The 72089-nt window shown below is 37.5% G+C and overlaps 2 protein-coding genes and 1 long non-coding RNA gene across 4 annotated transcripts in view; 1 reads left to right on the top strand and 2 right to left on the bottom strand.

Moving 5' to 3' along the window:
- The window catches only part of LOC140156470 (cationic amino acid transporter 2-like), a 10707-nt gene extending 6342 nt beyond the window's left edge, over positions 1 to 4365 (top strand). Inside the window, exons 7-11 of the mRNA XM_072179414.1 lie at positions 976 to 1115; positions 1702 to 1804; positions 3035 to 3219; positions 3696 to 3956; positions 4139 to 4365. Of these exons, the coding sequence (XP_072035515.1) occupies positions 976 to 1115; positions 1702 to 1804; positions 3035 to 3219; positions 3696 to 3956; positions 4139 to 4365 (916 nt within the window). The remainder of the gene's footprint in view (positions 1 to 975; positions 1116 to 1701; positions 1805 to 3034; positions 3220 to 3695; positions 3957 to 4138) is intronic.
- Positions 4366 to 9308: 4943 nt separating this feature from the next.
- Positions 9309 to 14331, bottom strand: LOC140156249 (uncharacterized). Its single transcript, XR_011859496.1, has 3 exons — positions 14230 to 14331; positions 13251 to 13327; positions 9309 to 9472 (listed from the first exon to the last, which is right to left on the bottom strand). It is a non-coding gene; the product is annotated as an uncharacterized lncRNA (long non-coding RNA).
- Positions 14332 to 41821: 27490 nt separating this feature from the next.
- On the bottom strand, positions 41822 to 70108 carry LOC140156248 (uncharacterized). 2 transcript variants are annotated; one of them, XM_072179244.1, is made up of 6 exons: positions 69732 to 70108; positions 68635 to 68919; positions 67467 to 67543; positions 45960 to 46143; positions 42641 to 42743; positions 41822 to 42117 (listed from the first exon to the last, which is right to left on the bottom strand). In XM_072179244.1, exons 1-6 carry the CDS (start codon positions 70048 to 70050, stop codon positions 41844 to 41846), a joined length of 1242 nt encoding a protein of 413 aa, XP_072035345.1. In that variant the 5' UTR covers positions 70051 to 70108; the 3' UTR covers positions 41822 to 41843. The 2 variants fall into 2 exon arrangements, with proteins under 2 accessions (XP_072035345.1, XP_072035346.1); XM_072179245.1 differs by lacking the exons at positions 41822 to 42117; positions 42641 to 42743; positions 45960 to 46143 and adding exons at positions 63607 to 64380; positions 65277 to 65379; positions 65940 to 66123.
- Between the last annotated feature and the right edge of the window lie 1981 nt (positions 70109 to 72089).

The raw sequence follows: 72089 nt of genomic DNA, 5'->3' as shown, positions 1-72089 counted from the left end.
GATAATCTTGAGTGAGCGTATTGAACTTCAACCGTGCGTTTTGAAATCAAAAATTGACAAAAATTCAGATTTTGTATGTGCAGAACAAAAATATGACAGCTGCCCTCATTCGTAAACACTCGGTTTACGGAACATAACACAATACTGGCGTAGCGTAGATCACTGGTGGAGGATGTCTAAAGCAGATGACGTACCAGGCTCACTGACCTCCACAGAGGTCAATTGTCAATAGCCTTAGTCGGAGGTTCCGCGCCTCATAGTCTCAAAACTATTATACAGGTCGGAAGAAAATGGCCATGCGTGGCTGTTGAAGAACTAGTGGATTCGAGCTACCATCATGGCGATTTCTGCCATGAAGATATCGGGGCGATCACACTGTGTGAGGTAGAGCGCATTTTGTTGCATTGGGAAAGCCGCACCTTATTGCACAAATACAAATCGCTCATCGATGGACTATAACTTCAGCTTATAGTCTACTGCACAAAACTCTATTATAGCCCATTGAAAGTTATAATCCGGGTGTAGCTGTTACGTTGATTGCGTGTCGAACAAGCTGAATGTGTTATATATCTGTAGCAGGTACATTGTTCAAAGGCATTATCAAAAGCTGATGTGGAAGGCTCGAAAATAAGGAAGCGCGGACGTCGTACCAAAATGATCACTTTCAGCAAATTTTGGCGGTTTTGGTGCCACTTTTTATAGTCTATATCTACCTCCAGTCTAAGTTCAGCATGCTCTGCGTTAGCTTAGCGTTACTTGGTGCGTGCACATACTTTTTTCGCGCTCGAGCAACATGTCGCATATGTACACGCAATAAACAATGCTAAGCCAACGCAGCATACGCTGAACTTCAAAGCTAGTGCCGGTGATTAGAGGTAGATATATAGACTATAATAGTGACCACTTGATAATACTTCATACACAATCTGATTATTTTAGTTTCAAGCAGTAATGATTTGTTTCATTTGTTTAAAGTTTGTTCGGCTGTATATTTGCGATGCCTCGTTATATCTATGCTATGGCTTCAGATGGTCTGTTGTACAGTTGTTTAGGATGGGTCAGCGAGAGATCCAAAACACCAATCTTTGCCTGCTTGGTGTGCGGGACTCTATCTGGTAAGTTTGTTCGGGGACATCTTAGCTCAAATTTATCGATTACAGATCCATATGAGTTGACACGTATTTACATTTGGTACGTCCCTCTGTTGGTTTGAGATAAAAACAAAAGACAATTATAGGGCCCATAGTGTACTTATAGGAAGTCGATTTGATTGCATTTACTTTGTTTTAGGTCAATAATTCCAAAACATGTTACCCACTTTTGCTTACAGCTGCTGCAAGCTACATTGTATCACAAAATTAAAACAAAAAAGGTTTTGCAAGTTTTTATGTGGTGTCCTGTAGACAATCAGTGTTATTTTGTGTGAAAAATGAGGTTAATAACTTTGCATCGGTAATATGTCGAGCATTGTGAAAAATCTAAACATTTGGCTTTGGACCTCAGAATATTCCTCGGTTCCAAAGGTAAAGTTATAGATCTTACACAATGCCCTCCAAATAACCGATGCGCAGTTATTAACCTGTAAATAGAAAACTTAAAGTAAAGAGATCACGAACATTACAAAGTATACGTAAGTCATCGGAAACTATTTCTAAAAGACTTTTTTCTCAAGTTGATACATAATTTGTGCATACCATTTAGGTGTACTTGGTTTAATGTTGGATATTGAAGCTTTAGTTAACATCGTGGCTGCAGGTACTCTGGTTCCGTATGCTTTAGTTGCTGCATGTGTTCTCATATTAAGGTTAGTTTTTAGGCACCACTTTTAGATTGGTTACATAGCGCTATCGGTGCATCGATACAAGGTACCGATGGATCCGGGCGATGGCTCTTTCTATCGTACACTGAACATTTACATAATGTCATCGTTTATTATGAAAGTGATAGCACTATTAATATAGTAATAGTATAGCTCATTAAGATACTTGATTTATTGCAGCTCCTGGGCACGATAAAAAAAGACATCGGTACCTAACGGGGTACCGATAACAATATAGGACCAAACTGTATGCGGTGCCTTAATAGTCCAATCGTGGTGCAGTAATTAGCCTTTGTTAGTTGTTCACATTTTCTATATCATAATGATTGAAGTAAAAAAAAAAGCACAACACAATACATCCTAGCTATGGTCTACAGGGTGTCCCTGAAAGAACTGTATCGTCAGAAACTTAATTGTATTGACACTTTAACGCCATAATTAAACATAACTAAATAACTGGTGTGGTTGAGGAATAAATCAGCTAACGATCGCATATTTTTTTAATTTTGACAATTGACCGCACCGTTCTTGAAATATAGGAATGTTACGAAACTCTCTCATTTCAAGCCTTTCCACGATTCAAATATCAATCGATGATCTGTATTTGCAGTGCTTTATGCATCATCAGCGCATGAGGCGTCTATTGTCATTGATAGATATTTTACTCCGTGGAACGGATTGAAAATGAAGTAGTTTCGTAAAATTGTTTTATTTCAAAAACGTAGCGGTCAATTGTCAAAATTCGAAAAGTATGTGATAGCTGATATATTCTTTAACCACGTCGGTTGTTTAGGTTTATTTGGTTTAGGGGTTCAGTTCCTGACAATACAGGTCTTTCAGGGGCACCCTGTATGACGTACTTTTACAGTCTAATATTTGTCGGTATACCGATCATGTAGGCCTAAATCATAAGAGTCACCAAGTGACAACTTGTACGGTGACATAATAAGCATATAATATTACTTGCTATACTTTATATTTTGTACCTTTTAAGTACTCTAACATTGTTTTATCTTGTTCCCCGGTTGAAAATGGAGCTTTTAGAAACCGTTTATTTACAGCAAAAAACAATAACTTTATTAAAAGCAAAGTTTATATCTGGTATCATGCCATTTTAATTGCTTGTCTGTATTCTGTTTGTACCTATATCATTGCAATCAGTGCAACCAAATTAAATATGGTGTTTTTCTGCTGACCCGTTCTCTATTTTATCAGATATGAACCAGATGAAGCCTCAGCCGCTGCAGCCACTATATTGTATCCAAGATTCCGAATAGAAGAATCCAAGAAATTCACCGAATCATCTCTCAAAAATATATTATATAATATGTTCAAACCTAGATATCACGTGGCTACGGGATTGTCATCAACAATTGTCATGATATGTGTCTGTTTACTTTGTAAGTTGTGGAAAACAACCAATAACATGATTAACAAAACAATAAATATCGCATTTCATAGTAACATCAAACACCCATAACAATCATTCATCTTTCAAAACTTTAATAACTTTTTTATCAATTTAATCATTTTAAACCTTTTGGTATCATTTTTGAGTGGGATGGTTCTTCATATCATAAGCAGACATTTTAGGCGATATTTCAGATACTTAATTACTTGCAGAATTATCACATAATGCGTTCGAGGGCTTAAAAATCTGAAAGTCGGCAGAGTATCTTTGTTTGTTTATTGTTTTTAAAATAGCCTAACAATCTTTTCAGGTACCGATACCCATGTTAGATAAACCTGCATTAAATATTCACGTAGCGAATGCCGAAAACAATATATGTGGCATAATATATCATGTGATATGATAACCCCACCCATACTGTTTGAACACCATTTTTAAAGACATGTTTGTCATATTCTCTTCCAGGCGTTTGTTTTTTTGCCTTTTCTGCACTGATAGTGTTTGGGGATGGTGAAGTGTGGGCCATCGCACTTATCTGTATATTTAGTCTCTTCATTGCAATCTTATTATTTATCGTATGGAAGCAGCCACAAAACACCATTGAATTGATATTCAAAGTTCCTTGGGTACCATTTGTACCTGCAGCAAGCCTATTTATCAACATCTACTTGTTATTACATATGGATAAACGGACGTGGATTGGATATGCAGGATTTATGTTAATAGGTAGGTGCTAGGTATCATGTAATCCTCTTTTCGACGATATATAACTAATCGCCATACAAGTCAACGCTCGGTTGTTTCCTGTGATAATAACAATTTTACGCATTTAAATATACATGATATACAACTTTAAATGTAACAACATAAACATATGTTTACATGCTAATGTTGGTTTGTTCCCACAGGCTTATTTATCTACATCACATACGGAATTAAGCACAGTAAGGAGCGTAAGACAATCGCCATTTGTGAGCATGAACCTCTATTAATTCCTAACGAAAGAAAAACACCAAAACAGTCTCTATCAAATATTGACCTGGAGATGAACGAAGAAAACGATGATGGCATTAAGCTTACTCCAGATGGCGCTGTATATGTCAACGCAAGTACGCCAGCAGAATATCAAGCCTGATAAAGCATGGATACCACCAAAGATGTCACAATGATTAAAATGGTTTGTAGCCAATCGCGCAGCCATCATATCTTGTTCCTGTGAAAGTCTCTGTGCAACGTGAAATGTTTGTCCCATTCATTTTGAATTTGAATTCTATTTGAATATGAGTTTAGACGGGAGCTGACAGTTGTTCCTAAGGTTTGCTAGTCCGAAAGTACGTTTCGTTAGCCCGAAAGTAAAAAGCGTTTAGGTTATGTTATAACAAATTTAGAACTGTTTGTGAAGATTTCATGATTGCGTGTTAATCCAATGGCGACGTTAAAAATGGCGATATCGCATCCACCACCGCTTGAAAATAATGTTTTATCAGTTTTTACCTACCATATTGTAAAGAAAAGCGTAAGAAAAAACACTGCAAAGAAGATCATTATTTCACTTGCACACGCATTTTTAAGGTATTGCATCCATTTTGTTGTCATTAACCATAGAACTACGAACTACTACCAACCCCCTAAGGTTATTCATCAGTCATAAAAAAATGTGCGTCTTTATGCCCAAACGACTAACCTAATTGTAGACATGGTAGATCCGTTCTCCGCGCTTAGTGATAAAATGTTACCCCAGCACCTTACCCGGGGTAGGACCGACCATCAAAAATGACCATAAAAAAAGGGGGGGTAAATTCGATGATAATCGCATGTTTGTAGCCGGAAATCAATCATTTTTGGCTATGGCTAGAATAGCTTAGAATTTCCCAATTTTGCAAGGGTGCGCTCACATTATGATGTTATAGCGACATTATGTAGGGAATGTTTGTACTCATTTTGGTATCACTGGATAGAGGAGACCCATAGCTATACAATAGTATACAAATATTAACTGTCTATGAGTGTGATCGTCGAAATATAATCACGAGGTGAAAGACGGATTGTTCCATTCCACGAGCCGGAACGGCGAGTGGAATGGAACAATACATCTTTCACCGAGTGATTATATTTCGACCATTACACGAATTTAAGACAGTTAATATTTGTTTTATATCACTCATGCATAAATTCTATTACTAAAATACTATTTAAGGTAGGAAATACATTTTTCATCAACATAACACCATGTTTTGCCGTGATATACTTCACATTTTGGGGTCCACCCCATAACTAAATCGGCGAGTCCAAGAGTCAGCGCACGGCTTGGCGCAGTCGTACTACGGCAGAGCACATGATGGTAAAGACTATCACACGGAGAGGGTGATGGTAAAAAATGATAAATGGTAATCAACCAATGAACTGTCTAGAATTTATGTATGAGTGATATAACACCAAATATAACGGTATGAGTTAAACATTAGGGGATGCACCCTAGCCCCTTTCGTAGTCAGTGTTACAAAATATCGCTCAGTAGTTCAAGGATTAAAGGTAACATATGACGTCATGTTTGGATTTTTTAGCTGTAGCCGTAGCCCGTAATCAATGACGGTTTGACTGTCGTTTTGAGGCACCAATGTATTTATGTCGTCATGTGACCAGACTGATTACATTTACATATTATTATGCTTCATACAGAGAAATGTTGATTATGTAGGCCTATATAATATATGCAGAAGAATGTACTGGTTATTTCTTCAAAATACGTATATAATAGTACATGTATTCAAACGTCCTTCGTGAGTTTCTTATCCATGTTCATGGTCTAGTATTGTACATTGAGTAATCGTTTTAGGTACTTTAAAACTTCAAAGAAATGTTAAACTTCTTATTTAAGTGGTTTTGGTTAATACAACGGATTTTGAAACAAGGAAACTGAACAAATGCGTAATACTATAATTCTCGCTATTCACAATAAGGGCGCCGCCAACTTTTACGATATAATCGTGATGTATCATGGGAAAAGGTCGACATCAAGTCCGCGCAATACGAATATTACCATGCTATTACATAGGAACACGTGACAATATTTTTTAGTTTGTAAATATAACGGTATTACACGCAAATGGATAGAGCAAAAATGACTTGTGCACATTTCAAATCACATTATTTAGTATTATTGCATATCGAGTCGCGTGTAACACCTTTATTTTGACAAACTAAAAATATTGTCACGTGTTCCTATGTAATAGCATGGTAATATTCGTATTGCGCGGACTTGGATGTCGACCTTTTCCCATGATACATCACGATTACATCGCAAAATCCGCTGGCGGCGCCCTTATTGTGAATAGCGAGAATTATTGGGTTGTGTCGTTATTGCAAAGAGCTATTGCCAAAATAATTTCCGAACATTAAAAGGCTTGCTTTTTAACAGTTCGTTTATAAGTTTAATCGTAATACTTGACCTGTCAATCTGTGAGCTTGAAAAGGTAGTCATCATACATGCTCGTATAATAATGAATTTCAACCTTTTAGGCGACGAAAAAAAGAAACCCTGTTCTACGGGCGACGGACCTTTCAAGTAGGGTCGGTCGGTCGGCCTTTTTTTTTCTTTTTTTTGTGGAAATGACACAAAAAATCACCAAAATCTGTAAATAATTTGCAATTTGAGAAAATATTTTTTTTTTAAATTTGTTCCTGAAATTTCCGAAATTTGGGTCGGCATTCATTTGTACAGGACAATTTTTTTCCCAATTTGTTCAAAATCTGGGTCGGTCGGGCCCGTAGAATAGGGTTTTCTTTTTTCGTCGCCTTAGTATGATTTTGTAATTACCATCTTTTCGATATCTGTGGTTAGGGTTCACTTGTGTCGTTTAAGATGTGTTTGGAATTATAAGGAATTATTTACCTTTACATAATTATTTTGGCATCGTGGAACTTCGTAAAACAGCCTTTGAACTCCAGAGACACAAACCGACTCAAAGGACTCTATATATAATCTAATGTACATAAAGGAAAATGGTTTAAACAGTTGCAGTTGTTTAACAATTGAATATATGAATACAAAACCCACCCAAGTCCATACTTTGGCCACATTGAGTTAAGCATAGGAAATTGTTGCTATACATAGGCCTGTCATATGTATGAAAGAACAACTCAAATTCATACTCTGTGTCTATTGAGCATGTGAAAAATAGCATGTATGAAAGAAACACCCATATCCAGGATTTGAGTCTTGTAACACATTGATTGAAATCCAGTATGTACAAAAGTCCACGTGTAACACATTCATTGCTGGAGAGTGACTTTTGAAAAAAAAATGAGTTTAATCAAGGAAAGTGTGTGGTTTATATTACATGGCAGTATGCTTATCAACATTATATATACATACCTGTGTGCTTAATTTTGTATTCTCTTACTACTGGTAATCTCACTCCAACATTGTTGTCTTTGTATGTGATTCAAAAAACCACCCAAGTCCATTATTTAAAATGAACCCCCACGAAGTCCCTGAAATGCTAATCGTCATACCTAATACAGTTTAACCCACTCATTTCCACGTAAAACTTACCATATTGACCAGGTAAATCTAACTGAAGGAATTAAAATGATACACAGGTTTTTTTCTCAAAATCACTTCCCATGGACTTGGGTGGGTTTTGGATTCATGTATTCAATTGTTTTAGCAGTATTTCTTTCTGGAACATTGCTCATTACATCCAGAAGATAAGTTGTTGAAATATGGTGACAGTAAGCGTGCATATATATAATGTGCGAAAAAGAAATAACAAACCATTTGTACATTTCAGGTTGGAGAGTTTTCAGGACTCATAATTATATACATGGGCGTAACTGCTTTGGTTCGTTGGGCGTTTAGGTTTATTGTCATCATCAGCAAAATATCCAGGGTTGTGATGCTCTATGTCTGAGCGTTGAGGTTTATTGTTATCATCATTAGCAAGGTATCCAGGGTTGCGATGCTCTACGTGACCATTCGCTGTATCATCTATTGTGATCTGTTGACGACCATGACGACGTTTGAAACTGTATGAAATGAAGCAAAAACACCACTGGAAATTCGGGTAGAATACTTTGGTGAGGGGTATAGGCTATTTTTAATACTTCAGCTAAAGAGGTTAAACAATGATCTTCAGATCATAGGTTTCAATATTACTGCAATAATAACGACGAACAAAAATTAGTATCAGAAGGACATTCCTCGTATTCAGAATGCAATTTGGTATGTCTGATGTGCTCTTAGGTCCCACACACAAACAAAACTTTACAAAGGTGGGTGACCGAGCTCTTAAATAACAATTAACATGTTTTATAACGATTTTTTCAACAATGTTTTTGGATGTTATTGAAACGTTTTAGACCACATAACCCGACATTTAATATTATGGTAACTGTGTTCATGGAAACATTGTATTTTCGAGTATTTGTTCTCGTATACTTACCAACAGAAGACTAGGCTTAAAATAATGAGTAGTACTATTGCCAATATTGCAGGCCAAGTACGCAACAGACTATGATGAGTGCTGTTTTGACTCTTGACGATGAAGCAGCTGAATAAATAAGGGGGAGATGACACATAAAATGATTCATTATTTTCACTCACATCACAATGGACATTCATTATGGTGCTATCCCTAAAAGTATTCATCTTTTTGCAAAGATTGCGTTGGTATGGGGGTATTTTACGTAAAAGCTTTGTCATTATCATAGATGTGCTCAACATAGCCTGTTAGTGGTTCAGCCGAAAGCCGTGTATTTTAGACAAAATTAGCTACATGTATTTGAATGGGGCTTCAACTTGGTCAATACTGCTGTTTTCTTCGTTTTTTGCCATTTCAAAAATACCAAATGACAATTTGAATGACTTATCCTTCACTATTAAGCAAGTTATAAACAATTGTAATTTTTTTTTACACTTTCGCTGGGATCACTGAATGGGACTTTAAGCAGGGCGTATTCGGCACGTTTGGCAATTATATTCTTATACATCATGTTAGACGTCAAGAAAATGCTCAGCTAGCTCCTTACTTAGTAAACCTGTTTAACGTAGTGTTTTACTGACCTGATAGCGTTTCCATATCTGCAATGTCAAGGGTACAAACAGAAGATGAAGTGTTCGCCTCAATTTCAATTCTATACATAGTGTTCGAATCTAGGTTGGTAAGTTCTATTTTACTTATAGTTGAAGGCACGTGTTCAACTTGTGTGTCATGATCACTGTAATCGGGATGGTAGCGTACCTGCAAATAGATAATAGAGAGATTGCGATTTCTAAATGTACGTATCGAACGTACGTGGAATTTATTCAAAACCACTCTCCTGTGACGGGATTTTGAATAGATTCTACGTACGTTCGATGCTACGTTTGCAAATCGCAACCTCTCTATGTCGAACTGATTTAGAGCAATATTAATTTATTTGAATAAAGAATAGATTCCTATTTAAATCAAAGCGATTTGCATAAAGAATATATTCCTATTTAAATATTAGTTTTCACTGATAGCTACTGATCACATTGTCCTCTTTTAATTTCGAGCCAAACAAAAAAGGTAAAACGAAGAAAATTGCTATTTCAATCCAGCGCGTGTAATAGCTCGCCAATCGTATTATTATTCGCCATAGAAGTTATGATGTAACAGGACTGCAGCATCTATTCATCTCTTGTTTCGATTAGTGCATTAACATATCGGAAAATGCTGCCAATCAATATTCATGAGAGTGTACATTCAACGTCTAGTTTTCGAAATTGGGTGACTTCTGTTTGGCAGGTGTGAAATACATCTGACTGGGTGTTTTAATTACGTAACGCATAAAGGTTTTGTCATTATTGAATGGCTTCCTAGTGCTGTTATGTGTTTAGTTTCTATAATAATAATAATTGTTATTATTTTCTTTATTCATTCATTTCTTTTGCTTTCTCTGCACTTATTCTTTCTTATGCCTACACTTTAGGACCCTATTACGCACTCGCTCTCCTTCTAGTTCTAGTAAAGTGTTAATACGCTGTCAGGTCAGCTACCGATTTAATGATGGAACCTTTTGTCCTGAACAAAAGGTACCTCTCGATGGCTAGCTTGTCGGCAAATCAAATCAGCACACAGGAACAATGCGTTACGTAATCTATTGCTTCTCCACATTTATGAGCTCCTTGGGATTAACTAACATAGCAATAGGTTAAAACAATTTTTGAATGTATCGCCCTGCACTACAAACATGTTGCACTCGTCACCTTTGTATGCCTGCATCACAGATTGAATACAATGCCGTTCTTTTCAAAGATACTAACCTTACAAGTGCTAGTGATCAGCATGATATGAATATTCTATATTACTGTCCAGGTAATTTATCCCTTTTCTTTGACATCTATGGTTCAATGCAGAGGTACCTCGTGAACGTACTTGTGCAGTGCTATATATTCAAATAATGTGTTAGCCTATTACTATGGTAGTTAATCCAGTTCATCATCAATTCTACGGCGAATTGGTGGAGCGTCACGCAGCTGGGATGTACAAACAAGACGTAAGCGATAGCGATTATATATGCACACAGATTATACGTCATCGATTTAATGATACACATGAACGCGATTTGTTTAGCCATCACTCGATCTGTGAACTCTGAATAAAACTGGAGATCTTCGGATTTAATATAAAAGTTACATTTTACTGTAATTAAAGCACATTAGGCTTGGTCTTTCACGTGGCATTTTAGTACACCATTGAGCATTGCAATCATGGCAAAAGTAGAAATTCGAGAAAATTTGGGGCGCTGCTATGGAAAAATTACGAATTATGGCTTTAACATAACGAAACTCCTTGTGAAAAAGAGAATAACATTACTCTCTGTGTGAATTTCGTAGTGTTTAAGGTACCACAGTCTGCAATGTTTGTTGTACGGCAAATTATTGAAAAGGCGAGGGAAAGGCGTATATACCGATACACTGAAATGTTGTTGATTTTAAGGCAGCATTTAATACCGTCTGGCAAGAAGTACCGTGGAAATGTGTCCGATGCATCTGGACAAGATTCTAGTTGATCCCATCAATTTAAAGTCATGTACAAGAAAACCAAAATGTCGGTTATGGTTATGGTTAATGGCAAGGATGCCTCCTCTCTCCAAGCCAAAGATGTTTTACTTTAGTAAAACCTAGATGAGCTTATCTGTATACCGCTGCGTGGCCGCAAACGTAACCGTCTCGGCTGAAACATGCATGTAAAAAAAAGGTACGGCAAGACTTTTTCGCACCACGTACGTCGAAGTCTACTAAATGACCTCAAAATCTGAAGAAAAAAAAATGCCGGACCGTCGCCGGACCCTTTCCAGAACTAATACAGCATATTTAGCCATTGTCAACATGGGGTCATCGCAAGGAATATTTTCCTTATATAAAAAACTAACACCTCCGCTATATGGTATTTCATGATATAACATTTCGAATCGGACGAGTAACAAGCTCCATGACGTCATGATGTAAACAACGTCCGGGTCATTAATAATTAATTAGGTAAACCCAAATATGGAAACCTCCAAAACTATGCAAATTAGGTGTTCGACGAATCAGAATACGATCAGCCCACCTCCAAAATTATGCAAATGAGTTGAAGCGGTTACGTGAACATGTACACTAATGTGACTCTTGTGTATACGGACCTATGTGCTCCAAGCCTATTAACACATACCGCGAATTTGTGATGAATGATGTCCAGAAATTAGAAAGCGAAACCCAGAAGGGCTGTATACACATCAACAGTATCGGATATTACACGGAAAAACGGAGAGTGACCGCTTATGGGTTCGAATTTCAATCATGAAGCTCCCGTGACCAAGTGGTTAAGGCGTAGGTCTCGTAAACCTGAGGTCCTGTGTTCCATTCCCAGGCGGGATCACTTTTTCTTCTTGTCTCCTTTCTTATTTGCGACGGCGAACCTGATGAAAAATATTGTTTATTTAGTATCGGATATGCTAATTATACAACACTCTTGGACCTTGTGTTGCAGGGCTCCATATTTCCACCAAAGCCTGCAGTAACTGGGGTATGATGAAAGTCGACCCCTCGAAATGCATGATATCATGTCTAAAGATACACGAGATATCACACTCGACAACACACCAAGTGACGAAGTGGAAGATTATGTTTTCTGTAGTAATTTACCACAGTAGAGGTTGATGATAAACGGTGTACCAAATTAGCAAACTGGATATTTGAGAGACTAAAAAGCCTCATCTGCTCAAACCAATACATGGGAAGGTCACTCAAAATGAAGATTAACAGAGCTCTTAATCCTCCTTTTTGGTCTTTAATAGATAAAAGCAAGCGTCAGATACTCCTGATGAGATGTTTTAGGTCTAGACTTGGTGTTATACTAACATGACTACAATATCCCAGACAAGAATGAGGAGATCAGGCGCAGGCTGCACGTAACAATAACAAAGACCACTGTGAAAGAATCACGGGTGCAATGGTTAGGCCATGTTGTGCTTGCAAAACAACCGTCTCCCTCTCAGTGAGGCGGCATGGGGGCAAATGCCCCCAGTCAGAACTCTTGCCCCCCCCCCCCAGAAAAAACCCAAAATTACGAAAATTTCCACTTTTTGCGGTAATTTTGCACTAAATATTTTGATTTTGCCCCCCCCTGAAATTCACTTTGCCCCCCTAGTGCCCCCCCCCATTTCCTGGCGCCGCCACTGCTCTCTCTCCAAGCATATCAGAACAACTTCACTGTCCCAGGCCACCAGGTCGCCCGTCTACCAGATGGGAACACACAACACAGGGAGGCAGGATATGCTGAACGTCAGGCCCAAGGAAGACTGGACTTGTGTAGAGTGGAGGAGAATGACTCAGAGAAGAATTTCCAAATATTTTAAACATACATTATAATGTTTTGTAACAACATAACTTGGGTTGTGTTGGTAAATAAATATAATATAATATGTATAAATGATATCAGAACAATAATCACATCAAACAAGTACGTTTATAAAATAAAATTTTGATACTGTCACAAAACAATAACTTACATAGTATTCGCTTGCTGGCTGGTATGGAATCCATGATATCAGTAGGGCAGTAGACTTAGCCTTAAGTAGAGCGATCACTGTGAAAAGAAAAAATAGGTTAATTATTTCAAACATCCTGTAGAAAATTATCGACAATAAAATAAGTCATTATTATCATTCATAATCTAGGGACCCAGCTTCCTAGCAAACACAAAAACGTTTTTAAAACGTTTTAAATAAGTTATATTTTGGGTTTTGGTTTAGGTAAAAACGTTTTAATAACATTAAAATTTCGGGTTATATAAAGGTCATGAAATCGTTTTAAAACGTTTTGTATGAAAACACACTACAACAATATTTTAAAATGTTTTCGAAATGTCATTGTAAACTATTTTTGCAAACATTTTGGCCAAATATTTTGTCAACACTTAAATAACATTATGTTAAAATATTTGCACCCAGCAAACACAGAAATGTTCTTAAAATGTTTTTTACAAAACGTTTTAATAACATTTAAATGCCGGGTTATATAAAGGTTGTGAAAACATTTTAAAAACGTTATTGTAAATATTTTGGGCAAACATTTTTTGCAAAATATTTTTTCAACCCCAAAATAACATTCTGTTTAGAATGATTTGTACCAACTTTTCAAAAATGTTTTTGGAATGTTATTAAAACGTTTTTATACCCTTTATATAACCCGATATTTAAATGTTTTCTGTAAAACATTTGTGTTTGCTGTGCAGTAAATTACCAACAAATGTTATTTAATGTTATGAAAACGTTTTATACCATTAATGTACCCTTTATAATACCCGACATTTAAACGTTTTCTGACAACCTTTTATAACCTTTTGCGAATGATGTCGAAAACGTTTTGTGTTTGCTGGGTTACCTTCTAATATAGCACAAAATGTTTAAATTGAGCCAAACGAAGTATGTTAACCATAATAGTAAATTATTATGACAATGTCTTAAATAATATATTACGCGTACTTACAGTTAACATCTACGTTAAATGTACAAGTCTGGGGCTTCCTTGAATCATCTGTAGTACTTAATGAAACCACCGTTTTTCCTCTAGGAAAAAGATAGGAAGAAGTATCGGAACTTTCCTGAACGTTGGAAGAGAATACAGGACCAGTCAGCTCATCCCAGTTGAATCCAATTGGTAATAGGTCGTCTTTAGGTATGGAAGCTGTGGTTGATCCTGTGTCTGATTGTAGCTGAGTCCATGGCTGTCCTGACCTAGATGCGGACAAATCAATTCTCGATATCCTGAATCTGCGTAGGAAAATTTAGAGGACTATGATTTAAGGGCTCTGGTATGAACGTTTGCGCAGTATTTTTTGTGGGACATGAGAGCACATTAGAATTGTATTCTGAATACGAAGAATGTCCTTCTGATGTCAAATATTTTAAATATGTTTTAAATACAAATTTTATGGCAAATTATTGAAAATTGATATTTTTGACATTTAACAGTCCTCGAAGTAAAATTCATAAATCTAATGATATTTTCCTAAAGTGTATATAGCTAGGAGGAAAAGCCGACGGTCATTTGAAAATGTTGATCTTTCGTATTGAAGATCTAGAATTTTTCCCTAAAACACCTAACAAATTCAGGTCTTTTTCGGGAAAAAATGTGTATCTTCAATACGAAATGTCAAATTTTTCAAATGATCGTTGGCTTTTCCTCCCATCTACATACACTTTAAGTACATATCATTAGATTTATAAATTTCGAGGACTGTTAAATATTAAAAATAACAAACATATCAATATTTAACAATTTGCCATAAAATTTGTATTATATTGCCAATTCCAAAAACTTATTTGATATCAGAAGGACGTTCCTAGTATTCAGAATGCAATTCGATATGTCTGATGTGCTCTCATTTCCCACAAAATGCTGTGCAAACGTTGTTACCAGAGCTCTTAAGCTTGGTAAATTACAATATTTGCGTAGTAGTGGATGCATGCAGCCGCTGACCAAGTCCTTATTCACGATTCCTACTATGAAAGATAAAGGACCGTAATTCCGAAGGGTAATTATTTGAATTAACAATAAGGGTCAATATTCGGAAATAACAATAAGGGTCATGAATCCTTCATTATTCCGAATAATCGGTTAATAATTAGGTATCAATTGTTTGAGTAAAGAATCTAAACATTTTTGCCGCGCAATATGTCCAAGAGAGGCGTACGGTAGCCCGGATAGCCCGAGTTTTTACAAGCCGACGACAAAGTCGGCTTGTTCTGTTTTACGCTAATTCTTTCTTTCTTTCTTTCTGGCAATCTGCCTCTTCTTCTACAAACAAAATGCGCCGAAGCTCTAATTAATACATGTTGGTCACTAGTGGCATGGGTATTCAGGGTGTTCACAGCTTGATCATTGCTTGACCTTTGACCCCGTATGCAATACAAACTAAATTTGAACAACAAGATATGTCAAGTTATAGTGCTGCATATGATAGACCTTAGTGAGACAAAACAAAAGTCAATGGTGACCTCCTTGTACAATGTTTACTTTGGGGTCAAAAGGTCAAAATGTGTAAAATTTCAAACAACGAGGTATAGCAAATCTGAGTGCTGTATATGATAGACCTTAGTGAGACAAAATAAAAAGTCAATGGTGACATCTTTGTACAATGTTTACTTTGGGGTCAAAAGGTCAAAATGTGTATAATTTGAAACAACGAGGTATGGCAAATCTGATTGCTGCATATGATAGACCTTAGTGAGACAAAACAAAAAGTCAATGGTGACCTCTTTGTACAATGCTTACTTTGGGGTCAAAAGGTCAAAATGTGTAAAATTTGAAACAACGAGGTATGGCAAATCTGAGTGCTGCATAGACCTTACTGAGACAAAACAAAAAGTCAATGGTGACCTCTTTGTACTTGGGGTCAAAAGGTCAAAATGTGTAAAATTTTCAAACAGCGAGGTATGGCAAATCTGAATGCTGCATATGATAGACCTTAGTGAGACAAAACAAAAAGTCAATGGTGACGGTCAAAGTTTAGGGGTCAAATTTTGAAATTGATCAAAATTGACCCATTAATGTTATATTTACTGCCGGCGGCTTGTACTCAGAATCTATTGACTCTAGTTCACACTGTTTTTAATACGTGAACAATGATACAACTCTGAACAACGTCAAGAACCAACAAGAGAACACTAACCTGGTAATTGAGTTGTTGCTTCTGCAGTAAACATTTTTGTTGTGTAGCCACATAAATCTGGTGCCTCATCACTCTTGTCATCACAGTCAGGAAATCCATCACACTGCCAAGTCCCATGAACACACCTACTTCCATCAGCACATAGGGTATATCCTACAAAACACGCAGCTGTAAGTAACATTCAGGCTGTCAGTTGCAATGTCGATCATAACTTTGTATATCACTCATACATAAAGTCTAGATAATTCTTTGCTTAATTGTAACATTCAGGCTGTCAGTTGCAATGTCGATCATAACTTTGTATATCACTCATACATAAAGTCTAGATAATTCATTGGTTAATTCGTCGTCCGTATTCCATAGTGGCGTATAGTGGGGCGCCGCGAATAAACAACTTTTCGAGAAAATCGGGTTTGAAGAAATGCCAATTTAAAATCGAGTTGTGTAAATCAGACACTCATTATATTTTGTAAATGATGTGAAATTTCTGTAGTAAACTAAGTATATTTTATTGTTATATATTTTTCAAAAGAAATAAATACATACTATTGCTGGCAAACTGAAAATAAAACTATACGTCACTATGGAAAACGAACAAAACGCAATACCCTAACCTAACGTTAACCGTACGTCACCTCGGTCGCCCTGTAATCCCTATGGCGTTACTTTTCGTCGTTCGTATTCCATAGTGGCGTATAGGTCCGATACGTGTACGCCACTATGACATACGATGTTTTTCATTTTTGCCGATATTTCATAATTATAAAATGTGTATAAAAAGTGGCGTATGGTCGATACGTCACTATGGAATACAAAAAATGTCACTTTGTAACTATACGCCACATTTAATTAATTAATTAATAATTAATTAGCTAATTATGACTGATGAGACTTAGAAAAATGAAAGAGAACATCATTAAAAACATATGTGCCAATTTTCAAAAAATGACCAAAAATCACTATACGCCACTATGGAATACAGCCGACGAATTGTAACATTCAGGCTGTCAGTTGCAATGTCGATCGATCACTAACTTTGTATATCACTCATGCATAAAGTCTAGATAATTCATTGGTTAATTGTAACATTCAGGCTGTCAGTTGCAATGTCGATCACAACCTTGTATATCACTCATACATAAAGTCTAGATAATTCATTGGTTAATTGTAACATTTAGGCTGTCAGTTGCAATGTCGATCATAACTTTGTATATCACTCATACATAAAGTCTAGATAATTCATTGGTTAATTGTAACATTCAGGCTGTCAGTTGCAATGTCGATCATAACTTTGTATATCACTCATACATAAAGTCTAGATAATTCATTGGTTAATTGTCATTTACATTTTTACCATCAGCTTCTCCGTGTAATAGTTTTGGTGACCCAATTCATTGGGTCCGCTAGTATTCCATGATGAAAATTCTGATACACCCCGCCCCCTTCGACCTGGGCCTCAAGGAAGAACAGATGATTAATTGTGTTTTCAACTGATTGAGTGTCCCAGGTTAAAGAAGAAATAAAACAAACAAACAAAACAAACACCATGGTGACGTCACCAAATAAAGCCTCATATACCACAACTTGAGGTCATATTTGAATTTTGAGGGTTATTGAACTTACGCTACACAATTCCAACTGTAATAAAAGTAACATCATTTCCCATCGCACCAGCTCTTTAGCCCAGTACAGCCTGTCTCAAAAAAAATTGTGCAAGTGAAAAGCGCCCTCTGTGGCAATTAGAAAATACCGTTTTGACATGATGCTTACATCAACGTCACGGGCGCAGTCTTAGCTCTCAAATGCCGTTTGTTCTGTTCAATTTGCTTGTTCCAATTTCTAGATATGTTTATTTAACAACGAAAGGAAAAATCACAATTGTGCCACTTTTACTAGGGAAGAGAGCTGTACATGTAAATCAAAGATAGTTGATGTTGATGCGTCTAATGCACTCCCCTTTCGGGCGCATGCATTAGACGCATCAACATCAGCGTGCGTACATTATTTTGTCTAATATCTCTCTCAACAAGTAATACGCGTTCATTAACCTATAACATGTATAAGTGCGCAATGTTTGTTTGTCTTTTAACATGTCTGTAGTGACTAAGAGAACAGTATTTACCATGATAAAATCATTGACATGCACATGTACTTAATTTTTACAGCAGAATGTGACATATTTATTTATCTTTTAATATCTTTTAAGTGCAAAAAGAGAATCATCATTCCTGCATCATGATAAAACAGTAAAAACAGTCAGAAAATTGTTGTATTGTGTAATTGATGCATTCTTTTAATTTTACGAAGGAACTCCTGATAAACTCGATGCTATCACTGTTACATGTAAAGCCCTCTTCCCTAGTAAAAGTGGCACAATTGTGATTTTACCCTTTCGTCTTTAACTAAACATATCTCGAGATTGAAACATGCAAATGGAACAGAACAAACGGCATTTGAGAGCTAAGACTACGCCCTTGACGTTGATGTAAGCATCATGTCAAAACGGTATTTTCTAATTGCCAGAGAGGGCGCTTTTCACTTGCACAATTTTTTTTGAGACAGGCTGTATGTCTGTATAATTGAATGACCTTTGAACGTGCACATCTGAACGTGTTCCCATTATTTTCCTGCACCTTTTTAGAGTGTAATATAGAAACGGTGTCCAAAATATCTGTGCCAAAAATCACTTGCCCCGCCCCCTTCGACCTGCCAAAAATCGCTTGACCCCCACCCCTTTCGACCTGCCAAAAAATGTGGGCCCCCCCCCCTTTTTGGCCTGCCAAAAAAAATCGTTGCACACAGGGTGTCCAAGAAAAAATTACCTAGTGAATAAAATTGAACGTAACTCGAGAACTAGACATCAGATTCAAAACATTTAAAATTTAGCACATAGCCTATTTTATTGTGCATCACATATGAATATTTTATTTGATTCGGTTGAATGGTTGCGAAGAAATTGACAATTACATAATGCGCGCATCAATTCAGTTCATTCCAAGTTTGATCAACAGGCGCTTTTTTCATACTCGCTCACCGCTTCCTAAAGTTTGTGTATCTCATTAAATTTAGTCCACATTATCCATTTTATAATCCGACGGTGTTATATTATTCATGCTTTGCTCGAGAAAACTTTGATTTCTGCAATTGGAAGCTTTCCAACTTGAATTCTTTCAGGTTATGCAATTATGTTATATTTTAACTTTCCAAAGAACATTTGAGCCAATAATGACAATGAACAAGTGCTTACAGCTTTACGTGTGATTTTTGATACCGTGCAACATTAATGTTGAAGTTTTAAAAGATTTAAACTTTGCATTACAATTTCTTGGAAATATTACAAAACATTAATATGTGTGAGAATCTTTTTTTCAGCCTGATGGAATTCTTTATGCAACATTTATATCAACATTAACGAAAAAGATATTTACAAGTACCGAGCATCATCTTACATGCAAGCTTTCATTTTCAATATTGTGCAGGTTTTCAAATTTGAACAAAACCTGCAAATGTTTTGCTAAAAACAATTTATTTAAAAAGAACGAAAAGGATTTCGCGGTACAAAATATAAAGCACATGGACAGTTAACTGGTGCGCATTGTGTTGCATGATCTTTCTTTTAAACTTGGAATGAAGTGAATTGACGCATGAGTTATGTAATCAGTAATCACTCATTTCTTCGCAGTCATTCAACCGATTCCAGTAAAATTTCAAAATGGGCTACACGCTGATTTTTAAATTTTTGGATTCTGATGTCTATTTCTCGACCTACGTCCAAATTCATTCCCCCGGTAATTTTTTCTGGGACACCCTGTATTAAAAATTCCACGATCTAATTATTCTCTGGGAGACCGTGCTTTTCTACTGTTGCACCAAAACTTTGGAACTCGCTTCCTTATAATCTGAGACAATCAATTTCTGTTGATCAGTTCAAATCTGGACTCAAGACTTTCTTATTCAATGCTGCGTATAATGTCAACTAATATTTGTTTATCATACTTATATACTACTCTGTATTTTTGTTTTACATGTATATATTAAGGATTCTTTGGTTCATGTTGATTGTATTTTGTATGAAATTGTATAGAGCTAACAATTCGGATAGTTGATTTGTTTTATTCAGCTATACTTTTTGTTAACTCTGTTTTCATGTATACTTGTTTGTATGTGTATCTAGTTTTCTGCGCCTTGGATTAGATTTAATTTTCTAGATAAATGGCGCATTACAAATGCTTATTTATTATTATTATTTATTATGATCCACAGTTTCCATGACAATTTCACTTGGACCTTCCGGACTTGCGCGAGAGTCTTTCAAGTTTGTTGATGCTCTCAAATAGAAGTTGAGCCCGGTTGGCTTGACTATTTATAGACTGCGAAGCATTGTCAGTTTTCGTAGAAAGTTCCTTGAAACAAGTATTTTGCTTCTACAATTGGGATTGTAAATCGCCTATTTCCTTTCCTTGGAAGTCGACAGTTTTACAAATATCAGCTTTAAAAGTGTCCAGCTCATTTCTGATATTATTTTGTCCCTTGATCAACTGATTCAAAGAAGCCAGCACCATTTTCTGAAGTCCTGTTTTTCTTTATTGCGCACTGGTGACTCCATTGAATGGGAATGTGATTGATTCTCACTAGAGAGATTGCGAAGAGGCGTTCACTGCTAACGCCATACGGGTTACGTATTACGACATTGTGCGGTAGAACGTTATATAGTGTCGTTCACATCCAAACTAGTCTCCTACACAGCCAGTTTGTGTCGGTCCTAACGCTCGTCGTTCCTAGTATGTTCGTGATAGCCGTATGCAGTCTTGACCCGAGACTACATCTAAACGCAATTGCAAGCACCCATTGATTCACCTTGGGTACATCAAACCAGAGAAGGTAGAATAGATTCTCTCATCGAACCCACTTTCCTTGGTATTGATATGCAAATACGACTGGCAGTATCTATTGCTCTAAGCATTCAGTCCAGATTAGCGATATTTGAGTTATGCGGGCTATTGGAAAATGAGTAGGCCTAGGCCTATTGTTCATACGTGTATGCTATTTGTCTAAATAACCTAAACAGAGTTTGGTGTTGTGTGCCTTCTAATTCGCCAGAAGGGACGGAGTGTAGGTCTCAAACCCCATTATCATAGTACCCTGTTTACTCATTAAAGCAAAATGAAAATAAATAATCTAATATGCCTAGTTCGATTACTACCATTTAAAAACATTTTGGTGTTTGCTGAATAGTATCCATAAGCAAAACACTTTGACAGCTGTTTAACGCAATGAAACAGCAATGGCGAAAAATGACGTTGTACGAACTTCTGTTGCCCGTCCAAAACAGACAATTCATACCGCATTATGCCATAATACGACACGATCTTGACTAAAACGCCTTTTCGCAAGATGATTTTCGGACGGCATTCTCTACACACGCGAAATGAATAGGCAATATGCCCGTTCGAATTCGCGTCTAAAATAATCGAAATTTATTCACTTCAAATTGTAACCCCCAAAATGGATTTTATTACATGTCGGACTCTACTTGTTCTATTTGGATATTTTGATTTACTTCATAACACGACAAACATAACTTTTTTTGTTATTTTGGAACGTCATTTCTTGCTACCAACCGCAACGTACCGCCTTACGGGAATTCCACGATTAACCAATTCACAATAGATGCCACCCTCTAGAGGGCATAATAACTAATTTTCGACTAATGTAGCATGCGGTTGGCTTCCCCAGGCTTCCCGTATCACGTTTCACGTATATTTCGGAATCGCTCTACTATCACGGCTTTCACTGGCTTTCACGGGTGTTGAACTCGTTGGATGAGGTGGTGACAAGCCCGTTGAATGCTGTGAGCGCCCAGGTGAACGCTGTGTATGTGTATCCATACTGGCCATGCTACTGTTCAAATTTGGCACTGTTTTCACCCGGGGGGCACTCCCAAGTTGACATACGCCATGTGCCCATGAAAAGACGCCGTAATTTTTGGCAAATCCTACACCCAATGACCCCATTTTTGCAGTAGCCTACACTGAATGACCCCCTTTTTTGAACAATTAGTCCTCAAAATTGACGTTTAGGCGCGCTTCGCGCGCATTTTGAACAAAATTAAATGTGTTTTGTCTATTTTGTACTGTAAAATTGGGTAAAAAAAAATAGCGACCTAGGAGGTGAAAATAAAGAAAATTTCCTAGTGTCTCGGAGAGCTGCATAATATGCGTGTTACTCCATCAAGTATTTCTAGTACATGTCCCGCAAGCTGGCACGATATAGCTTAAACCCGACCCTGTTGCGTGTTACAAAATGTGACGTGCCATGTCAAAAGGAGACATTTTTGGGCATGCAGGATCGTAAATGGAGAAAATTTATAGCCAAAAAATCTGCCCGGGGTGATTTTTTCACAATTAAGGTTTGTTGCGAATTTGTGATGTTATTATTAAATGTTTAGTTTCAGATCGGAATATAACTGGCATCTCGTATTTTAGAGGTAATTCCTACTCTCAAAATTGTCAATAATATTTTTAAAGGCCGATATCACAATTTCAAATTTTATAATACCATACGTTTGTGAAGGTTGTTATTCATCCAGGTATAATCAAATATAAAATTAAACTTGTTAAAACTATTCAACTGGACTCACGGTTTTGAGAGGCAACGCTTTCACACCGACAGACCAATAGACGGCCTGAAGATGCACCTAGGATAAGGTGTGAAACCGTTGCCTCTCAAAACCGTGAGTCCAGTTGAATAGTTTTAACAAGTTTAATTTTATAATACCATAACTTACAAACTTAATATCTTCGCTTAGGAATGTCCGATTTCATTGGGAAAACGGGATTGTGGAGCCATATATCTCTATATTATGTGTAAAAACCTCAAAGTTTTCAGGCTCCAAAATGGAGCATGTGACACGCAGTATCTAGCTATACTCCGGTCCCATCAGGACATGAGACCAATCTTGTCTTAATCCATAAACGAACACAGGTGGTGTCTCGCACAACCCTATTATTATTGGATACTATCTATTAAGAAATGAGTTCAATCTGTCATCATCAACTATCATTTTTTTAAATTTATTTATCAGCTATCATAACAGAATAAGATGATGATTTTCGTCAAAATTTCACAGTAAAGAAGGTGAAAAGAGAAGCTTAAAATTCAATTTCACAATTCTCGAAGAAAAACATACACTGTTTTGTACTAGTATTGATATGTTGCATTTGAGAAGTACGTTTGATTGGTCTTGAAGGTTGTAAACACCACAATGCTGTTAACGTTGTAGCAACGTTGTGACAACATATAACGTTGTTTCACGATATCACTAACTTACCAGATACATGCCTAGCCGTAGTCCCGGCCGTAGTCTCCATAATCATAGTAGTAGGCGGCCTCGTAGTATACATCTCCATCGTAGTAACATTGATTGAACTTGGAGAAGGATCCTCGCAGAACCAATTGCCATCGTTGCCGTGAACTTGCAAAACGCACAGGGAAATGACAAATATAAGTACATGTATACATATGAATACACTGTAACTGCACCTGAATATCACCATTTTGTGGTTGATTGTTGAAGTATATACTTGGAACTTTACAGAATTATAGGCCGATCTATACACTCGTTTTGATTCCTGATCGATGATCTGGGTTCCGGATAGCAAACAGCGTTTGATAAGAAAGATCACGAGCAACGCCCGTGAACGAACCAATTATCATTTCAATACAAATTCTTTTGGTATTTGACACCGATTAATACAAAGGTTCGTCATCAATCAGAAACCAATATCTTATTAAATACCTCAATTCAGACGATGTCACGTTGAAAAGTTCTACTTCGAAGGCCTAATTGTTCCAGGGTCTAGCTGTTTTTATTTCAAAATAAGGGACCGTTCGTTAGAAACTTTGAGATGTACTTAACCGGGGATACAAATTCACATAACTTTGAGACGTAGGGGAAAAAGTACTAAACCGGGAATACAAATTAACGTAAACCTCTTTTTTTAATCAAATAAAATCAAACAACCCTCCACCAAAAAAGCCCGGCAAACAATTAATTAACCGTTTTCGAAAAACTGAAAAACTTGTTAGATTGGGAGCGTCCCCTTCAGCGAATCGAGGCGGTGAACACATAGGGCACCTCCGATCTGCCCCCCCCCCCACACCAGAACCCAGAGCCGCCTAAACCAGGGTTTAGGGTTAATCAGCCCCCTATATGTTTATAACTACAGTTAAAAAGTGACAAACAGGCAGACGTTTGGCCCAATCCCATGCATTAAATAAGTAGGGGTTATATATGTTCATATAGGAAGACCTACATGGGGCCCGCAGTTTCACACCCGTGACAAAAACCACTAACCCTGCCCTGCGGCGTATCGGTTCAGAGTCCCCTAAACACGTCTGCTCTCACGCCTTTCATTTTGCTACGTGTTCAGGCATGGGGCCAAGCCTCACAGCCTATCCCAACCTGTGGTGGCCTTTAACCTAATAAACCCCCTGAATACCATACAACATCCCCATCCCAAACATAATAGGAAAACACTAGGAGCGGTCCACATTAGAAAAAGTTGGAGGACATCTCTCATTCACCGTATATAAATAAATAAATACATTTTGGATTTATAAAGCGCCTTTCTCCAGATCTTAGAGGACTCAAAGCGCTGTAATCTCACTGCAATGGTGAATCATCACAATCAGATCGCATCAACTAGGCCAGTTGCTGCCGAACGGCGCACACCAATCCGCATTTAGATTGTAACATCCACCAATTATCTGTGCAGCTCTCCAAATTCCATTGGGTGAAGGAAGTTTTGATAACCAAACAACTAATCACCGATTTTTGCGATACAGGAGGAAACGGGAGATCCCGGAGAAAACCTGCGAGAGCGAGCTTGGAATCGGGATAAACCAAGTGCACATGAGTCCTTGGGCCGCGACGGGGCACACCCTCATCATCCCTATATCTTCGTGTCAAAAATTGCCGTGATAGTACGGCGAATCCTCTCGTTTTTCAATAGCTACGCATGGCGATTTTGTTCGAGATAGGCCGAGCGACGCAGGCTAAGCCCCAGGGGGGGCACTCAACTTAAATTTTGGTATGGGTGTGCGGCGCGGAGCGCCGAACTTTGGGAACTGAGAACTGATTTTCGGGCAAAATCGGGGGCTTGAAGAACTGAAATTTGGGCCAAATTAAGGCTGTTGAGCTAAAAATTTCAATTTTTTTCCAAATTTGAGCTTAAAGAGCTACAATTGTCAGAGTTTGAGGCTCAAAGAACTGGATTAGATTCAAATTTGGGGCTTAAGGAACTGCCGGAGAGCCTGAAAAAGGGACCCTTGACCGCCGCACATACCCGTACCACCTTAAAGGGACCATTGAAAGAAAAACATATTTGGTATCAAAATAAAGCTAATAACATATATAATCCATTTCTAAAATGATAAACGCAATTTTCCTTTATTTTACCCCCCAAATCAGCAAATAAAGACAAAGCGCCCAATATCGCGTCGCTCCGCCCAATTCATATGTGCAGAGACACATGGCAACCCCTGTGACGTCAAGGGGGCGCAACACTAAATCACTACGCATTTTATGTAAGAACGAAATTCGGCTAATATAGTCCATAGTGAGTATGAGATTGTAGCGACCATATCTACCGACATGTTCACTTTAAATCACTCAATATCAGCTCATATGAATTCGACAAATGTCTTCAATGATAACATGCAGAAAAAACCGGACATTTTATCTCAAAAGCAATTCTCTGTGGCGGATGAAGACAACTTCCGATTTTGAAATGTGAGTGGTGAATTTAGTATATTTTTAGGCCATATTTTTTGCACCGCGAAATAGCGAAAAAAGTCAACGGTCATCGATATATGCCGACAAATGTTTTGGAATCTACAGAAACAGAGCTTTAATTTGATACCAAATTTATTTTTCCAAGTATTGCAGGGACGCCAGGAATGGCGCTCGAAGTAGGCCAAAATCACACGTTATTCTATGGGACGCTTATTTAGTGTTGCGCCCCCTTGTAACGGCCGTCGTTATGAACGCGTTCTTTTTACATTCTTCGCGTAAAATAAGAAATGCGCGTCATGAAATGTGTTCTATTTCAATCATGATGATAAACAAGGATTACGAAAAGTCACCCTGATGAATTATTATTGGGAAAATGCTTTATTGGCCGAGCAGGCGCCTGCAAAGTCTAGAAATTGTATCCACAAATCTTCAAAAGGCTCAAAATGGGTTTTAAAGTTAATAGGCATTGTTAATCTGCATGAAGCCGTTTTGCTGCATTTTCAGTAGGCCTATGCAAAAAGACCATAATTGTTACTACTGAAAAAGGGGGGGTGTTTATACTTCACACTCATTAACAAGTGCTTTCCAAAACAAAATGGCAAGACAGATAATCTAGAAATGAAATTAAACTTGGTTCAAAGACGTGCTTAAATTGTTGTCTGTCACTAGTTTAGTGAGTTTTGTGCAAACTCTCGCATATTGGAGGAAAAGTCGAAATATGCGATTTTCCGTGTTTCGGCACTGATCTTTAAAACAACATTTCTCTTGAACGAAATGTCGCAGAGACATGAAATTTTCGGTGTTGAGCTACAAATTTTCTCTAATTTAATTTATAAGTGACAAATGTGGATTTTGAATACTTTTAAATCCTTATAAGGGGACGCAACACTAAATCACTACGCATTTTATGTAAGAACGAAATTCGGCTAATATAGTCCATAGTGAGTATGAGATTGTAGCGACCATATCTACCGACATGTTCACTTTAAATCACTCAATATCAGCTCATATGAATTCGACAAATGTCTTCAATGATAACATGCAGAAAAAACCGGACATTTTATCTCAAAAGCAATTCTCTGTGGCGGATGAAGACAACTTCCGATTTTGAAATGTGAGTGGTGAATTTAGTATATTTTTAGGCCATATTTTTTGTACCGCGAAATAGCGAAAAAAGTCAACGGTCATCGATATATGCCGACAAATGTTTTGGAATCTACAGAAACAGAGCTTTAATTTGATACCAAATTTATTTTTCCAAGTATTGCAGGGACGCCAGGAATGGCGCTCGAAGTAGGCCAAAATCACACGTTATTCTATGGGACGCTTATTTAGTGTTGCGCCCCCTTGTAACGGCCGTCGTTATGAACGCGTTCTTTTTACATTCTTCGCGTAAAATAAGAAATGCGCGTCATGAAATGTGTTCTATTTCAATCATGATGATAAACAAGGATTACGAAAAGTCACCCTGATGAATTATTATTGGGAAAAATGCTTTATTGGCCGAGCAGGCGCCTGCAAAGTCTAGAAATTGTATCCACAAATCTTCAAAAAGGCTCAAAAATGGGTTTTAAAGTTAATAGGCATTGTTAATCTGCATGAAGCCGTTTTGCTGCATTTTCAGTAGGCCTATGCAAAAAGACCATAATTGTTACTACTGAAACAGGGGGGGGGGTGTTTATACTTCACACTCATTAACAAGTGCTTTCCAAAACAAAATGGCAAGACAGATAATCTAGAAATGAAATTAAACTTGGTTCAAAGACGTGCTTAAATTGTTGTCTGTCACTAGTTTAGTGAGTTTTGTGCAAACTCTCGCATATTGGAGGAAAAGTCGAAATATGCGATTTTCCGTGTTTCGGCACTGATCTTTAAAACAACATTTCTCTTGAACGAAATGTCGCAGAGACATGAAATTTTCGGTGTTGAGCTACAAATTTTCTCTAATTTAATTTATAAGTGACAAATGTGGATTTTGAATACTTTTAAATCCTTATAAGGAAGCGCAACACTAAATCACTACGAATTATATGTAAGACCGAAATTCGGCTAATATAGTCCATAGTGAGTATGAGATTGTAGCGACCATATCTACCGACATGTTTACTTTAAATCACTCAATATCAGCTCATATGAATTCGACAAATGTCTTCAATGATAACATGCAGAAAAAACCGGACATTTTATCTCAAAAGCAATTCTCTGTGGCGGATGAAGACAACTTCCGATTTTGAAATGTGAGTGGTGAATTTAGTATATTTTTAGGCCATATTTTTTGCATCGCGAAATAGCGAAAAAAAGTCAACGGTCATCGATATATGCCGACAAATGTTTTGGAATCTACAGAAACAGAGCTTTAATTTGATACCAAATTTATTTTTCCAAGTATTGCAGGGACGCCAGGAATGGCGCTCGAAGTAGGCCAAAATCACACGTTATTCTATGGGACGCTTATTTAGTGTTGCGCCCCCTCAAAGTGGTTATCCTTTCCGCTGCATGGCAACACTGCATAGTCCAGACTTGGTCCTAAACCAACGCATGAACGTGTTTACAGCAATGAACTTTTCTGTGCCTTTTAGGCCTAACAAGTATATTAAAAAGGATATTATAATATAAATTACAAAGCTATAATGACTTCTATGATAGGCCTTTATATAAATTCTAGCTAGGCCTACAAAATTGGCCAACAACGGGGAAACATAAGTAAGTTAGGCCTAGGCCTTCATATTGACAAAGTCAAAGCTGTCAGTGCTAGCTGCTCGGCTTTTGCAAGAGACTCAGAGTATCATTTGTTTTACTGAGGCAACTCTTTACTTATTTCCTCTGAAATATCTGGTGAGGATAGGAAAGAGAAGGCAATGATGTTTCGGGTTAATGACATGCGACTTAATTTCTTCAGGCCTAATTAGCCTACCTCCCGGGCGTGCGGCCTAGGTTAACCGCCGGGCCTAAAACGCAAGCCGATCCTGACTCCGAAGTTTGGAAGCTGAATTGCGAGTGATTAAAGTGTGTTTGTTTGTTTCTAAACGGTCGCTCCGTGTTGAGACACACTCATGCATGGACGGGACCAGGTTCAAAACAAATGTCAGGCTCGGGAGAGCGAGTTGGCGCGGTTCTCGCCTTGCACCACACCGAGGTCCCGGGTTCAACTTCAAGCCCCGGCGCGCGCCCAAAAGACTCGTGTGAACTTGGTTTATCCCGATCCCGGATCCATGCTCGCAGATTTTCTCCGGGATCTCCAGTTTCTTCCTGCTTCTCAAAAATTGGTGATTAGTTGTTTGATTATCAAAAACTTCCTTCACCCAATGAAATTTGGGGAGCTGAAAAGATAATTGGTGGATGTTACAATCCAAGTGCGGCTAGATTTGTGACAGGTTTGGCGCAGCATCCAGCCTAGATGATGCATGCGATCTGATTGTGGCAGTACCATGGCAGCGAAATTACAGCGCTTTGAACCCTCCGAGATCTGGAAAAAGGCGCTATTATATAAAAGCCGAAATTTATTTTTATTTATTTTTAAAGCCCTATGAAAAACGAGAAACAAATTCGAAGATAAAGAACCACGAGAGGAACATATAAAGGCCACTCCAAACAATCATATGAACAATATTAACTGTCAGCCTTTACCCAGCAAACACAAAACGTTTTCGACATCATTCGCAAAAGGTTATAAAAGGTTGTCAGAAAACGTTTAAATGTCGGGTTATATAAAGGGTATAAAAACGTTTTAATAACATTCCAAAAACATTCTTGAAAATTTGATACAAAACATTCTAAACAAAATGTTATTTTGGGGTTGCAAAAATATTTTGCGAAAAAATTTTGCCCAAAATACTTTTAATAACGTTTTAAAAACGTTTTCATGACCTTTATATAACCCGACATTTTAAAAATGTTATTAAAATGTTTTGAAAAAAACATTTTAAGAACATTTCTGTGTTTGCTGGGTTCAAATATTTTAACATAATGTTATTTAAGTATTGACACAATATTTGGCAAAAATGTTTGCACAAATAGCTTACAATAACATTTTTTGAAAACATTTAAAAATATTGTTGTAGTGTGTTTTCATACAAAACGTTTTAAAACGTTATCATGACCTTTATATAACCCGACATTTTAATGTTATTAAAACGTTTTATCTAAACCAAAAGCCAAAATATAACTTATTTAAAACGTTTTTAAAACGTTTTTATGTTTGCTGGGTAGTTTACGTTTTCGGAAATGCTTATAGGCCTAATCCAATCTCAACTCCCACTGAAACTTGAAAGTGCAAAATGTCCGAGCGTTTTATCAAAGGTAGGCCTACAGTTAAAAAGTTTATGTTGATTGGGTAAATCTTGTAAAATACAGCGCGCCTGGCTGGATATTTCGTTTTTAGACATGACTGACAACAATTTCGCATAGCCTAGGCCTACCCCGGGCTTAACCATCCATGGATTAAAATAAGTGTGGGCCTATAATAGTTCCCATTTGATGTTTGTAGCATATAGGCTTTTTGAAGGCCTATGTATGTTTGTAGGCGCTCCTCGTAATTTTTTTCAAGAACAGCTTGCATGTCATGTTCTTCATCTGCCGTTCAGCTACTGCCCCAGTGCCAACGGCTCAAATAATATAACACATGGCATCTAGGGGAATAAATTTGCAAAATAAAAGGGCCTAGGCCTACTTTGGCATGTTTGGGGTATGAAAATAAGCACTTTTGAAAGTTAACTTATGGAAGAAAAGGCTTTTTTTAACCAATTGTCATCTCTTGAATATTTTAAGGTAGGCCCTACGGAAAAAATACATGCCTATAATAATAATACCCATGGGAGGTGTTCGCGCCGGCACATCATCTGCAGTTTATGTGTTGCGGCAAATCTTGGCGATATTCCCTTCGTCATCGTCACTATATATATATCATAGGCCTAGGCCTACTCATAATTAGTTCTATGGTTTTATACGTGCCATGTAGGGCCTATACATAAAGTCATCGGATTCATACCTTGGTCATGTTGACCGGTGGTTGAATTTATGAATAAGTAAAATAGGAAGCTGCATGCTTGATGATGATGAAAAAAAAAAGACAATTGATCGTCCCCGCCCGGCCCGCTTCCTTTCGCATGGCATTGAGGGAGTCTGAAATGTTTAATGCTGTTTTCTTTATTATAGCCTAAGGGAAAACTTTTTTTCAATGTTTCATGGTTTCAAAAGTTAATAATATTGTCAATTGTTTAGATTTGCTTCTGTCCAATAAGCATTTCAATTTAGAGGCTCTGTTTTAATCATCCTCTCAGAGAACCATCAAATAACAAGAGCCTCGATCCTATCATCCTCCTCTACAAGTTACACAACTAATAATGTCCGGGAATAATACATAGGCCTAGGCCTAAATCCATTTGCATTGTAAAAAATAATAAATGATAAATAAAAAGGCCCTCCACTTCCTCTTTTTGATAACATGTGGACAATCAACTGGTATTTTGTTTTACTTGACCTTTAAATAATTATATAAGTGGTTGTATTATCATGATTATTGCATCTGATATTTAGATCGCGATCGCTGTTGTCAAATTATCCCGGCAAAAATGTCAACGCAACTCTAAACGCGTAACCACAATGACGTCATCCGGAAAGCGCCCAGTTTTCTACTTTTGATAAATGACGCGCGATGTAGCGTCGGAAGGGGGTAAATCGAGTACGTTGTTTTTATTGTATTTTTATTTCTAAAATAGTTAGTTCTTCAATTGTTTTAGATATTGATTCTATATTTTATGGGCTTTATTTTGATACCAAATAATATTTTCTTTCAATGGTCCCTTTAACATGTGAGTGCCCCCCCCCCCCGGGGGGGCTAAGCATAGTACGACTATCATATGAGATACCATCAAGTTCTATTCGACACATTATTACGATTTGCGCATGCTCTAGTATCCCATATGGTGTTGCTATTACAAGGAAATTCGATTTGTTTTGAAGTAAAACCAAGGTTTTGTTTTAAATACACTAACTTGAAATTAAGTACACTAATTAGCGGCCATCACTGTTTGCTCTGGATACATTTTTACTGCATTTTTGGCGTAACGATTTTTAAATCGAATTGTGATATATTTAATTTTGAGAATTACAATTATATAAAGGAACACATTTATGATCCAGGTGCGTGTATAATAGAAAATTCGATCACACGTGTATATCACAATGCATATGTAAACTTTCTTTATCTGTGTCAACAATAGAATATTGATCACCAACGGAGCCTGAAGCTTTATGAAAAAAATATATTTATAATATAGCGTGTTGACACGGTGCGGGGCTTGAACCCGGGACCTCAGTGGTGCAAGGTGAGGGAACTACCGCTGCGCCAACTCGCTCCCCCCATGTGTATGTGGTGAACTGACTGCGTAATAATCGAATGTATAGGCCAACTGCACTTACGTATTCACTCCTTTCGACAGCCGTTTCTTGCTAAACAAATGTACTAAGGCCAAAATATCACAATTAATATTGCTTTGAATTATGTCTTCATATTTCATGCAAAAAATTTGAAAAACCGACTCAGGTACCGATGTAATTTCAACCAAGCATTTCACTATTTCGTAGTGAGTCAAGGCTGTGGATGGCGTCGAGCAACCATTTATACTACAGTTCATTCATAAAAATAGCAAACTCACTCGATAGTATCGTCCATATGGTATATTCGAGCCAATTTTGGACACCATCCGGGTATTTTCTCTTTATGTAGGCCTACCTTGCAATATTCATAAATACTGGTCGAACACCACTATAATGCTCATATTTGGCAAACCATTACACAAATATTATACACAAGTGCGTTAGAAATTCCGTGTCATTTTTGACACGGAAAACAGCTAACTTCTTTTTTGATGTTTACTAAGGTATGGGGAGTGTGCCTTCAACACGTTCCACCTGGGAACCAAGGGAGAACAGTGACAGTGCATTGATGGGTCACCCCAGGTTAAATAATAAATAAATAAATAAATAAATAAATAAATAAATAAATAAATAAATAAATAAATAAATAAATAAATAAATAAATAAATAAAATAAATAAATAAATACATTAATTAATTAATTAATTAATTAATTAATTAATTAATTAATTAATTAATTAATTAATTAATTAATTAATTGGGAAGGATATTTAGCATAACAAAGGGTTAGATACACTGTGGAGCAAGGAAACTGGTTATTTGCATAGTAAATACACAATTAAATCCTTTTATAGTGCATTTGTGTATAAATGATATGTCAAGTGGGAAATGGTGCTCCAATTGTATTGGCTGTGGACGGCGAAATGTAAATTGGGTGATGATGTCACAGCTCATTAGAGTTTGTCACTCGGTCTATGGCAACTTGTTGTAATGAAAGAGTTCATAGAATCCCAGTGGGCACATAAGGAAAATAACGTCAATACAACGTCGGCACGTTGTACTTGTAGGGTGGTTGTATATGCAAGTTATTTTGACTTCAATTGGTTGGGTCAACGTTGTAATAACATAATTTTACGACAGGGGCAAATTTGGTTGGTTTAACGTTGTACCAATTAATTTACGTCAAAATAACTTGCATATACAACCATCCTACAATCATTATACAAAGTTCCGACGTTGTATTGATGTCATTTTTTCCTGATGTGCCCACTGGGATATGGAACGCCAAGGACATTCAACTGGCCACCAAGACTGAACTATTCAGGGTCCTGGTACCGTATATGGAGTCGAGACCGGGAGATCAAGAAAGAAGATGAAAATCGCCTCCTTGTCTTTGACATGATCATGATGATGTGTGCTTAAGAAAGATCTGGTTAATTTTGGAACTTAAGATATTTAGGCCTAAATGATTCTGATGATTCTGAAGACATTTTGAAATGATACGCAGGTTTAAATGGTTTTAATTTCGTGTAATAGAAATACTAATAAGATTATCTAGAATCTTTAAAGCCATAATGTAAGTTTGATCTTATAATATGAAATTGGTTACTTTTTTTTCAAACCTAATATTTTTGGCACATTTGTAATGTTTACACATGCCCCAACTAAATAGAATTAGCCAAATTCGTTGTTTTCGTCGATCAATTTTGACTTAATGCCATACTTCACATTAAAATGGACAGAAGCCTGTAAAAATAACAAAATTAAAATTTGATGAAAATCGTACATTATGGCTTTTATTACATCGTAATACGTCTTTATAGACGGGTTTGCTAACCTGTCAACACTTACTATACACATATCTTGTACAAATGCAGCTATACCATTTTTCACCCCGATTTGGCAGTGACGTCAGTGCGCATTTCATTGGACGCAGATTGAAATGGCTAGTGTTCGCTCAAAAGTGCTGGCGTATACACCCACGCGCTTGAGGTTAGTAACTAAATTTATTTTAAATTGTTACGATGTGGCATCTTGCGAATGGTAGTGAGGTTTGGCAAAAATTGCATATATATAATTTCATTACGAGCGTGTAGAAGAATTCAAATATCACTGATATACTTTTGTAGGTCCTGTGGTTCTTGAGTTATGTTGTAAAGAGGGCTGAAACAACACCACTTTTGTAAAACGTACACAACTCATTAACAACAATCAATCAAGCAAGTTTTCAAAGAATATGGTTGTAGAATAAATTGCAAAACATCAAGGTGTTATTTTTTTAAATAATATATTTGATTCAGACAATGAAAATTGATTTTTTAGCTACCTCAACCAATACTACTTAGTCAACGCTTAAAGACGTGCGTGAAACAGCTGCCTCAAGGCATGGGCGTCACTGTCACATCAGGGTTGAAAACCCGGGGGGGGGGGGGTCACTCTCACACAAAAGTGCTACCCACCCGCGTCCGACCACCTCAGAAATGCACCCTTAATGGCCAAATTTCACATAACCAAATTGCCCCCCTTAATGGCGAAACACATGAAAATCCTACCCTAAACGGCGTAGCACATGCAAAAACAGCTAAAAACCATACCCTAAATGGAGTCAACTGAGAAATATCTAATAAGTGGCGTAAACAGGAAAATGAGGTAATTTGATACCCAAGGTGTCTTTTTGATGTTGCAAACTTATAGATACTAAAGAAAACATGCACAAAGTGGTGATTTGTATCAAATTAGTGCAAACTCACTCAAAACAATAATATTACTAACCCTAAACGTCTAAGGATTTGGCTGAAAAGGGACCCCTCAATGGCGATGCCTTCTGAAAAAGGACCCCTTTTTCAAAAAGACTTCGACGACGCTGTGTGGTGAAAAACATACCCTTTTAGACGTTTTTCTTGGACGGGGTGCGTAGCAAGTCAAGTAGTGAGAGACCCCCCCCCGCGGGGGGTAAATATGATAGTGGGTCGGTTTGACGCATAACAATGGCTAATCCGAACATTTTCCAAAATTCCCTTTGTTCAGTCACAGCAGTGGCATAACCAGGAGGAGCCAGGGGAATCCCCAACCCCCCCCCCCACCCCGAAAATTTTCAAGGATAAAATGGGGACGGCGAACAATAAAGTTTCACATAAATGATTACAGATGGGACAGAAAAGTGACAAATGCGGGCAAAAAAAATGGTTTTGCACCTCCCCCTCTCTTCCCACTAAAAGGTTGCTACGTCCCTGAGTGACAGGATTGATTGACAGGCCTGAGTATTAACGATACCAAACGGCTAGGTTTTTCGTATCATATTTTTTGTTTTTGTTGTATGTAAAAATAATAGCAGATACTGATCAGATACAGGAAAGCCCAGAGTGATAAAATGGATGTTGACAAAGCGATGGAATAAATTACATATTTGATGAAAATGATTGCTATAATTAAACACAGAGATAAAAAGAATTTATCGCGTCTGATGTCACTGTCAATTACGATCCTTGATTGGTTTACACAGGTTAATCAGCGCGTAAAGGAAGACCGATCTATCTGGTGCTGATCGGAAAAAAGGAATAGCAGCAAATGGCGAAAAATTACGTACTTTTACAAGGCAAAAAGCAGCTTTTCTAGGCATTGTGGACATGGTGCCTTCGGTTAAGAAAGTTTCCTACTATAAAGACTTAACTTTTGAGATGGTTTGCATGTCGAAAGGTGCAAAATTTACAATAAGGCGCCCGGTTATAAATCCGCGTTCAGCAAGTCATCATCACGACACTTGTAAACAAACCGTGCTCGAGTTTGATTGACAGATGACGTAAGACGCGATAAATTCTCTTTATCTTTGTCTTTCATTATAGTGGGACGTGAGTATAACGGTAGATTGAAACGTCAAACATTTCGCGTATTGTTGTGATGATAATTATTCGTCTTTGAATAATTGAATATTGATCATAGTCAGTAGCGTAGCCAGCGGGGGGGGGGGGGCAGAGTGCCCCCCCCCTGACAAAAAATGAAAGAAAGGGCCCTCTGACAAAAAAATGAAAGAGAAAATCAGGAGGGCAAAGGAAAAGAAAAAGGGCAAGGAGCCCCTTTTCTAGCAAAATTCAGGGCCAAAATAGTGTAACATACAAAATTTTTCCGCGCTACGCGCGCACATTGTAACAATAAAGCCCTTTTTTAGCCGGATAATGGGCGAAAATAGTGTAAAATACCATTTTTTTCGCGCTACGCGCACACATCATCCCAATAAGGCCCTTTTCGGGAAGCTCGAAGACATACAGTCTCTAGTATTATATGCATGATGCAACTGCAATTTTTTTCGTCTGTGCCCCAAAAATTTTATTTTGCCCCCCCTGACCAAGAAAGCTGGCTACGCCCCTGATCATAGTGCCATAACACCTGTTCCTCGAGTGAACGCAGTATTATCAGTGCATTAATTGCACGCCGCGGAGTGATGTCAGGAGGGTGAAAGTGCATAGGAACAATGCCGGAAACTACGTCACGCTATTGTTCGACCTAGGCTACATCATTTTTAACGCATGCGTGTTCGTCAATACAGCTTTAGACTCCTCCACCTTCGCAACACGGTACGTGGAGTGACTGGAATCACACTGACGGCGGAGGAGAATACTAGCTGGTCAAACAGTTTAATTCTATCAAGCATATGTGGCTGGACGCGGCGAATGAGCCGTAAACTCGGCAAACTTCATTTCGAGCTACAGGTGAAAATATATGCAAATCTCGTATTTTGGCGAAGTTGAGATTTTTGCAGATTTGAAATGTTTAAGCTTTCTTCTAAACACATACAAAGTTTTATTTTAAAGAAATAAGTGGAAATATGAAATAATCCACATTTTCTGAGGCCCATCTGATGAATGGTCATTTTGCTTCCATAACTTTGAACGCGTTTTTCTCGGTTTCACGTTTTGATTCATGACAACCTATAACAAGCCATAACTTTGCTTCTGATTGTCATATGAAGTTCATTGAGGTGTCATTTTAATCCCTGAAACATGCTCTTTGCAAATATGTAAAAAAGTAAAAATAACCAGAGAGGGACTTTACGGCTTATTCGAGGTGTCCAGGCACATATAATACCTGAACAATCGTCGTCATTTGATCTATTTACTACAGAATATATTGTATACTCAAAATATAATTTTAAAATTGTAAACCTGTCAACTTGTATATTTGTGTACTAAAATATAAGGACATGTGAATAAAATCATGTCGAAGACAAAATGGCCACTAATCCGCCTATTGTGAGACCTAGGATACATATTTCAAAAGAGGGCAGCAGACTAGGATGCCTATCCCTTTGTCTATTATTCCTGGTGATGTATTGTTCATGCTTAGATAAATAATTCACTCTTCGTTGGCTCTCAAAACCATGCGGACGCAATCATCTCGTCTCCTGATGTTTTGTTTAGGTTGTTCACCGTGGCAGCGAATATACTCTTGTCACGTCGGGTGAATTATATTCAATTATACTGCAATGTGACTCTGGTAAGATTTATTAAGACAAACTTTCATTATTTTGATCCGTGTGTTAATTGATATAAAATCAAATTAAATTTCATATACGTAATTCCGTTTCATCTGGTTCTTTTCGTGTTATAGGTCTGTCACACTACACCGAATAGGTCTTCCGTACAAGAAACGGATGGTATTTTAGTAAATCCGTTGTTGTTCGTCAATGATCGTTTTATGTTCTTTTTATGTCCTGCTATCATCCGCCAAATGCGTTTCGTGTTAGGTGATGTTCGTAAGTCCGTCGGCAAGTTTTGTGCATGCACAAAACTTGAAACGGAGTGTACCGAATACACATGTTCGGTATTTATCCGATGTGTGTTCGTATGGTGCTGCATATTGCCGGAGTTTGTTCGCTCTCCTTTCGTTCATGTTCGTTCTTTGTTCGTTGCACTCGGCCCGTGTTCGTTGCAAATACGTTCCTGTGAGGCCTTCACCACCGGATAGCATATTTTTGCATTCGGTGATGTACGTTGACCCAGACCGTGTTAGTGTCACACTACGCCGAATCGGTCTTCCGTATAAGAAACGGATGGTGTTTTAGCAAATCCGTTAGTGTTCGTCAATGTTCGTTTTATGTTCTTCATATGTCCTGCTATTATCCGCCAAATGCGTTTCGTGTTAGGTGATGTTTGTTTAGTCCGTCGACAATACGTTTCAAGTTTTGTGCATGCACAAAACTTGAAACGGAGTGTGCCCGAATACACATGTTCGGAAGTTGTCCGATGTGTGTTCGCTAGATCTGTTCTGTATATATACCCTGGGTTTGTTCGTTATTCTTTCGTTTATATACCGCAGGTGTTTGCAAGGTTTCGCAGGCGCTTGTGCCGGATGTAGGCCTATGGCGAACATGTGCATCGATCATGGGGGGGGGGACTTTCTGAAGGGTGTGTGATGCAATATCATATTTCCCCCAGTACTTTAGTGACTGACAAGTAGAAAAAAGGGGAAAGGAGAGAAAAAGAAAAGAAAGTGAGAAAAATTGAAGAGAGAAGAGAAGAGAAAAGTTAAATTGCACGTAATTTAGTATATAGGCCTATGCATGTAAGTAGTATTGAGGAGGGCACTTTCTGAAGGGTAGAGGACGCAATATCAAATTCCTACCAGTTTTAGTGATTGACAAGAAAGAAAAAGAAGAGAAAACATGGAAAAGGTTAAATTGTACGTTATTGAGTAGACCCAGGATAGTATATAGTAAGCCTAAGTATAGGCCTGTGATTATTATAGGCAGTGCTTAAATGTGGTTCCTTGGCCCAAAAGCCTGTGAAAATTACTGCAGGCCCGTCGATATGTAGGGCCCGTGACATTTTGTCACCAAAGACTTAGGTCTATTATATACTGACTTTAACATATCAATCCATGCATGCTTTACCTGAAATTACGAGTCTGAAGTCTTATATCCAAGTGTCAGTGGATCAGTGTAACATTGTAAATTTTGCAAATTCAGTTCGGGCCTTCTTTGTTTTTTGTTTAAAGCAATAATAGTGTAAAAATGATGCACCAAAAACAATTTTCAAAATTTTCCATTTTGAAACTAAATTTTTACACAATAGGCCTAGGCCTAATAATGTAAATACATGTAGGCCCTACAGTCCCAATGCAAATGGCTTCAATTGGACCTTCATTTTGAAAAATGGACAAGTCTTCCTTTTTGCTTCTGCTATGGACATCCACGTGTTATTTTTAAAACAATTGTTTATATTATACAATGATGGTGAAAACTTTTCAATGGCTTCAATTAGGCTTTCGTTTCACCAATTTGCGGCTGTTTCAAACTAAAATAGTACCCAATAATAGTGCTAAAATTGATCCAAAAAATGACAAATGGCTTCAATTGGGCCTTCATTGTCCAAAGGTTTCTCACCTCTATTGCCCCCAGACGCTGGTTGCCCTGATATATCAGATTTGTAGCCCTTTTGTACTTATTAGCCAATATTTGACCATTTTCGTCAAAGTTTTTCCCCTTAAAAGTTGACTTTCCCCACTTTGTTCACCTTCTGAAAAAGTGCTTGCTACGTCACTGCCTCTAAGGAGTCAAAAACCCTCTCAAACACCCTCTCCTCCCCCACTTTTCTGATAGGGTGGACGTCCCTGTTGGTGCCACATGCCACGGATTCGCCGGTCATTTGTCGGACGTTGAACGATTGAATATAAAACGCCTGCAGGATTATTAGCGGCCACAACGCTTAGAGAGACGAACGGGAATCGGACCCCCAAATCCGGACATTTGTCGGACGTTGACCCCCAAATCCGGTCATTTGTCGGACATTGAACGATCGAATATAAGACGCCTGCAGGATTATTAGCGGCCACAATGCATAGAGAAACGAACGGGAATCAAATCCGGTCATTTGTCGGACGTTGAACGATCGGATATAAGACGCCTGCAGGATTATTAGCGGCCACAACGCATAGAGAGACGAACGGGAATCGGACCCAAAATCCCACCGAATCTTCTGCCGGACTGGTGATTTTTCCACCGAATAAAATATTTTTGTATTCGGTGATGTACGTTGATCCAGTCCGTCGTAGTGTGACAGACCTATTAGTCATTCCCTTTTCCGTTCATTATCCCTCCTTCTTTGGGACTCCAGGTCCGGTATCTCGCTCTGCCTTTCCTTTGACTATTTCCCTACTTTAGCTTCATAATAGTATTATTACATAAAGTTCATTGTTCGCAATAAATATAAGGCTTATGATACTCCGAAGAAATTAAAAAACTATCGTCAAGTCAAGAAATGTACCTTCACCAAAGAGTTTGAATAAATTGAGTTGGTCATCGTATAACCATAGATGGTATAACTGACTTTCAATCTGTTTGACATGCTAATTTCAAAATATTCAATTTTTCGATATCTATGGTGATACGTAAACAGTGCACACTAGTCGTCCAATTTTGGCATCGTGGAACTTCGTCATTACAGCCCTCGTTTTTAAGAGACCTAACATGCTTCGGTAATATCATCTTAGATTCATCGTCACACCCGAAAGATGATTTGTTAATGATGACAGTAAGTGTACATGTACATTTGCAATAAAAAAAGGACATAATTAAGGGATCTAAAATGAGCGTTTATTGCGTTTCGACAGTATTTTTTGTGCGACATGAGAGCACCTCAGACCTATCGAATTGCATTCTGAATACGAAGCATGTCTTTCTGATATCAAATAATTTTCATTTTTTGAAAATCACAATATTATACAAATTTTATGACAAATTATAAAAATTTGATATTTGTCAATTTTTTGATATATAACAGTCCTCGAACTGAATTATATAAATCTAATGATATATTCTTAAAGTGTATGTAGCAGGGAGGAAAAGCCGACGGTCAATTGAACATTTTGACCTTCCATATTGAAGATATGGATTTTTTCCCAAAAGACCTAATTTTTTTGGTGTTTTGGGAAAAAAAATCCATATCTTCAATACGAAAGGTCAAAATTTTCAATTGATCGTCGGCTTTTCATCCCACCTACATACACTTTAAGTATAAATCATCAGATTTATAAAGTTCACTTCAAGTACTGTTAAATATCAAAAATATCAATTTTTAATGATTTGCCATAAAATGTGTATTAAATTGCGAATTTCAAAAATCAAAATTATTCGATATCAGAATGACATTCTTCGTATTCAGAATGCAATTCGATATGTCTGATGTGCTCTAATGTCCCAAAATAAATACCGTCCAAACGTTCATACCCCAGCCCTTAAAGCATTGTGGTTTTAAACAACCTGTCACTTTTGAAAGTCTGCAGATGCAGACAACTCAATAGGACGTTCTTTTGAAGTTGGAGAGTGTTCAGGACTTATATATACGTAGGCATGACTGGTTTGGCTCAATGGACGTTTAGGTTTATTGTCATCATCAGCAAGGTATCCGGGGTTGTGATGTTCTATGTCTGAGCGCTGAGGTTTATCGTTATCATCATTAGCAAGGTATCCAGGGTTGTGATGCTCTACATGACCATTCGCTGTATCATCTATTGTGATCTGTTGACGACGTTTGAAACTGTAAATGAAGCGAAAATACCATTGAAAATGATTATAAATCGGTATTATTAACTTGTCGGCGATATTAACCATTACAGCATAGCAAATCTACAGTTTTAATGATCGGTTTTGTCACAAAAGGGTGACAAAAAATAAAAAGCAATTATAGTGGTGCTTGAAGCGCGCAATTCAACAGTATTTGGGACATGACAAAATTGTTTACAGGAATTGTCCATTTGCGGATTGGCAGTAGTAGTATTTATATACGAAGAACAAATACAAAACAAAGAGTGAATGTAGTGTTCAATATTGACAAGCACTGGACAAAACTTGTTAAGACATCTTTGACTTTTTAGTCTTTGTACCATACAAAGTTCCATTCCATTTACAAGTTATTGCAAATATGGCTCTCACGACTCATATGGGACTCATGACACATCATGTATTGAGGAAGTCATGGTCATCCTATTGTTTAATGACAAGTAAAACTTTTTAAATATGGAAACCAAGTATTTCTCGTATAATAGGTGTAGGCTACTTACCAACAGAAGACTAGGCATAGAAGAATGAGTAGTACAATCACCAATATTGCAAGTATACAGCACACTATGATGAGTGCTGTTGTGACTCTTGAAGATGAAGCAGCTGAATAAATGAGGAGGAAATGGCACATAAAATGATTCATTATTTTACACTCACATCACAATGGATGTTTATGGTGTTATACCTAAAATATTAAGTATTCATCTGCTAGCAAAGGGGGGTTTTGGTATGTTTAAAAAGAGCACTTTTCAGTGCGTAGTTCGTCAGTGCAACTAGTAGCAATCATCTAGCAGCCCAAAATGTTACCATCCACGATCAAAAGGAAAAATAGTAAAAATGTAAGGGCTCTCTTTGTTTACTCGACTCATGTAGAAAACAGAATAATTACTCAAAACAGCATCTACATCCATGTGATTAATGATAATACGTGATAAAGTAAAGAAAAACTACTGGCTGATCCTATCCTCCCTTTAATGTAGAGAAATTGCATGGACCAGATCAAATGAATTTGCATGCCCCAGTTCATTAACTGTCAGTATAAAACAAAAGCTTTAAATCACACGGAAAACAATCACGACGTGACTGACGTGACCTACATTATGCTACACACCATCAACGAAGAAATAATGTTAGATATCCCTTTTCTCCCAGTGGAAAAATATATTTGGAGTTTAGAGATACACCCTCGGCCATTTTTCCCCTGCGTCTGTCCAGTGTGGTCTTTACAGGCATTTTTGGGGGATGGGGGGGGAGGTTAAAATAAGACCCTCAGTTAGCCATGGTTTTTGTTTGCTTTCAAAGTTTTGACCCCAAAATGACCTGATGACATTGACAATATTTCATCCCCAAAATAATATGCTTCGGTTGACAGCATACGATCACTTAACTTTTCAATAACATTTTTGTCCTTTGGCTGATTCGGTGCGAGTTTTAAAAGCACGTGCCCTAACAAAAATTTAAAAACCGCGCATTCTCAGGCCAAAGAACAATGGCAACTGCCATGGGAAAATGTTTGGTATGACATTACCTCATCTATATAATATGCCGGCCTTTAGACCTATTTCAAAGTGTCCTTTTTTACAGCGGACCCACGGTTAGTTTGATGGCACGTTAATTGTTATGTAAATTGTGGTAATTTTAAAGAAAAGGTGAACACTGATGGCGCTATTTATCTTGTTTTTGTCTTTACAAGGGGTAGACACTGGTATATCAGAAAAGAGTAACAAATAACAAGCAAATTTTCAATACTTCTTTATCATGAAATGTAAGGTATTACTTAATATGTATTATTTGGCTAAATTAAATAAAAAATATATGTAAACAGCGCCCTCAATTTGCACAAAAGAGTACAGTTTATAAAATTCAAATTACAGAAGCAGAAAAAGATGAATAAGTTGACAAAGATATGAAAATTTATATTTTTAAAAATAGCCTGTATGAGTATGTTGTTAGTTTTATAAACTGCATACTGCAGTTACTGTCCGTTTTCCTATACACAATACACAGTGCTCTTTCCCATTGACGCGTGACCTCTACAAATAGCCCTACGTTAAAAGTATGGGGATATGACTAGTTAACGTCGCTGTGTGAAAAATAACCGGCCAATATTAAAAGTACTCTTCTAAAGTTCTAGAAAATATAGTTTTTAACATGTCCTAAATTTTTAGCTAATTTAGATGTTTGGAAATATTCGTACTTTGGTGTTTTAGTTAATGTTATAGGTAATAGTACATTGCCTAGTTAACGTCGCTGTGTGAAAAATAACCGGCCAATATTAAAAGTACTCTTCTAAAATTCTAGACAATATAGTTTTGTAACATGTCCTAAATTTTTAGCTAATTTAGATGTTTGGAAATATTCGTACTTTGGTGTTTTAGGAAGGATATGTAAACGACAGATAACACCAAAAATATGAAGAAATTATTTCCAAACCGTGTTAAGTCAACAATCATTATGTTGCTCATTTTCAAGAATGCTGGTTTACAAAAAGCAGGCAATTGTCTCATTTCGTGAACAAAGCTACACATACCATTGTTTCCTTTCGTTTCCTTTATAATCGGTTACCCAACTGAAGCTATAATACCAGCTTTATTGCGATATCGCACATGAAAACAGACACTTGTGCACAACCAGAGAAGATCCGATTTAATCAGTTGAGCTGTTTCAATGAGTGTTATCTTGGTTTAATAGCTTTTAATGGGGTTAAGTCCTGCAAAGGTCGAGATGAATTCTACTGTAGACATGACTGCATCATGGTTGGTATAGTCCAGGTATAGAATTGAACATTTATAATGTTTTGTTCGAAAATGTAATAAACGATCACATCAAACAATCGTGGACCCTTAAGTGAACGCATCATGAGCTCATTTCAACGACAATTGTTGGCGTAATTAAATTTAAGGGGGAATATGCCTTTACAATGGCTAAAATAAGAAATAATATTAAATATTAATATTGATATTAAATATCGCAGCTTGCAAAAACAATAGAATACATAAGAAATACCACAGGTTGAAAAACAATAAAATACATAAGAGATTCTAATTCACGAATTTACATTTTTGACCATAACTTTTGAACGGAAGCTCCGATTGATGTCAAACAAAAAGCGAAAGAAAGGAAATTTTCCCCTTTCTTTAAGGGATCTAGAAAGAGCGTTTTGAGCGTTTCGACAGTATTTTTTGTGGGACATGAGAGTACATCAGACATATCGAATTGCATTCTGAATACGAAGAATGTCTTTCTGATATCAAATAATTTTCATTTTTTGAAATTCACGATATAATACAAATTTTATGACAAATGATTAAAATTTGATATTTTTCACATTTTTGATATTTAACACTCCCAAAAAGACTATTTTCTTTTTGGTGTTTTGGAAGAAAAAAATCCATATCTTCAATACGAAAGGTCAACATTTTCAATTGATCGTCGGCTGTTCATCCCACCTACATAGACTTTAAGTGTAAATCATCAGATTTATAAAGTTTACTTCGAGTACTGTTAAATATCAAAAAATATCAATTTTTAATCATTTGCCATAAAATGTGTATTACATTGCGAATTTCAAAAAATCAAAAAGGACATTCTTCGTATTCAGAATGCAATTCAATATGTCTGATGCGCTCTAATGTCCCACAATAAATACTGTCCAAACGTTCATACCCCATCCCTTAAATATATCATTTCTAATTTAAGCCCTTGCAAGGGCATATTCCCCCTTAAACCGCAAAGCGTTTTCGGTAAATACATCTTAGACACACATCAAGAAATGCTAAGCTAGCTCACTGCTTAGTAAACATATCGCCTTCTACTGACCTGATAGCGTTTCCATTTCTGCAATGTCAAGGGTACAAACAGAAGATGAAGTTGAATTTTTAGCCTCAATTTCAATTCTATACATAGTGTTTGTATCTAGGTTGGTAAGTTCTATTTTACTTATTGTTGAAGACACGTGTTCAACTTGTGTGTCATGATCACTGTAATCGGGATGGTATCGTACCTGAAAATAAGATATTAAACAAAACGATACAGTTTAAGAAAATAATCAATTTTTGTGACGCAAAACCCGGGATGCACTCAACACAAATGACCATACGGGTATGCTCCCCCAGAAAGACACCAAAAATAGCAGATCAGTTCGGGGCGGTGTGAATCAAAGACTCCTCTGAATTCACAGACCGTCTGTGAATTGCTAACTTCTTACTGCATTTTTGCTGTTTAAACATTTCCTATATTACGCTACAACAACATAATATCTTTAATATGTTTAAAATACAGTTATACAAGGTTATACTGAAAGTTTTTTGGATATTTCTGCTTTATTGCGTCAGTTTGCTTTGCTTATAAAACGCCGTTAGAAATTGATATGCAGTATGCTGCCTTCTTTAGCTTTTAAGCGCTTGATTCCTTGTTCTTCAGAATAATTCATACGTAACATGAATTTATAAAACCACCCACAAAATGTATGCTAATAATTTAAAGTACTTTGGTCCCAAAGTTTCCCAAAGAGTGGCCTGCTAATTACACCATGAACACATGGTAGGAACCTTTATATATCTGTCCTATATCTCCTTTATATTCGCTGTCGAAGTGACATAATAAATCGGATTAACTACCATAGCAATAGGTTAAAACAATTTTGACTATATCACCCTGCACTACAAGCAGGTTGCACTCATCACCCGTGTATGTCTGCAATCATTGATTGAAAACAATACCGGTCTTTTCAAAGATACTTATCTTACAGGTGCGAGTGATCAGAATGATATGATTCAGTGCATAGGTACCGCGTGAACGTTGTAGTGCAGGGCGATATAGTCAAAAATTGTTTCAACCTATTGCTATGGTAGTTAATCCGATTTATTATGTCACTTCGACAGCGAATATAAAGGAGATATAGGACAGATATATAAAGGTTCTTACAATGTGTTCATGGTGTTCTATGGTAGTTAATCAGACTATACGTCACTTCGACAGCGAATAGCCTACCCTATTTTATATTTTGAGAATGACACTTACATAGTATTCTGTGGCTGGCTGGTATGGAATCCATGATATCAGCAGAGATGTAGATTTAGCCTTAAGTAGCGCGATCACTGTAGTGTGCAAAACAAAAATGGATCACTTATTACAAACCTTTTATAGAACAATATCGACAATTAGATCAATACTTTGCGATTTCAATCAAGAATAATTTCACAACATGTTTGTTTTCACTGATCACATTATGTCCGTTTTTAATTTTAAAAAACTTACTGTAATTAAGGGAATGTTCAAGAATACTTTGGTGGGAGTCAACACTTTTTGACCCCCTCCAGAAAACCTGACACTTTTTTGCCCCCCCCCTTAGACATACAAAACTTTTTGGACCACCCTTAAAAACAATATAACAATTAAACATGTTTGTTTATACATTTATTTATTTTATATAGGCATACTTTTCATATGCTGTGACTTGTATGAAGTTTGATTACAATTTACGCATTCCATTTTCATAAATTTTCATTCTTATAACCAATAATCAAATAAATAAAAGTAACACAAAAAAGGGAAATTGAGAGCAACATCTGGGCACATACTCAAGATTTTTAATGCTTAAAAGGGCATTTCGTGATCCACAGCCTCATCCCCCACTTTTATCAAAAAAAGTTGGAAAGTTTTTATACCACTGGAAACCTCTGGCTACATAATGTTTATGTACCAAAAATTTCTTGCAGATTAATTCGTTTAGCAAAAATATCATCAAATTTGAATTTCGTTCTGGTATACCAGAACGACATTACAACAGTGGCCTATGGAGCAGTGTAACACATACATAACTCGCAAACGCAAAATCGGAATCAACTGAAATTTTGGGAATAATCTTTTTTCGTGGATATCTACTAAAAAAATGTAATAAAAAGAGGATGCTAGGATCACGAAATATTTATCATGCTTATCAGGGGGATAGCGAACTTTCTTAGTCAGGGGGTAAAATAGAAATTTCGGGCCAATAAAATTGCCGGTTGCATCATTTTGACCCGGAATAATCGGTGGAATACATACCCCTTTCTTTTCTCAAAAATATTATATTTTACACAATTTTTGCCCATGATCGGGGTAAAAAAGAGCTTGCAAAAATTTTGTATCTTCTTGTTCTTTTGGTATTTCCTTGTTAAAAACTTTTTGGACCGGGTGAATAAATTCGGACATAAGTCGAGAAATAGGCATCGGAATCACAAACTTGAAAAAGCAGTGGGTAGCTCATTTTATTGTGCATCATATATGCAACGTTTGCGTATCTCTTATTTCTTATCGGGCTTATCTTATTCATGCATTTACTGAATGTGAGCACTGAGCAAACTAATTTTAACTTTTGATTTGCCTTCACATTGATACACAGTGGTTGAATTATAAGAAACTTAACATGAATTCCTGAAATTGGATATCTTTTACATTAACAGCTTTAATTCTTTATGCAATATGTTAAGGAAAGACATGATTAAGTGATGAGTTCGTAGGCTAATCGTTGATATTGTACAGTATTATATTTCATGTTTTAAGTGGTTTTTTTTCAAAGTTCAAACTTTTGCATTCCTTATTCATGACAATATTTCAGTATTTGAAGTAACATTTTGTCCAAGAAAACTTTGATTTCTGCAATTGGAAGCTTCCTAGTTTTTACATTTTAATTTTCCAAAGAACATTTGAGCCAAGAACGACAATGATCGAATGTTTACAGCTTTCCGTGTTGATTTTTATATCATGCAATATTATGTTGAAGTTTTAAAAGATTTAAATTGTGCATACCATTTCTTGGAAATATTCCAGAAAACATTAATGTGTGAGAAACGTCTATGCAATAATTATTCTTTATGCAATATTTATATTAACATTAAACTTAAAGGATATTTGCAAAATACCGAGCATTATGTAACATGCAAGCATTCATTTTTAATATCGTGCAGTATTTTCACATTTTAACAAACCTAAGTAATTATATGCTTTGCAAGAAACAGATTTTTTAAGAAGAACGAAAAGGATTTCACCGAACAAAATATAAAGCCCATTGACATGTTAATGCTTTGCGTGCTGGCCATTGGCTTCAACATAAAAAGTTTTTTCTCAAAATATTAAGAGCTATCTCAAGAACCACTGAACTAATTAATACTAGCCTTGTTTTTACTTATTTTAATGCCATTTTCATGCTGATTCCAAATAGGTCATAAAAATGTACAATTCTGAAATTCTTGAATTTTTAAAGAAAATTTTAAACCGTATGATGAGGGTTACCCATTAGTGTATATTGTGTTAAATGATCCTTCTTTTAAACTTGGAATGAAGTGATTTGAAGCTTGCATTATGTAACCGCACATTTACTCGTAATCATTGAACTGATTTGAGTAAAGTTAACATATAAGATGCAGGATATTTTGGATTATGATGCCTATTTTTTAACTTATGTCCAAATTCATTCACCCGGTAATATATTTATGGGACACCCTGTATATCCCCACCTTCAGGGCTAGACTAATTCCAATCAGCCGTCTACACTTCGCATGTACTGTGTATGCTTCGTAGTGACGACTGATTATCTTACAGCCAATAGAGGCCGTCAGCCTTTCGCCATCTTGTGGGTACAAATGATCTGTGTGTTCATGCGTCGGACACTACGCGCAGGGCGCAGCTTGCCACGCAGCTGTTATCGCGCATCAACGCGGTGATTTTGCTGTTCACGCATGGAGATCGAACGACCATCACAGCGTGTACCCACAAGATGGCGGCATATGACGTCACGCTGACGGCCTCTATATCATGACGGACTTCTGAAAACTATTCAATGCGATTATGCTTGTGCGCCGTAGCGCGACTGACTAGCGGCGCCCGTGTACCGCGTCGCTGTAACGCGCCGCTGTGACAAGAGCGCGCTCTGAACTTCTAAAAACAACAAACTCGGTCAAAAGGTCAATTTGGACACAACTGCGCATGCTTTATGCCACAGGAATCCAGTTGCAAAATCCGTCACTTTTTTTCCACGTAGTTTTCTCAGTCGTCAATCCAGACGGTTGACGACTGAGGGCAGCAGTCTACTTCAGGGCTCTCTCAACAAGTAATACGTTAACCTGTAAATATACATATACGTCATCTATAATTATGTGATTACACCAAATGTAATCAAATAAATCATTTATGAAACGACATCAAACTTCATTTGCAATTTAACATTCTCCCACATTATTGGTAATATGCTATCGTATGATGAAAAACCATGAATTCCACTTGCATTATGATACTGTGGAGGCGACGAACCTTGCTTAGGCATTGGGGATGTGGTCGGCATAGGGGCATATATTGTACCACCTTTTACAGCTGTATCTACTTTTCTCAATTCTATACATATTTCCATTTACTGCGGTGAAAAATACCAAAGATTTCCATAAATTGAAAGAAAAACTAAATTTCATGGCAGAAATTTAAAAGTACAAATAATAAATTGACACAAACTATTTATAATTGAAGACCTAATTAAAAAGACTAGTTTGCGTCTGACGTCAGGGCAAAGGCGCGACGTGATTGACTGCTGACTGCGCAGTAGAGAATTTTTTATTTTTGGTCTGGTTGACAGAACGTCATACGCAAACTAGTCTTTTTTTTTAATTTGGTCAATGTTCAATTTAGCCACAATTTATCAGAATAGCAAATTATTGCATTGTCTTAAATAATTTAATACGTACAATTAACATGTACGTTAAATGTTCACGTCTGGATCTTCCCTGAATCATCTGTAGTACTGAACGAAACCACTGTTCTGCCTCTAGGGAATAGATAAGAAGCGGAATCGGAACTTTCCTTAACGTTGGAAGAGAACACAGGACCAGTCAGCTCATCCCAGTTGAATCCAATCGGTAATAGGTCGTCTTTAGGTATGGAAGCTGTGGTTGATCCTGTGTCTGATTTTAGCCGAGTCCATGGCTGTCCTGTCCTAGACGCGGGACAAATCAGTTCTCGATATCCTGAATTTGCTAGTAATGAAAAGAAAATTCGTACAGAGAAATTTAAAGGACTATTATTTTAGTTTGGTAAATCCAATATTTGCGGAGTAGATTCAGCCGCTGACCAAGTGGTTTTTCACGTTATTCCGAATTTTCATTACTTAGTAAGGCTTATTAAGGGTTGTAATTCCGAACATTTTGTTTTATTAATCCGAAGGGTCTTTATATATATACAGCTACCTTCGACTATATTTATAAATACATACGTGACCCATGAGCACGACATACTAAACACCAGCAAGCGTGACCAAATCCTCATGCCACTGGCCTTTCCTTTCCTTTCTAGTACTTCCTATTGCAGCTCATTTGAGCTATACTGGAAGTCCTCTGGAACTTAGAGGAGGTGAATACAGATATCAGAACCGGGGATGGTCCCCCTTCTCTTTTCGAATAGCTCTGACACTTAACGTGCACAGGATTTGACTCTTCCTGTACACGGGACCACCAGCTTTACGTGACTTTCCGAACCACGAGACACCGTTCATACACTACATATATCTGCATGTGCTACGTGTAGTATATGGGGGCGAGAAGGAATTCTACAATTATATTCTACTGCTTTGAAGCAGAGACTGCTTCACACTTTCAGAGAAAATATCTCTGATACACTAACCTCACAGTAACTGAACATAATTGCAGGATTCCCGACCTTATAGGAACATTTTGGGATAGGTTAATGAATTCTCACCAAAGGCAAGCCCAAGGCTCGAACCCACGCAGATCGTATTATCCCGGCCGACGGCTCAGCGCCTTAGACCGCTCGGCCATCTCGCCCCGTTAATGACATGGATAGGAACTCTTTAGATTTATAAATATCATCAATTATTACACATGGGGGGATTATTATTATTACACATGTTATCAAAAACAACATTTTGAAAGTATTTACAATAATATCTCAAAGTTAAACAAAAAGACAATTTTTCTACACACTCTGGTGTTGTTTACCTTTGCATTCATTAATGTACAGGAAGGCCACCCCGGGGGCACTCCCACTTTGTAGGTGACGCGTACGTAGGGCTGTTAAGACCCCCTTTTCAGCGTCGCTGTCACTCAAAGTCCCCATATTTTTTACGAACACATGGTCTGTCACCCGAAGACCCCCTATTTTTCCATTTGATCTGTCAACCAAAGACCCTTATTAGTTTTCAATTTGAACAGCAACTTTTATTTATCACTGATTTTGTTACTTACTTTGAAAAAACTTGGAAATTTGAAGCCAATTATAAATTCGATGTTCGAGGTTTCTGTGGTGCTGTTTCGGCTCTCACTCAAAGGTTCCGTTTAAAAAAGATGTTTTCACCCGATGACCCCATATTTTTTACATTTTGCTCTCACCGAATGCCAACAATCATGTTCTCACCCAATGACCCCATATTTTTTTATATTTTGCTCTCACCGAATGCCCCTTACTGCGAAAGTGCCAGCCCTACACCTATATCCATTTCATATTGAAGTGTCCCCCAGGGAGGCCACCCAGGGGGCCACCTGCTGTTTCGAAGGCCCCTTCAAGACTTTTAGAACCGAGGAATAACCAGAGGGGTGTATGGTAGCCGGATATTTCGAGGTCGAAACTGTTACATCAAAATTGCTACAGCTCTGATCAACTTTGAATAACGTCATCAACAAGAGAACACTAACCTGGTATCTCAGTTGTTGCTTCTGCAGTAAACATATCAGTTTCCATATCCCTACTGAGCATGTCTTCACTTGTATCTCTAGTGGGTTTAGTTGTGTAGCCACATAAATCTGCTGCTTCATCACTATTGTCATCAAAGCAATCTACTGCACCATCACAGATCCAAGTGGCATTGATGCACCCACTACCAGTACAACTGAAGTCAATGCTCGGGTCACACACACATCGATCAACTTCATCACTATTGTCCGAACAGTCAGCAACGTAATCACATCGGTACTTTTCAGAAATACACGTTAGTCCGTCAGCGCATGCGTATTCTCCTGCAGCACACTCAACTGTAAGTGAATGTAACATTCATGCTGTCAGTTCCAAAGTAACTTTGTATATATCACTCAACATAGATGACATTCAGTGGCGTAGCGTCATAGGGGCACGGGGTGGGGGGCACTTGGCCCCAATCGATCTGAAATTTCAAAAAATCCCATAGGAAATTGCCGAAAAACGGTTTGTGCCCCTTCCCCAATCAAACCCGGTGCCCGCCCAATCATGGTCGCCCCCCATGTAATGACCCACGCTACGCCACTGTTGACAGTTTATTGGTTGATTGCCATTTATCATATTTACCATCAGCCTCCCCATGTTATAGTTTTTACCATCACAGTGCTACGCTGTAGTGCGCCAGGCCTTAAGCGGCTGTGCAATAATTATGAGGAGGTAAAATTTCCAAACGGCTCGCCAAAAATCGCTTTCCCCCCCTCTCGGCCTGCCAAAATCGCTTGCCCCCCCCTTCTCGGCCTGCCAAGAAAAAAAATTACGCGTCCGGGCGCATAATTTTTTTTTGCAACCATAACGGGACGCAATACGATAACACATAGTAGGCCTACATACATGTACATACATGCTATTGTATTCAATCTATGTTTTCTGACATACACAGGTGATTAGTGCAATCTGCTTGTAGTGCAGGGCGATCTATTCAAACCATCATGCAGTTATTGTTGCCTACATGTATGCACATAACACAGGGGCACTCACAATAGGCAATTGACCCCTACTGGAAGCGCTGTGTTGTAGATATAGGAGATGAACTAGTTAGCGGCATATATCAAAAAGTATAAAAGCTATGATTTTAGTACTTGCTCTATGTTTCAATTACTTATTCTTGTCAAAGTATCTGAATTTTCAACCCGATACAAGCTTTAATAACGGGGGACCATACATTTGTATGAGAAAGAAATCTACCATCTATATCCAAACTCCCGTGTTGCTTCACCGGGCCGCCCTGGCTTGGTCGCATTTGGAAGAGGGGTGTCACGAAATCGTAATAGGTACAAATTTAGTACTTTCTGTCAATCAAGTATGGTTTATTCTCTCTATGTCAATCTTTAAATTATTAGCATAGTCCTTATAATAACGGGGGACCGCCTTGATGAGCAAATAACAGCAAACTATTGAAAAATATCCCAAACTCGGTCAGTGGAGCTCCGCCCGTACATGTCAATAGCATGTCAATTATCGATTGGATTAGTCGACCGTAGCGGACAATTCGATCGCTCATTGAATTATTCATGTGGTAATAAATTTGCATTGGACAATCGATTACTATAATGGTTTAGTACTGCATATCTCGGTTTAATCTTCACTAAGCGGGTGTGTGGCTGGAAAGATGATGGTGAATTTGCCGTGGACATAACTGCACTATGAATTGTATTCATCTATTGCTATGGTAGTTAATCCGATTATTGGATATTAAGAAATGATTTCAATATCATCATCAACTATCATAAACAGAATAAGATGATGATTTTCGTCAAAATTTCACAAGTAAAGAAGGTGAAAAGGGATCACCAACTTACCAGGTACATGCGTAGTACTATGCATTGCATAGGTATAGTCTTCATAATCATAGTAGGCCTCGTAGTATACACCTCCATCGTAGCAGCAGGGATTGAACTTGTAGATGCCTGATTAATTGGCTTCAGAGGATCCTCACAGAACCAATTACCATCGTTACCGTGAACTTGTAAAACGCTTAGGAAAATGACAAATATGTAACTGCACCTGAATATCACCATTTTGTGGTTGATTGTTGAAGTAGAGCTCCATAGAATTATAGATCGGTCTATACAACCGTTTTGAGTCTGGATGACCATATTACCATTTGGTGTAAACATGGTAAATGCATGTGGGCTAACATGTTGAATTAAAAATTCTTTTGGTAAATTGACACCGATTAGTACAAAGGTGCCTATCGTCAATCATAAACCAATAATTTGATCTTCTGCATTCTTATGTTACCTCAATCCAGATGATGTCAAGCTCTACTACGAAGGCCTGATCCCGGGGGTCTAGTACCTGTTTTTATTTCGAAATAAGGGACCGTTCATCAGAAATTTGAGGTGAGAAATACTTAATAACAAAAGCACATTCACATATTCACATTACCCCCCCCCCCTCGCGATTTTTTTTTGGGGGGGGGAATTGTAATTGACACACTGCCGAATGTAAATGATATAGGCTACCGGTAAACAAAACAAAATACACCATTGGGAGCCTCCCCTTCAGCGATGTGGGCGGTGAACAGATAGGATATCTCGTATAAAAATGTCCCATGTTCTTTTCTGGCTTGGATTTTAGATTATCTAACTGATCGCTCAAAATATGTCAAAATATCATGTAATGGTACACTATCCAATGTTCTCCATTCCAATACTGGTGCCCCACAGGGTACAGTCTTAGCGCCGTTTTTATTTACGCTATATACATCTGATTGTAGATCTGGAGAACCTTCATGTCCTTTAATTAAATTTGCTGACGATACTGCTATCATTGCTTTAATTACAAATGATAATGATTCTGTCTACCATCAACAGTTTGCTGATTTTGTAAAATACTGTGATGCCAATTACCTGGAATTAAACGTTTCCCAAACTAAGGAAATGATTATTGATTTTAGGACGTCAAGTACAACTCCAAGCCCTATAGTGGTGAAGGGTAGTAATGTGGAGCGTGTGTCCTTATATAAATATCTTGGCACTATGATTGATGACAAACTCAATTGGCATGCACATGTAGATTACTTGATCAAAAGACTGAACTCCAGAATGTATTGTCTCAGAAAACTGAACTACTTTAATGTTGATGTAAAAATAATTGCTCTGTTTTATGATTCCGTTATTGAAAGTGTCTGGAGATATTGTTTATTATGTTGGGGAGGGAATGCTGCAAAAGGGGATAGGGACAAAATTGATAGAATGAAGCTGGAAGGATCATAGGTGTGTCAAGGCGGGACCTCGAAGCTGTTTATGCTGATCTGTTGAGTAAGAAGTTGACTGATGTGATGGATGACTCTGGTTATCCACTCCACGATCGTTTCTCATGTCAGCTGATACCCAGATCTGGTCGGATGCGCTTGTCCTTTGCCTTGACAAACCGGTATCTTTCCTCCTTCGTTCCACAAGCTATTAGACTTCATAACTCTAACTACACTCGGGGCGCCGTTCTTAGTAACACGTAGGCCTAATTGACAGAGCTTCATCTTTTTCACTGTGTTTTTGATATGATATGATATTTTGTTGTAATTATGTGTTTTGTATGTATGAGCACTCATGAGTGTAATTTCCCTTGTGGATTAATAAAGTTTTACTTAACTTGACTTGACTTATACATGCAGCTATACCATTTCCACCCCGATGTGGCAGTGACATCAGTGCGTATTTAATTGGGCGCAGCTTGAGATCGCTAGTGTTCGCTCAAAGCTCTGGCGTATACACACGCTCGCTTAAAGGTCAGGTATATTGCAAAAACATAATTATGACATTACAAGTTGACACTCGTTGCAATTTTTTATGCGTATTTCTCCTGAAAAAAGAGAAATTGTGTGGGTAAAGTCGGGCTCGTGCGTGTTCGTCCCCCGTTTAAAGCGAAATTAATTTTCAAGGCAGCGGGCTATGACGTAGGTAAATGAAGCGAAAAAATAAAATCATGCTCTCATTTAATTGTGTGACAAGTTTGACATTAGCAACAATAAGTTGTACTATTATTTACCATAACAATGCTGCATAACAATATACAGACCATTGTTCTCATTTCGGAAACAAAGCCCACACAGTATTGTTTTTGCGTTTGCTTTGTAATATTTCATCCAACTGATATCGCACAGGGAAATCAGATACATGAGTTTGTGGACTTACTGCGGTTTATATGCTAGTCTCAGATGATCACGATGAAATTCTAAGCTCAAATTATTTATTTATTTTTTAGGCCTAATATTTCTCATGATATTGATATACATATGAATTGTAATACCACAATTTACTAATATATAAAAAAAGAAGCGGCTGATTTTATCCATATGTTTAAAACCATTAAATTTGTAATACTTTTTAGAGGTTTTTTTTTTCTGTGAACAACAACAGTATACGTTCTGTCCATTGAGAGCCTTTATAGTCCCTTTTCTCAAAGCGGGCACATCTCATTTCATGACGTCACTTTTTTTCTAGGCCAAATCTGTCTCGTTCGAAGGAACTCACCGCTTAAGTTGGTTTTTGTGGAATATAAATTTCAAACGTCTTATTTTCTCAAAAAAGGAGTCATTTTCATTGTATAATATTAGCTTGACAATGATATGATGTTGTTTTTGCAATAGACCTGCCCTTTAAAGCCATCGCATAAATGCTCGCGCTAAACAGCTGCCTCAACGCAATGACGAAACTGTCACATCAGGTGAAAATGGTATAGTGGATCGGTTAAAATTTGTTGTAACCCGTTAACAATGGATAGTCCAAAAATTTGCGTAAATTTCTATTGTTCAGTCACAGCAGTGGCGTAGCCAGGGGAGAGACGGGGAATCCCCGAAAAAAAATTTCAAGAATAAGATGGGGACGGTAAACAGTGAAGTGTCATTAAAATTATTAAAGTTGGGACAAAAGGTTGACAAAAGGGGACACACATTTGAGTCCCCCACCCTCCTCTCCTCTCACTGGACTGGCTACGCCCCTGAGTCACAGGATGGATTGACGGGCCTGAATGACACGGTGCCAAAACGGCTGAGGCTTTTTCGTATCCTATCTATTGTTTGTTTGAGTTGCTTGAGCAGATACTGATCAGCTGCAGGAAAGCCAGAGGAATATAATGGATGATTACAAACAGATGGAATAAATTACAGATTTGATGAAAACTAATAAGCCCAATCGCCATTGTAACTTCCGGTGTTTTTTTTTTTTAACACTTTGACATCTGACATATCGGGAAAATTGCTGTAATCATTAATAATTAACTTATTATTGTAATAATGTTATCATTATAAATAATAAACTAGTGGCAAATGGTGGTCATAGACCACAAACCTAGCTGGGGCGTGTTGGTGTTGTGGAGGTATCTGACCCCTGCAAAATGTTCCCCTGGTCATGAGGTTTGTTGTCACCGAGTTTGAGTCCCGTACTTCTTACAGATGTTCAGAAAATGCTATTTTAGGATTTGACCCCAGATGACCTTTAACCTGACCCTTCCAAATGTTCCAAAAATGTTCCCCTGTTCATCTAGTTTGTTGTCACCGAGTTTGAGCCCCGTACGCCTTATAGATGTCCAGAAAATTCATTTCTAAGATTTGACCTCTGTATGACCTTTGCCCTGACCTCTGCAAAATGTTCCCCTGTTCATGAGATTTGTTGTCACTGAGTTTGAGCCCCAAACCCCTTACAGATATCCAGAAAAAAACATATTCCCCCTGATCATTAAGTTTGTTGTCACCGAGTTTGGGCCTCGTACCCCTTACAGATGTCCAAAAATGCATTTCTAAAATTTGACCTCTGCATGACCTTTGACCTGACCCCTGTAAAATGTTCCCCTGGTCATGAGATTTGTTGTCACTGAGTTTGAGCCCCATACCCCTTACAGATGTCCAGAAAAGGAAATTATAAGATTTGACCCCAGATAACCTTTGACCTGACCCCTGCAAAGTGTTCCCCTGATCATTAAGTTTGTTGTCACCAAGTTTGAGCCCCATACCCCTTACAGATGTCCAGGAAATGCATTTCTAAAATTTGACCTCTGCATGACCTTTGACCTGACCCCTGCAAAATGGTCCCCTGGTCATGAGATTTGTTGTCACCGAGTTTGAGCCCCATACCCCTTACAGATGTCCAGATAATGCAATATTGTAGGATTTTACCCCTTTAATGACCTTTGACCCCAATTCTGTATGCAAGTTATAGGCGTGTAGTATAGCTGATGCATATATGCAAATGATATCATTGTACTATATAATATGTGGTAGAAGAAGTGTTCCAAAAAATTCCCCTGGTCATTAAGTTTGTTGTCACAGTTTGGGCCTCGTACCCCTTACAGATGTCCACAAAATGCATTTCTAAAATTTGACCTCCGCACGACATTTGACCTGACCCCTGCAAAATGTTCCCCTGGTCATGAGATTTGTTGTCACTGAGTTTGAGCCCCATACCCCTTACAGATGTCCAGAAAAGGAAATTATAAGATTTGACCCCAGATTACCTTTGACCTGACCCCAGCAAAGTGTTCCAAAATATTCCCCTGGTCATTAAGTTTGTTGTCACAGAGTTTGAGTCCCGTACCCCTTACAGATGTACAGAAAATGCATTTCTAAAATTTGACCTCTGCATGACCATTGACCTGACCCCTGTAAAATGTTCCCCTGGTCATGAGATTTGTTGTCACCGAGTTTGAGCCACATACCCCTTGAGATATTGCAATTGTAAGATTTTATTGCAATTGTAAGATTTTACCCCCTTAATGACCTTTGACCCCAATTCTTTGTACAACTTTTAGACACTGGCTAAAGGCGATACAGATATGCAAGTGACAACATTGTGTTATGTAATTTGTGGAAGAAGAAGCATTTTTAGTGAAAATCTCATTTTGGCCATAATGACCTTTGGATGACCTTTGACCCCGAGTTCGTCATGTAACAGTTGTGCCCCCACCCAATGGTCCTTGTGACCAAATATGGTCACATTGGCCTAAAGCATATGGCTACGATGGCTTGTTAAAAGTTTGACAGAAGAAAGAAAGAACTAGAGATAATTTGCGCTCACAGAGCGCAGACAATCGCAAGGCATGTAACCCTTTAATGGCCGTTTGACCTGACCTTTGACCTTAATGTTTCCCAAATCACGAGGTTTGTTGTCACTGAAATTAAGCCCCCATACCCCTTACAGACAATGAAATTACGGTATAAGATTTGACCCCAGATAACCTTTGACCTGACCCTTGCAAAGTGTTCCAACATATTCCCCCTGGTCATTAAGTTTGTTGTCACCGAGTTTGAGCCTCGTACCCCTTACAGATGTCCACAAAATGCATTTCTAAAATTTGACCTTTGACCTGACCCCTGCAAAATGTTCCCCTGGTCATGAGATTTGTTGTCACTGAGTTTGAGCCCCATACCCCTTACAGATGTCCAGAAAAGGAAATTATAAGATTTGACCCCAGATAACCTTTGACCTGACCCCTGCAAAGTGTTCCAAAATATTCCCTGGTCATTAAGTTTGTTGTCACAGAGTTTGAGTCCCGTACCCATTACAGATGTACAGAAAATGCATTTCTTAAATTTGACCTCTGCATGACCTTTGACCTGACCCCTGTAAAATGTTCCCCTGATCATGAGATTTATTGCCACTGAGTTTGAAGCCCATACCCCTTACGGATGTTGAGATAATGCATTTGTAAGATTTTACCCCCTTAATGACCTTTGACCCCGATTCTTTGTACAACTTTTAGACACTGGCTAAAGGCGATGCAGGTATGCAAGTGACGACATTGTGTTATGTAATTTGTGGAAGAAGAAGCATTTTTAGTGAAAATCACATTTTGGCCATAATGACCTTTGGATGACCTTTGACCCCGAGTTGGTCATGTAACATTTGTGCCCCCGCCCAATGGTCCTTGTGACCAAATATGGTCACATTGGCTTAAAGCATATGGCTACGATGGCTCGTTAAAAGTTTGACAGAAGAAAGAAAGAAAGAACTAGTTGTCCGCAGACAACAAACACAAGACGGCATGAAGGTCAGATGGCTGAATGAACTTTGACCCCAAACTTTGACCTTTTGGGTCGAGGTTATAATAGACATCCCCACATCACTGTAACATGTCATTCGCAATTTTAAACATTTTACCGTGTGTCAGAAATGACCTTAGATGACCTTTGACCCCTACCCTGGGTCACAAATGTCATTAAATGTATTTTCCTTGTGTTCAGAGTGTCACAAGGAACATTTATATTAATTTTCAGCTTCATCCAAGCATGTCGGTCGATTAAAAATTGTGACCTTTGACCCCTATAACTTGACCCCTGTGTCGCGGATGTGGTTAACTGCACTTGCATTATGCTTAGGATGCCATAAGGAACATTTCTGGTGATTTCCAGCTCAATCGGAACTTGTATATGGATTTTCAACTTTTGAACTTTGACCTTAAACTTTGACTTTTTGGGTCAAGGCTATTATGGACATCTCACACCATTAATGGTGCATCACTGCAGCATGTAGGGGCTTTATCCGTCTTCCATAGACTGATATACAGCTACTTTCCCGTAGTTTTAAACATTTTTTTTTGCAAATTTGACGTTTTGACCTCCTTAATGACCTTTGACCCCAATATAAAAAAAAAACTTTATATACACCGAGAAAATGCATTGTTACAGTTTAAATTAAAAAAATCTACTATGCTTAGTTATGGAGATAAAAATTCTTAAAGTTATTTAGCTTAAAACCGGAAATGACGTCTAAATGAACTTAGACCAAAAAAATAAAAATACCGTGCATACCTCGAGTAACACTAATGCATATATAAAGTTTATGTCACTCTGGTCTGGTTACGTTTTGAGATAAAAAAAAATGAACATATTTGATGATTTTTGGTTTTGACCGGAAGCGACCCCTTAATGACCTTTGACCCCGAAACTGTAGGCACCCCAAAGACCCTGGTTAGTAGTAATGCATGTGTGCTAATGACAACACTCTGCTATGTAATTTGTAAAAACAGTGATTTTTTGAATATTTTTAGCTTTCAGACCGGAAATGACTCCCTTAATGACCTTTGACCCCTTATCTGTGAACAATCTATAAACACCGACCAAAGCCAAGTCAAATGACTAAAGCATATCACCATCACATGTTATTTGTGGAAGAAGATGCATTTTAGAGTAAAAATCACATTTTTGCCATTGTGAGCAGGTCAAAGGTCAAATGGAGTTCAATATCATTGTGACCAAGTATGGTCAAAATCGGTCAAAGCATAACAGAGCTAGGGCGAAATGTCATATGTTGCCAGAAGAAAGAAAGAAAGAACCAGTAAGAAACAGAACAAGACGGCAGGTCTGCCGTCTTGTAAAGAAAGAAAGAAAGAAAGAAGAACTGACCAAAAACAGAACACTCGCAAATTGGAAATTTGCGATTGTAAGAACTGACCAAAAACAGAACACTCGCAAATTGGAAATTTGCGATTGTAACTAAGCCGTTTATTGAATAACAATAATGTAAGGTATCACCGGAAAATATCATATCAGGACAGCGACAAATGCGAATTACATGTATTTAAAACAAAATTCAATGAGAAACATTGTAATAAAAATACAACTTGCACATTTAAGTGGATTGACGTTATTGCCCATGCTTAGAAAAAACTTCACTCTTTGGTGGTTCTCACAACCGTGCGGACGCAATCATCTCGTGTCCTGGTGTTTTGTTTAGGTTGTTCAACATGACAGCGAATAGTCTCCCTGATAACACAAAGAGGTTGGCCCGACGTCGGGTATTGGTCGCCATGGACGGTGGCTGAACGTCGGCTCAGATGTCGGCTGCTCATTGGGTATATGTCCTGCCGACGAGGACGGCCCGACTTCGGTTCAACCACCGGCCGACGTAATGCCGACTGCTTAAAAGCCGGTGCCGACCCTAACCCGACTTCAACAACGTCGGACCGACCTTGGAACTACGTTATCCAACGTCGATCCAACGATTGGCAAGTTAGCCCAATGAGACGAAAAATCATGAAAAAAAAATCAAAAATATTATTTAGTAGCGTATACTCTGCTTACACCGAGTCTTACACTTACCTACTCTCTAATTTACAACGAACACAAATTTCCTAGCTTAATTTTCACAAGTCACTTACTGGACCTATCGGGATTCGAACCAGGGACCTTCGGTTTATAAATCTGGTGCTCTACCGACTGAGCTACCGAGGTTTCTATATTTAATGAAGTGTTTTAAGTTAATATAAGCAATATTTTGATGGCTAAACCTGCTAAAGTGTATTATTTAAAGGATATTGATCAAATTTACTGTAAATATTGATAACATTTACTTAATTTGTTGATTTGTTTTCTTTATAAAGTAATATACATGTAAAAATAAAAAAATTGGATTAATAACATTGGCCCAACATCAAAGATTTGATGAATTTCACCGACCTCAACCCGACGTCGCCCCAAAGTCAGCGGGCCGACATTCACTTAGTAGTGACGTGGGGCCGACCTCAACGGACGTCGCCCCAAAGTCAGCAGGCCGACGCGACGTTCACTTAGTGACGTAGGGCCGATGTCCGCCCGACTACTTCAGCAGGACCCTGACCCCTTGCCGACTTCGCCGACCAATACCCGACGTCGGGCCAACCTCTTTGTGTTATCAGGGAGCTGTTGTCATGTCGTGCACGTAAAAAATATTCAATTATGCTGTAATGTAACTCTGGTAAGATTTATGTATTAATTGATATAAATCAAAATAAATTTCCTTTGACTAATTCCTTACTTTAGCTTCATAATAGTATTATTATATAAGGTTCATTGTTTGCAATAAATATAAGGCTTGTGATATTCCGAAGAAATTTAAAAACAATTGTCAAGTCAAAAAATTAACCTTCACCGAAGAGTTTGAATAGATTCTGTCAATCTGTCAATATAATGGATGAGTTTGGTTTAGTCATCGTATAACTGACTTTCAATCTGCTAGTTTAAGTTGTTATGTCAAAATATTCAATCTTTCGATATCTATGGTGATACGTAAACAGTGCACTCTAGTTATCAAATTTTGGCATCGTAGAACTTCGTCATTGCCGCCCTCGTTTTAAAGAGACTTAACCCAGGTTTTAAGAGACTTAGCATGCTTCTGTATTCTCATCTTAGATTCATTGTCACACCCTAAAGATGATTTGTTAATGTTGACAGTATTAAGTATGTAGTGTTCATGAACATTTGCACAAAAAAAAAAAAATACACTGCAAACGTCGCTATCTGAGCCCTTCAACAACCTGTCACTTTTGCACGTCTGCAGATGCAGACAACTCGATTGGACCTTCTTTTGAGGTTGGGGAATGTTCAGGACTTATATATACGTAGGCATGACTGGTTTGGCTCAATGGACGTTTACGTTTATTGTCATCATCAGCAAGATATCCAGGGTTGTGATGCTCTATGTCTGAGCGTTGAGGTTTATCGTTATCATCATTAGCAAGGTATCCAGGGTTGTGATGCTCTACGTGACCATTCGCTGTATTATCTATAGTGACCTGTTGACGACGTTTGAAACTGTAAATGAAAAGAAAATACCATTGAAAATGAATATAAATCGGGTATAATCACTTGTCGGCGAGGGAGGCCCCCGTATTATATATATATATCAACCATTACAGTGTAGCTAATCTACCGTTTTACACTGATTTTTTTGCAAAAAAATAAAAAGCAATTATAATAGTACTTGAAGCGCGCTTAAAACAGTTTTCGAGACATATGACAAAATTGTTTACAGGAATAGTGCATGTGCGGATTGACAGTAGTAGTATTGTATGAAGAACCAAAACAAAACAAAAAGTGAATGTAGTAGTGTTCAATATTGATAAGCACTGATAAAACTTTTCAAGACATCGTTTATTGCAAATATGGGTCTCATGACTCATGCATGTTGTGCCATTTGAGACGAAGTCATGGTCATCCTATTGTTTAATTACAGAATACATGTATTGTTTTTAGCCACTGGAGTGCATCTATCGTCTCATATAACACGGACGACATCGTTATTTTAAGTAGAGTTGTTTTACGCCAAAATAATGATGTCGCGTGTTATATGAGACGATAGATGCACAACAGCGGCTAAATACAATAATTCTCATTCTTAAACACTTCAATACAAATAAATGTATTAGTCATAAGTACACCAACTTTTAATCGAATTAAATCCTACATTTTATTAAATCCTACAAGGCTTAAGATCGATCAGTCCCGTTGTTGCTATGCACCTCCGATTGGTTCAAATAGCGCGTGCGAGTATCGCGTCGACAGGCACGCGTTAAAGTGTGTGGTATCGTGTCATATCACACGGGTAAGAACCAAGTGCAGGAACGTTCTCAAGTGTTTAAGAATGACAAGTAAAACTTTTTAAATATGGAAACCGAGTATTTCTCGTATAATAGGTGTAGGCTACTTACCAACAGAAGACTAGGCATAGAAGAATGAGTAGTACAATCACCAATATTGCAAGTATGCAGCACACTATGATGAGTGCTGTTGTGACTCTTGAAGATGAAGCAGCTAAATAAATGAGGGTGAAATGACACATAAATTAAGTCATTATTTTACACTCACATCACAATGGTGTTATATATTCACCTGCTTGCAAAGGGGGCTTTAGTATTTAAAAAAAGAACAATTTTCAGTGCGTAGTTCGTCAGTGCAACAAGCAACAATCAACTTCATCTTGAAACAAAAACGAGGTTCTTCCTGTAAACGCAAGCGCAAAACGTGCATTTTAAATTCTCGCGCTTTTCTAGCAACGCGCAAGAATGCTTTTGCAAAGCGTATGCTGTAATTACAGACACTTTTGGCAGGCGTACGCCCACTCAACACGCACTTTGCGGATAGAATCTCGTTTTGAAATGACCGTGCAAAGGGTCAATAAAGTGTAACCAGAACTAAGTAAAGAGGTAGGAACGAAACATTTATGTGAGGCCTAAAAAGCTTCTACATCATTATGTAGGGCTATACGCTGTGCCTCTCGACACTACAGCCCATATCTCAAAAATGTTACCATCCACGATCAAACGGAAATTAAGTTCACTGCTTTAATAGTAAACATAAAGTTTTCTACTGACCTGATATCGTTTCCATCTCTGCAATGTCAAGGGTACAAACAGAAGATGACGTTGAATTTTTCGCTTCAATTTCAATTCTATACATAGTGTTTGTATCTAGGTTGGTAAGTTCTATTTTACTTATGGATGAAGGTACGTGTTCAACTTGTGTATCATGATCACTGTAATCGGGATGGTATCGTATCTGAAAAAAATATTAAACAAAACGATACAGTCAAGAAAATAATCAATTTTGTGACGCAAAACGCGGGGTGCACTCAACACAAATGACCATACGGGTATGCTCACCAGGAAAGACATACAAAAATAGCAGATCAGTTCGGGGGCGGTGTGAATCAAAGACTGCTCTGAATTCACAGACCGTCAGTGAATTGGAAGACTCTTGCTAACTTCTTACTGCATTTTTGGCTCGTTTTGTTCCCGGGGGGGGGGGTTCTCAGTACAAATGACCATACGGGGACGTGCCGCAAATATGGGTAGCATTTTCAGCCTTTTGGTATATCAATGACCCCTTTTTCAAAGCCTATTTTGGTATATAAATGGGTCCTTTTTTCAAAATTTTCTCAATTTTTTCGGAAAATAGCCCAATTTTTCCTTAATCTAGCCAAAATTTTCAAAATTTTCCCAACATTTTGGGAAAATTTGTAAAAACTAAGACAATTTGGGTTAAATTTGGCCGAAAATTTTGACCTTTGGTATATAAATGGGTCCAAATTTCTTGAAAAATTGGTATATTTATGGGTCCACTTTCAAATTCTCAGCGGCACGTCCCTACCAAAACCAAACTTGAGTACCACCCCCCCCCCCCGGGGGTCTTGTTTCAACGGTGCTTACATGCTGTTAAGCTGTTGTTTTTCCTATATTACGCTATAACAACATAATATCTTTAAAATACAGTTATACAAAGTTATACTGAAAGTTTTTCGGACATTTCTGCTTTATTGCGTCAGTTTGATTTGCTTATAAAACGCCGTTAGAAATTGATATGCAGTATGCTGCCTTCTTTAGCTTTTAAGCGCTTGATTCCTTGTTCTTCAGAATAATTCATACGTAACATGAATGTATCAAACCACCCACAAAATGTATGCTGATAATTTAAAGTAGTTTGGTCCCAAAGTTTCTAGTTTCAAAAAGGAGTGGCCTGCTAATTATACACCATGAACACATTGTAGGAACCTTTATATATCTGTCCTGTATCTCCTTTATATTCGCTGTCGAAGTGACGTAATAAATTGGATTAACTACCATAGCTATAGGTTAAAACAATTTTGACTATATCGCCCTGACGCCCTGCACTACAAGCAGGTTGCACTCATCACCTGTGTATGTCTGCAATCATTGATTGAAAACAATACCGGTCTTTTCAAAGATACTTATCTTACAGGTGCGAGTGATCAGAATAATATGGTTCAGTGCATAGGTACCGCGTGAACGTTGTAGTGCAGGGCGATATAGTCAAAAATTGTTTTCATCTATTGCTATGGTAGTTAATCCGACCATACGTCACTTCGACGAGAATGCACTTACATAGTATTCGCTGGCTGGCTGGTATGGAATCCATGATATCAGCAGAGATGTAGACTTAGCCTTAAGTAGAGCGATCACTGTAGTGTGCAAAACAAAAATGGATCAATTATTACAAACCTCTTACAATATCGACAATTATATGAATACTGAGCGATTTCAAACAAGAATATTTTCTTGTTTTCCACAAAATGTTTGTTTTCACTGATAACATTATGTTCGTTTTTAATTTTAAAAAACTTACAGTAATTAAAGGAGTGTTCAAGAATACTTTGGTGGGAATCAAAACTTTTGACCCCCTCCAGAATACCTGACACTTTTGACCCCCCCCTTTAGACATACAAAAAAATTTGGACCACCCTTTCCAAGAGGTTAAAACAATATAACAATTAAACATGTTTGTTTATACATTTATTTATTTTATATAGGCATACTTAGAGTGTTTTTCACATGATGTGACTTGTATGAAGTTTGATTACAACTTACGCATTCCATTTTCATAAATGTGAATCAGTCAAAATAAATCATTTGTGAATTGACATAAAATTTCATTTGCCATTCAACATTCTCCCACATTATTTGTAATATCATGCTATAGTAATGATGAAAAACCATAAATCCCACTTGCATTGTGATACCGTGTAGGCGATGAACCTTGCATGGGCCTTAGGGATGTGGTCGGCATAGGGGCCTACCTTTCTCAATTATATACATATTCCCATAAACGTACTGTGTCTTGCGGTGAAAAGTACCACAGATTTCCATGAATTGAAAGAAAAACTAAATTTCATGGTAGAAATTTAAAATACAATATTAATAATAAATTGACACAAACTATTTATCCACAATTGATCAGAATAGCAAATTATAGCAATGTCTTAAATAATTTACAGTGGCGTACCGTGGCCGCTTCGACCCCGGGGCTGCAGAAAAGGTCAATCTTGCCGCCCCCTTCATCAACAGCCCGAAAAGGTTGACTCATTTTTTCCAGCCAGCATTATTTTTATTTCCGCCCTTCTTTCATTAATAATTCTACTTGCCTCCGCTTCTGCAGTGTCCCGCCCTTTTTCTTTTATAATCCATCCTTCTTGTCGTCCTTCTTCTTCCGCCCCTGCTTCTACCCCGGGGCTCGCGCCCCAAAGCCCCCCCAGAATTTTTTTTTAATACGTACAATTAACATGTACGTTAAATGTACACGTCTGCATCTTCCCTGAATCATCTGTAGTACTGAACGAAACCACTGTTCTGCCTCTAGGGAATAGATAAGAAGCGGAATCGGAACTTTCCTGAACGTTGGAAGAGAACACAGGACCAGTCAGCTCATCCCAGTTGAATCCATTTGGTAATAGGTCGTCTTTAGGTATGGAAGCTGTGGTTGATCCTGTGTCTGATTGTAGCTGAGTCCATGGCTGTCCTGACCTAGATACGGGACATATCAATTCTCGATATCCTGAATCTGCGTAATGAAAAGAAAATAGAGAATCAAGTTTAAATTGAAAGTTTTTGCTTTCATACTGGTCCAATTTCCAGAATCGGGTAAAATTGGTCAAAAATTATTTTTTGATATGTTTTAGGTATTACCATTCTCTATTTTTAATTACACCATTTTTGGGTTAAAATCCTTTTGTTCTATAATGGCTAATTAATGACTAATTAATACACAGACGTCAATGTAAATAAGAATTTTCAAATGCTTCAAATGTTAATGCTACATTGGATCACTCTAGTATTTTGCAGATACAATCTTATAATCCCAATACTAAATCTAGAACAAAAAACAAATCCCCACTCGAGGTACATGGACCCCCCCCCGGCCCGAGACAATTTCAAAAACGGACAGCATCACTGTATCCATGGTAACATTTTAATTGGCAAATTGCATAGTAAAGTAAAACAAAAAAAATCATTCTAAAAAAGGGGCTGTGCAATAATTATGAGCCAGGGGAGGGTAAAATGGGGGTGGGGTGGGGTGGGGGTTGGCAAGCCAAAAGGAAGGGGCGTGCAATTTTTGGCAAGCCGAAAGGGGGAAACAAGCGATTGTTGGCACACATTCATAAGGCACCTTTTTAGCACTGGAAAACAAAAGTAAACGCTGTGCAAATTTCCTGCTCAATTTATCTAAACCATTTTAGGTCTGCAAAAATGGATCCTACAGCCCTTATTGCTAAGATATTAAAGGAATGCTATTTTGTTAATAAAATTTAAAGTATCTAATGCTTAAATAATACCATGAATACTCCAAACCTGAAAATTATACCACTGACTTACCAGGCACAGGTGGTTCTTCAATAGTAATATTCTCCATAATCATAGTAGTATATGTCTCCATCGTAGCAGCAGGGATTGAACTTTGAGGAGACTGGGTATTAATTGGCTTCGGAGGAAGCCCAAAGCACCAACCATCGTGACCGTGAACTTGTAAAACGCGTAAGAAAATGATAAATATAGCATGTATATATGCACTGCAGCCGAATGTCATCATTTTGTGGTAGATTTTAAATACAGTTACACACAATAAATACAGCCGTCTTGATTTCCGGATGGTAAAAGGCGTTTGATGAGAAAGATTTAGAAAAACAACGCCCATGAATAAACCATGTGTAATGAGATCCCATGTGTGGGTGAAATATTATTTCTTTAGATTAGTTGACACCGAAATGCAGAGGTGCATGTAAATAAATCTTGGCAACCAGCTACAGGTCAGAGAACCAATTTATAGCTTGACCTTCTGCATGCTTTATGTTACCTTAGATTTAGATGAGTAAAGCTGAGTTCATACTACATTGCTGAGCGATAGCGATTTATAGTTTTTAGCCAATGATGTAGCGCGCTATTTGTTGCGTTGGGAAAAGCTCGATACCTTATTGGTCAAAGTTCTACCACGCATAGGATGCTGAATATAAAACTCTCTATACATACTTTTAATACTAATTTTGTAATCCATCAGTATATAGGGGCAATTTGATGCGACCAATTGGGGGCATTGGCCTCCACTAAAAACCCACCATCAATATACTAAAATCACTGAAAAAGTTAAAAGGTATCCCAAGCTATCCCAAAAACTTAAGTGAAATGACTGGTGGAGAAGCTCATTAATATGTAATTTTTGCCAATATTTTGCTAAAAATCCATGCATAAATTTTCAGGGTATTTTTTATTTTATTTATTATTTCCTTTGTTTGGTTATATCTTAAAGTCAATACAGGGTGTCCCAGAATGATTTATAGCCGAAAAGATAGAATTTTTGAGATATGAACGGCATTTCTATTGGTCATATTGTTTTGCATTTTAAGCTCGTGACATATATTTAGCTATTCTCAGATTTTTTAGATTTTAAAAATTGGACGTTTCTAGTAAAGGTTGGAGAGGATTGTGTAAAAATGTTTTTGACAAGTTTTGACAAAGCATGCTATTTTGAAAATCTGTAAAATTACTAAGCGTTCAGCACAAAGTTATTTGGAAAATGTTATGCAGTATATTTGTTGTGTCCTGTTCTTACTTCTACTAATCATGCTAATAGTCGATCGTTTATTTATGATGTTACGAAGCAATCCTTTCATGGAATAAAGGATTTGTTATGCTTAAGTGACCTTAAACTAGTCTTTCTTTGGCGGCAGTTTTGAAGCCAATTACTGCGGTGTGTGAGTTTCATCATTTGAAATGCCGGCAGAGATGGATTTTTCATAAAAGTATAGAGAAGGTTCGTCCTTAGTGTCACAGCATGCATTTATGTCCACAGTATATTGGCAAACCCGCAGCTACGTGACGAAGAAGATTAAAATTTACTGCGGAGGATCCTTGAGGAAGTTATATCCTCTGTAATAATGACATTTTTGGGTAAAAATTGGGGTAAAAATCACATAAAAAGTATGTTTTTTAACCTATAAAATATCTGATGTCATGCATATTGAAAAGTTTCACTTAATCCCATATCAAGAATTATTTAGCATTGTAAGCTCTACATCTGTGCCAAATTTGGTGTATTTCCTATAAAAGAATGTAGGATTTCTCCAATATATTACACAGTGCGGCTGGACGATGGTGATAAGGCCAAAAAATTTTTTTTAATTTTTTCCCGAAAAATTCGGCGAAAATCAGATTTTTTTTCTCAAAATAAAAATATCAAAAAACATCGAACATTGCACAGTGCGTCTCCTGGATCAAGGATTTAAAACAGCCTAACTAAAAAGTCACCTACGATGACACTGTTGTAGTCTGAACGACACACCTGCATGCGTATTTAAATCATACTATTTTTTAAGACCGATCCTACAATAAAAAATCTTAATTGTACACCATGTACTTGAGTACTCGCTGAATATTCATCAACATTTTTAATGTTGTCATTTTACGTGCGTGGCAATATGAATGACTATGACGCACGATGACGTTTGTTTAATTTAAATATTAAATACATGGCGAGTATTAATCCTCCCACCCGAAGTCATCATGGATTAAGCGGCAGCATCATCCGAGTTTGTGATCTTGAAAATCAAATTATCCGGGAAAAATAAAGAGAAAGGATGGTTTTTACTCAAAACCAAAACTATGAACACACTAAAAGATGTTGCTTTAGAAATACTTAACGGCGAGAATCCATGTGCTCTGATAGCTTGTGTGTTGGAA

The sequence above is a fragment of the Amphiura filiformis genome, chromosome 7 (assembly GCF_039555335.1).
Source record: "Amphiura filiformis chromosome 7, Afil_fr2py, whole genome shotgun sequence".
NCBI classification, from domain to species: domain Eukaryota; kingdom Metazoa; phylum Echinodermata; class Ophiuroidea; order Amphilepidida; family Amphiuridae; genus Amphiura; species Amphiura filiformis.
Note: the sequence above shows the minus strand (reverse complement) of the source record. Positions and strands in the feature narration are given on the sequence as shown.

What these genes read in the sequence shown, in the direction of transcription:
- LOC140156248 (XM_072179244.1), bottom strand. Translation starts at nt 70,050, where the DNA reads ATGGGCGTTGTTTTTCTAAATCTTTCTCATCAAACGCCTTTTACCATC. An exon ending in TGAAGAACCACCTGTGCCTG is followed by an intron (nt 68,920 to 69,731) that starts GTAAGTCAGTGG and finishes TTCATTACGCAG; the next exon opens with ATTCAGGATATCGAGAATTG. An exon ending in CTATGCCTAGTCTTCTGTTG is followed by an intron (nt 42,118 to 42,640) that starts GTAAGTAGCCTA and finishes CTTCATTTACAG; the next exon opens with TTTCAAACGTCGTCAACAGA.